General features: G+C 49.4%; 1 long non-coding RNA gene across 1 annotated transcript; it reads left to right on the forward strand.

Annotated features, from left to right (window-relative positions):
- The first annotated feature begins 13,834 nt into the window (after positions 1 to 13,834).
- On the forward strand, positions 13,835 to 31,287 carry LOC144807466 (uncharacterized). The gene is made up of 4 exons (XR_013606328.1): positions 13,835 to 13,969; positions 16,534 to 16,651; positions 21,288 to 21,602; positions 28,261 to 31,287. It is a non-coding gene; the product is annotated as an uncharacterized LOC144807466 (long non-coding RNA).
- Positions 31,288 to 72,089: the final 40,802 nt, after the last annotated feature.

A 72,089-nucleotide genomic window follows, 5' to 3' on the forward strand; every position in this document is an offset into this window, starting at 1 on the left:
CCCGCCTCACCATGCCCCACAGACCACACTATGATCACACACTCACTCTCTCGTGAAGGGCCCTGCCTCACTCATGCCCTACAGACCACACTATGATCACACACTCACCCTCTCGTGAAGTGCCCCTGCCTCACTCATGCCCCACAGACCATACTATGATCACACACTCACCCTCTCGTGGAGGGTCCCTTCCTCACTCATGCCCTACAGACCACACTATGATCACACACTCACCCTCTCACCCTCTCGTGAAGGGCCCCCGCCTCACTCATGCCCTACAGACCACACTATGATCACACAATCACCCTCTCGTGAAGGGCCCCTGCCTCACTCATGCCCTACAGACCACACTATGATCACACACTCACCCTCTCGTGAAGGGTCCCTGCCTCACTCATGCCCCACAGACCACACTATGATCACACACTCACCCTCTTGTGGAGGGCCCCCGCCTCACTCATGCCCTACAGACCACACTATGATCACACACTCGCCCTCTCGTGAAGGGCCCCGCCTCACTCATGCCTCACAGACCACACTATGATCACACACTCACCCTCTCGTGAAGGGCCCCCGCCTCACTCATGCCCTACAGACCACACTATGATCACGCACTCACCCTCTCGCGAAGGGCCCCCGCCTCACTCATGCCCTACAGACCACACTATGATCACACACTCACCCTCTCGTGAAGGACCCCTACCTCACTCATGCCCTGCAGCCCACACTATGATCACACACTCACCCTCTCGTGAAGGGCCCCGCCTCACTCATGCCCCACAGACCACACTATGATCATACACTCACCCTCTCGTGAAGGACCCCTGCCTCACTCATGCCCCACAGACCACACTGTGATCACACACTCACCCTCTCGTGGAGGGCCCCGCCCTCACTCATGCCCTACAGACCACACAATGATCACACACTCACCCTCTCGTGAAGGCCCCTGCCTCACTCATGCCCTACAGACCATACTATGATCTCACCCTCTCGTGAAGGGCCCCTGCCTCACTCATGCCCTACAGACCACACTATGATCACACACTCACCCTCTCGTGAAGGGCCCCGCCTCACTCATGCCCTACAGACCACACTATGATCACACACTCACCCTCTCGTGAAGGGCCCCTGCCTCACTAATGCCCCACAGACCACACTGTGATCACACACTCACCCTCTCGTGAAGGGCCCCTGCCTCACTCATGCCCTGCAGACCACACTATGATCCCACACTCACCCTCTCGTGAAGGGCCCCTGCCTCACTCATGCCCCACAGACCACACTATCATCACACACTCACCCTCTCGTGAAGGGCCCCTGCCTCACTCATGCCCTGCAGACCACACTATGATCACACACTCACCCTCTCGTGAAGGGCCCCTGCCTCACTCATGCCCTACAGACCACACCATGATCACACACTCACCCTCTCGTGAAGGGTCCCTGCCTCACTCATGCCCCACAGACCACACTATGATCAAACACTCACTCTCTCGTGAAGGACCCCTGCCTCACTCATGCCCTACAGACCACACTATGATCACACACTCACCCTCTCGTGGAGGGCCCCCGCCTCACTCATGCCCTACAGACCACACTATGATCACACACTCACCCTCTCGTGAAGGGCCCCTGCCTCACTCATGCCCTAAAGACCACACTATGATCACACACTCACCCTCTCGTGAAGGGCCCCGCCTCACTCATGCCCTACAGACCACACTATGATCATACACTCACCCTCTCGTGAAGGGCCCCTGCCTCACTCATGCCCCACAGACCACACTATGATCATACACTCACCCTCTCGTGGAGGGCCCCGTCTCACTCATGCCCTACAGATCACACTATGATCACACACTCACCCTCTCGTGAAGGGTCCCTGCCTCACTCATGCCCCACAGACCACACTATGATCACACACTCACCCTCTTGTGGAGGGCCCCCGCCTCACTCATGCCCTACAGACCACACTATGATCACACACTCACCCTCTCGTGAAGGGCCCCTGCCTCACTCATGCCCTACAGACCACACTGTGATCACACACCCACCCTCTCGTGAAGGGCCCCGCCTCACTCATGCCCCACAGACCACACTATGATCACACACTCACCCTCTCGTGGAGGGCCCCTGCCTCACTCATGCCCCACAGACCACACTATGATCACACACTCACCCTCTCGTGAAGGGCCCCTGCCTCACTCATGCCCCACAGACCACACTATGATCACACACTCACCCGCTCGTGAAGGGCCCCTGCCTCACTCATGCCCCACAGACCACACTATGATCACACACTCACCCTCTCGTGGAGGGCCCCTGCCTCACTCATGGCCTACAGACCACACTATGATCACACACTCACCCTCTCGTGGAGGGCCCCTGCCTCACTCATGCCCTACAGACCACACTATGATCACAAACTAACCCTCTCGTGAAGGGCCCCTGCCTCACTCATGCCATACAGACCACACTATGATCACACACTCACCTTCTCGTGGAGGGCCCCTGCCTCACTCATGCCCCACAGACCACACTATGATCACACACTCACCCTCTCATGGAGGGCCCCTGCCTCACTCATGCCCTACAGACCACACTATGATCACACACTCACCCTCTCGTGAAGGGCCCCCGCCTCACCATGCCCTACAGACCACACTATGATCACACACTCACCCTCTTGTGAAGGGCCCCTGCCTCACTCATGCCCTACAGACAATACTATGATCACACACTCACCCTCTCGTGGAGGGCCCCTGCCTCACTCATGGCCTACAGACCACACTATGATCACACACTCACCCTCTCGTGGAGGGCCCCTACCTCACTCATGCCCTACAGACCACACTATGATCACACACTCACCCTCTCGTGAAGGGCCCCTGCCTCACTCATGCCCTACAGACCACACCATGATCACACACTCACCCTCTCGTGAAGGGTCCCTGCCTCACTCATGCCCCACAGACCACACTATGATCAAACACTCACTCTCTCGTGAAGGGCCCCTGCCTCACTCATGCCCTACAGACCACACTATGATCACACACTCACCCTCTCGTGGAGGGCCCCCGCCTCACTCATGCCCTACAGACCACACTATGATCACACACTCACCCTCTCGTGAAGGGCCCCTGCCTCACTCATGCCCTACAGACCACACTATGATCACACACTCACCCTCTCGTGAAGGGCCCCGCCTCACTCATGCCCTACAGACCACACTATGATCATACACTCACCCTCTCGTGAAGGGCCCCTGCCTCACTCATGCCCTGCAGACCACACTATGATCACACACTCACCCTCTCGTGAAGGGCCCCTGACTCACTCATGCCCCACAGACCACACTATGATCACACACTCACCCTCTCGTGAAGGGCCCCTGACTCACTCATGCCCCACAGACCACACTATGATCACACACTCACCATCTCGTGAAGGGCCCCTGCCTCACTCATGCCCCACAGACCACACTATGATCACACACTCACCCTCTCGTGGAGGGCCCCCGCCTCACTCATGCCCCACAGACCACACTATGATCACACACTCACCCTCTCGTGAAGGGCCCCGTCTCACTCATGCCCTACAGACCACACTATGATCACACACTCACCCTCTCGTGGAGGGCCCCTGCCTCACTCATGCCCCACAGACCACACTATGATCATACACTCACCCTCTCGTGGAGGGCCCCGTCTCACTCATGCCCTACAGATCACACTATGATCACACACTCACCCTCTCGTGAAGGGTCCCTGCCTCACTCATGCCCCACAGACCACACTATGATCACACACTCACCCTCTTGTGGAGGGCCCCCGCCTCACTCATGCCCTACAGACCACACTATGATCACACACTCACCCTCTCGTGAAGGGCCCCTGCCTCACTCATGCCCTACAGACCACACTGTGATCACACACCCACCCTCTCGTGAAGGGCCCCGCCTCACTCATGCCCCACAGACCACACTATGATCACACACTCACCCTCTCGTGGAGGGCCCCTGCCTCACTCATGCCCCACAGACCACACTATGATCACACACTCACCCTCTCGTGAAGGGCCCCTGCCTCACTCATGCCCCACAGACCACACTATGATCACACACTCACCCGCTCGTGAAGGGCCCCTGCCTCACTCATGCCCCACAGACCACACTATGATCATACACTCACCCTCTCGTGGAGGGCCCCTGCCTCACTCATGCCCCACAGACCACACTATGATCATACACTTACCCTCTCGTGGAGGGCCCCTGCCTCACTCATGCCCCACAGACCACACTATGATCATACACTCACCCTCTCGTGGAGGGCCCCGTCTCACTCATGCCCTACAGATCACACTATGATCACACACTCACCCTCTCGTGAAGGGCCCCTGCCTCACTCATGCCCCACAGACCACACTATGATCACACACTCACCCTCTTGTGGAGGGCCCCCGCCTCACTCATGCCCTACAGACCACACTATGATCACACACTCACCCTCTCGTGAAGGGCCCCTGCCTCACTCATGCCCTACAGACCACACTGTGATCACACACCCACCCTCTCGTGAAGGGCCCCGCCTCACTCATGCCCCACAGACCACACTATGATCACACACTCACCCTCTCGTGGAGGGCCCCTGCCTCACTCATGCCCCACAGACCACACTATGATCACACACTCACCCTCTCGTGAAGGGCCCCTGCCTCACTCATGCCCCACAGACCACACTATGATCACACACTCACCCGCTCGTGAAGGGCCCCTGCCTCACTCATGCCCCACAGACCACACTATGATCACACACTCACCCTCTCGTGGAGGGCCCCTGCCTCACTCATGGCCTACAGACCACACTATGATCACACACTCACCCTCTCGTGGAGGGCCCCTGCCTCACTCATGCCCTACAGACCACACTATGATCACACACTAACCCTCTCGTGAAGGGCCCCTGCCTCACTCATGCCATACAGACCACACTATGATCACACACTCACCTTCTCGTGGAGGGCCCCTGCCTCACTCATGCCCCACAGACCACACTATGATCACACACTCACCCTCTCATGGAGGGCCCCTGCCTCACTCATGCCCTACAGACCACACTATGATCACACACTCACCCTCTCGTGAAGGGCCCCCACCTCACCATGCCCTACAGACCACACTATGATCACACACTCACCCTCTTGTGAAGGGCCCCTGCCTCACTCATGCCCTACAGACCATACTATGATCACACACTCACCCTCTCGTGGAGGGCCCCTGCCTCACTCATGGCCTACAGACCACACTATGATCACACACTCACCCTCTCGTGGAGGGCCCCTACCTCACTCATGCCCTACAGACCACACTATGATCACACACTCACCCTCTCGTGGAGGGCCCCTGCCTCACTCATGGCCTACAGACCACACTATGATCACACACTCACCCTCTCGTGGAGGGCCCCTGCCTCACTTATTCCCTACAGACCACACTATGATCACACACTCACCCTCTCGTGAAGGGCCCCCGCCTCACCATGCCCTACAGACCACACTATGATCACACACTCACTCTCTTGTGAAAGGCCCCTGCCTCACTCATGGCCTACAGACCACACTATGATCACACACTCACCCTCTCGTGGAGGGCCCCTGCCTCACTCATGCCCTACAGACCACACTATGATCAAACACTCACCCTCTCATGGAGGGCCCCCGCCTCACTCATGGCCTACAGACCACACTATGATCACACACTCACCCTCTCGTGGAGGGCCCCTGCCTCACTCATGCCCTACAGACCACACTATGATCACACACTCACCCTCTCGTGAAGGGCCCCTGCCTCACTCATGGCCTACAGACCACACTATGATCACACACTCACCCTTTCGTGGAGGCCCCGCCTCACTCATGCCCTACAGACCACAATATGATCACACACTCACCCTCTCGTGGAGGGCCCCTGCTCACTCATGCCCCACAGACCATACTATGATCACACACTCACCCTCTCGTGAAGGGCCCCCACCTCACTCATGGCCTACAGACCACACTATGATCACACACTCACCCTCTCGTGAAGGGCCCCTGCCTCACTCATGGCCTACAGACCACACTATGATCACACACTCACCCTCTCGTGGAGGGCCCCTGCCTCACTCATGCCCTACAGACCACACTATGATCACACACTCACCCTCTCGTGAAGGGCCCCCGCCTCACCATGCCCTACAGACCACACTATGATCACACACTCACTCTCTTGTGAAGGGCCCCTGCCTCACTCATGGCCTACAGACCACACTATGATCACACACTCATCCTCTCGTGGAGGGCCCCTGCCTCACTCATGCCCTACAGACCATACTATGATCACACACTCACCCTCTCATGGAGGGCCCCCGCCTCACTCATGGCCTACAGACCACACTATGATCACACACTCACCCTCTCGTGGAGGGCCCCTGCCTCACTCATGCCCTACAGACCACACTATGATCACACACTCACCCTCTCGTGAAGGGCCCCTGCCTCACTCATGGCCTACAGACCACACTATGATCACACACTCACCCTCTCGTGGAGGCCCCGCCTCACTCATGCCCTACAGACCACACTATGATCACACACTCACCCTCTCGTGGAGGGCCCCTGCCTCACTCATGCCCTACAGACCACACTATGATCACACACTCACCCTCTCGTGAAGGGCCCGCCTCACTCATGCCCCACAGACCACACTGTGATCACACACTCACCCTCTCGTGGAGGGCCCCTGCCTCACTCATGCCCCACAGACCACACTATGATCACACACTCACCCTCTCGTGAAGGGCCCCTGCCTCACTCATGCCCTGCAGACCTCACTATGATCACACACTCACCCTCTCGTGGAGGGCCCCGCCTCACTCATGCCCTACAGACCACACTATGATCACACACTCACCCTCTCGTGAAGGGCCCCTGCCTCACTCATGCCCTGCAGCCCACACTATGATCACACACTCACCCTCTCGTGAAGGGCCCCTGACTCACTCATGCTCTACAGACCACACTATGATCACACACTCACCCTCTCGTGGAGGGCCCCTGCCTCACTCATGCCCTACAGACCACACTATGATCAAACACTCACCCTCTCATGGAGGGCCCCCGCCTCACTCATGGCCTACAGACCACACTATGATCACACACTCACCCTCTCGTGGAGGGCCCCTGCCTCACTCATGCCCTACAGACCACACTATGATCACACACTCACCCTCTCGTGAAGGGCCCCTGCCTCACTCATGGCCTACAGACCACACTATGATCACACACTCACCCTTTCGTGGAGGCCCAGCCTCACTCATGCCCTACAGACCACAATATGATCACACACTCACCCTCTCGTGGAGGGCCCCTGCTCACTCATGCCCCACAGACCATACTATGATCACACACTCACCCTCTCGTGAAGGGCCCCCACCTCACTCATGGCCTACAGACCACACTATGATCACACACTCACCCTCTCGTGAAGGGCCCCTGCCTCACTCATGGCCTACAGACCACACTATGATCACACACTCACCCTCTCGTGGAGGGCCCCTGCCTCACTCATGCCCTACAGACCACACTATGATCACACACTCACCCTCTCGTGAAGGGCCCCCGCCTCACCATGCCCTACAGACCACACTATGATCACACACTCACTCTCTTGTGAAGGGCCCCTGCCTCACTCATGGCCTACAGACCACACTATGATCACACACTCATCCTCTCGTGGAGGGCCCCTGCCTCACTCATGCCCTACAGACCATACTATGATCACACACTCACCCTCTCATGGAGGGCCCCCGCCTCACTCATGGCCTACAGACCACACTATGATCACACACTCACCCTCTCGTGGAGGGCCCCTGCCTCACTCATGCCCTACAGACCACACTATGATCACACACTCACCCTCTCGTGAAGGGCCCCTGCCTCACTCATGGCCTACAGACCACACTATGATCACACACTCACCCTCTCGTGGAGGCCCCGCCTCACTCATGCCCTACAGACCACACTATGATCACACACTCACCCTCTCGTGGAGGGCCCCTGCCTCACTCATGCCCTACAGACCACACTATGATCACACACTCACCCTCTCGTGAAGGGCCCGCCTCACTCATGCCCCACAGACCACACTGTGATCACACACTCACCCTCTCGTGGAGGGCCCCTGCCTCACTCATGCCCCACAGACCACACTATGATCACACACTCACCCTCTCGTGACTGGGCCCTCGCCTCACTCATGCCCCACAGACCACACTATGATCACACACTCACCCTCCCGTGAAGGGCCCCTGACTCACTCATGCCCCACAGACCACACTATGATCACACACTCACCCTCTCGTGAAGGGCCCCTGCCTCACTCATGCCCTGCAGACCTCACTATGATCACACACTCACCCTCTCGTGGAGGGCCCCCGCCTCACTCATGCCCTACAGACCACACTATGATCACACACTCACCCTCTCGTGAAGGGCCCCTGCCTCACTCATGCCCTGCAGCCCACACTATGATCACACACTCACCCTCTCGTGAAGGGCCCCTGACTCACTCATGCTCTACAGACCACACTATGATCACACACTCACTCTTTCGTGAAGGGCCCCGCCTCACTCATGCCCTACAGACCACACTATGATCACACACTCACTAGGGCCAAGGATAGTCCGTCCAAACGACATCCTGTGAGTAGCTCGTGGCCCACCCCTTCGGGCCGCCGTGGGCGCCTCGAAACACAACAGCTGCTTCTTCAAGGCGTGACTCTCACACGCAGAAGCAAATATTTATCATTCATGTTTTGCTCCGTACTGCACGCAAAACAACTTTTAATAAATGCAACAGAATCGGGCCTGTCCATTATCTGAGAGGCAGTGTGACATACAAATAGTTTTTTTCACAAACTCAAGTTACATAAAATAAAATAAATCCAGTACTTGTATAGAGCACAAATCACCCCCGAAGGGGTATCTCGGCGCTGGGGGCCGTTGGGAAGATTAAGCGAGCTATTGCTCAGAGTCACATGGTGCTGGACAGACCCCTGTCGCCGTAGCCAGGGATCAAACCGTGATCCCCAGCGCCCAACGTCAGTCGCCCTGGCCACGGCGCCACACCTCTTCCCACATACGAAGAATCAGAATAGAAATATAATAATCAGAATAAAAACATACAATAACTGTTCACAGAACTACAAATTAAGCTTAGCCCCTTAACATAATCGACTGCTTTCCCCTAAATGCTAACATAGGACACCCTCAGCCAGAGATGGGATGCTTACGGGTTACTACGCGCTTTACAAAACCCAAATAATAAGAGTCCTTTTCTCGGGGTTTGCACAGAGTTTTAAGAAGCGCTTTTAAGAAATTGCACACCGAGCAATCCAACATATAAAAAAATATATATTTAGTGATTGCAGACACTGGCGGCAAGTTGTCAGTGCGCACTGAAGTGAAGGTTGCGGTATTAAGTGGAATAGCCCGTGTCAGCAGACACTGAAATAAAAACAGGAATAAACAAGGAAATAAAAGTTTATTAAATGCTGAAAGGAGGCTATCCACATACACAGAATTGAAATAAATTATAATCAATTTCATTGAAGTTGGATAAATACAGAGTGGAAAGTATCAGCACTGCAGACACGGAAATGATGTAGCAGAAATTAAAATGACAATCAGCTGCAGGCTCCTGAGGGTAAGTGCCAGAAAACACTAAAACGAAAGTATGAACAGACACCGCAGCAGCAGCAGGAAGCTACGTTAGTGGTGGAGCAGACGCTGACATGAGTGTGTGCAACACAAATACATAAAAGTAGCAGCACAGTGAACAGTGAGAAAATCCGAGAAAACTGATTCGAAATATCAGCAGATGGTTAAAGGAATGTGGCAACAGTTCCAGAATCCAAAATATATGAAAAGTGTGTGTGAGAGAGAGATAATGTGTTTTATGCACGGCAAACTACACTTACGACTTGAAAGCGCTGCAACAAAATATGTTACAGTTAACCAACGACTTGGTACGCAGTACATCTTGCTGTACATTATGCATGTTATGCTTACAAATTACTGTTTTCAAACTACATTTTGTAGTGTTCTGTTCTGCAGTGCCCTGTATGAGCTCTGAGCCCCCCATTGCCATTTGACCCGCACTGAAGTGCACAGGTGCATATCCCCTCCCTGGGCCAGGGCCTGGGTGATTGCCCTGTGTCCTTCATGTGCTGCGTACAGGTGCATAGATCTGCCTGGGTCCGTGTTCTGCCGTGCCCTGTATAGGCGCCGAGCCATCCAGTGCCCTTTATGAGCCGCACTGAAGTGCACAGGTGCATATCCCCTCCCTGGGCCAGGGCCTGGGTGATTGTCCTGTGTCCTTTATGTGCAGCGTACAGGTGCATAGATCTGCCTGGGTCCGTGTTCTGCCGTGCCCTGTATAGGGGCGGAGCCATCCAGTGCCCTTTATGAGCCGCACTGAAGTGCACAGGTGCATATCCCCTCCCTGGGCCAGGGCCTGGGTGATTGCCCTGTGTCCTTTATGTGTTGCGTACAGGTGCATAGATCTGCCTGGGTCTGTGTTCTGCCGTGCCCTGTATAGGGGCGGAGCAATCCAGTGCCCTTTATGAGCCGCACTGAAGTGCACAGGTGCATATGACCTCCTTGGGCCAGGGCATGAGCGAAGATTCGACTGGCCTTGGAGGCACCGGCCTGCCGATTAGTTTGTTCATTTCTCTATTTCCTGAGTATGTTGTCACTGTGTGTGCTAATCTCTGCTTCTGTCAAGATGTCTCTGATTGTATTCCCTGTGTCCGACCCTGGTGTGTCTCTATTCTGAGTGTCTCTACTCTCTGCCAGTTTGTATCCCAAGATGGAACTTCACCTCACAGTCCTGCATGACCTTCAGATTTAACTGAGCGCAGTCGATGCAGGCCCTAGAGTTGTGCTCCGCCGCCAGGCACAGTAAGCAAACTGCATGACCTTCAGATTCAACTAAGCGCAGTCGATGCAGCCCTAGAACTGTGCTCCGCCGCCAGGCACAGTAAGCAAACCGCATGACCTTCAGATTCAACTGAGCGCAGTCGATGCAGCCCTAGAACTGTGCTCCGCCACCAGGCACAGTAAGCAAACTGCATGATCTTCAGATTCAACTGAGCGCAGACGATGCAGGCCCTAGAACTGTGCTCCGCCGCCAGGCACAGTAAGCAAACTGCATGACCTTCAGATTCAACTGAGCGCAGTCGATGCAGCCCTAGAACTGTGCTCCGCCGCCAGGCACAGTAAGCAAACTGCATGACCTTCAGATTCAACTGAGCGCAGTCGATGCAGCCCTAGAACTGTGCTCCGCCACCAGGCACAGTAAGCAAACTGCATGACCTTCAGATTCAACTGAGCGCAGTCGATGCAGGCCCTAGAATTGTGCTCCGCCGCCAGGCACAGTAAGCAAACTGCATGACTTTCAGATTCAACTGAGCGCAGTCGATGCAGCCCTAGAACTGTGCTCCACCGCCAGGCACAGTAAGCAAACTGCATGACCTTCAGATTCAACTGAGCGCAGTCGATGCAGCCCTAGAACTGTGCTCCGCCGCCAGGCACAGTAAGCAAACTGCATGACCTTCAGATTCAACTGAGCGCAGTCGATGCAGCCCTAGAACTGTGCTCCGCCGCCAGGCACAGTAAGCAAACTGCATGACCTTCAGATTCAACTGAGCGCAGTCGATGCAGGCCCTAGAACTGTGCTCCGCCGCCAGGCACAGTAAGCAAACTGCATGAGCTTCAGATTCAACTGAGCGCAGTCGATGCAGCCCTAGAACTGTGCTCCGCCGCCAGGCACAGTAAGCAAACTTCGCGAGGGTCCGTCACAAACATCTGTTCATGATATTCCTTACATGGCTTGTTGTAAATACATTTGGGTAATTTAGGTGGCTCCTGGACATATCACAGCAGCTTCTTTTGGTGTCTCAGGTATAATCACCCTTGGATCTCAAAGGCTAACTCTCGGGTATCACCGGAGGGTCACTTTATTATCTCACGTATAGGTAATTTGAGGATATAATGTGAGGGTCACTTTAAGAGCTAACATGAGGGTTATTTTATTAAATGTTTTAGATTTCACAGGAGGGTCTCATCAGCCGGCCAATTAATCAATGTACTGGTACACTGCTTCTTCTCTGTGGCGATTGATGCAAAGCGGAAGTGTGCCTGGGATTTATTGAGGCTTAACAGCAGTGCAAGGTATAACTCGGACCGACCGTGAAGGGGGAGCAGGGAGTCTGGAAGCACATGCTTCAGAATATGAGCATAAACTGTGTGCTCCTCAGAGCTGACAACATTGCGCTTATCTGCCCCCTCACTCACCCCACACACATAGCCACATACACACAACCACACACACAGCCACATACACAACCACACACCACCACACACACACAACCACACATACTTACACAACCACACACACAACCACACATACAACCACAAATACAACCACACACAACCACACACACACAACCACAAACAGAAACACACCGTCAGTGTACACTTTCACCAGGCACAGACACCATCAGTTATCCGTGCACGCTTTCACCGGGCACAAACACCACCAGCCGTCAGTGCATGCTTTCACCAAGCACACACACACACACCACCATTCGTCAGTGAATGCATTCATCAGACACACACCACCAGCTGTCAGTGCACGCTTTTACCAGGCACACACACCACCAGCCGTCAGTGCACGCTTCCACCAGGCACACACAACACCAGCCGGCAGTGCACGCTTCCACCAGGCACACACAACACCAGCCGGCAGTGCACACTTCCAACAGGCACACACACCACCAGCCATCAGTGCACACATCAACTGTTAACGCATCCACAATTAACTATTGTAGCAATCGCAGTATGGCGCATTTTACTTTTAAACATATTCATCTAAAGCGCAGCATGCCACCATTGCTACAAAAATAAATACACATTTTTTTGGGCCTACAATTTATAGACTTTTGTTGCAGTTGCAATATTTAGCAATGCCAATAGCTCAAACTTAATTAACCCGAGACCTATTGCACTGTAAATGCTTGTTGGTAAAGCCTCATGTTAGCCACAATTTCGTACCTTGACAATTGACGGGCAATTCATTATTACGCAGTTTGCAGAGGAAATAGGAGTCTGTGTTTTAGAAAAGCGCGGTTGAAATGAAGCATCATTCTTTTCTGCACCAATAATAACACTCTCTGTGCAGCTGAGATTGAGATTTGTATAATTGTACAGAGCGCACATTTGCAAAAGTGATTCAGACTAACTGGCCCGTCTATATTTCTTGACACACAGGCCTCTAAAACTTCCTGTTTGTCTGCTGCACAGTGTTGATCCACGAGTGAGGTCTTGTCAAGCTAAGCAAGTGTCTCACAGTCCCAATCAAACTTCCTTCTCATGTGTCTTCATTGCCGTGAAAGGCTTTGCCGCCATTAGTTTAAAAATGTAGTTACATACAAAGAGGTTGTAGGTTAGTGACCTTTCATTTCAGTAGTTTCCCATTATTTTCAGTGTCTGTCCTCCGCGCATGCGCAGCTGATAATATAAGGCCTGAGAGCAGTACCTGTCAGGCACGCATGCGCAGTTGTTCACCCAACTCGCTCGGGTGCTGCGCAGTGGAAACGTAGTGTCAGACCTCCGCGCATGCGCAGTTATTAGTCAACAGGCAATCTTCAGCTGTATCTGTCCCCAGCGCATGCGCAGTTGATGCATAGCCTCTACCCCCCCGCGCTGATAGGTTGTTTGGCACAGGCGCCATTGACAGGTCACTGGGTGTCCAGGTGGGTCTGGGACAAGGTGTCTCGGTTTCTAGTTACTCAGGGGCCCCATGGCGGGTGTTTGAAGAGTGGATACAGTTAAACGGAATTTCAAAGCACCTGGCTTCTTGTTCCAGGTATAGTTGAGTGCATTCGGTCTTCTCATTTTTTCTGCTAAATGTAACACAATGTTTACAATAGGAACTGATTCTGGTGTTATTTCTTACAGCTCGATGTTTCCACAAAGCAAATGGTGCAAGCACATTAGTTGTGACAGTGTTCACAGCTCTGGGGCCTATTTCCTTTAAGTGCTTAACTCTACAAGATGTTTACACTGCAGAGTTATCAACATTATTTAGATTCTAATGGGAGAACTGTGAAAAGTGGTACATTCTACCTGGTCTTTTCTCACTGGTGCATTGCCCCAACCCCGAGAAAGATGTGTGTTCACGCCCTTGGATTTGTAAGCGAAGGACATGTGTATTGACCTGCCATTTGCACATTTGAGTCTAAATGACCAACGTGTGGCCTGCTGAGTTATGTGCCACCCTCTTTGTTTTATCAAAAATATATGTATTGCTTTAGCACGAAAATGCAAAAGGTGCACATGGAAAAGAGTTTGTTTTAAAAAGGTCGATATTGCTCATGGTAAATTGATACTAGCATTTGCAATGCAATAGGTCTCGCATTTATTTGGTGGAGTTTCGTAAATGCGACACCTATTGCATTGCAAATGCCTGTTTGTAAAAACGCCCATGCAGCGCATTAACTTTAATGTTGTCCGGGCCCCTTTTCTTAGACGAGCCGTGTCTAAAGAAAGGGGTGGGTCGCCATTAAAGTGAAAGAGCAGTATGGGGCGCTTTTACAAAACAATCATTTGCAATGCAATAGGTCTCGCATTTACACAAGTTTGAGCTATTGACATAACAAATAACAATGCCTTTTATTTTTGATTCGTTTTTAAAACATAAATAAAAGGCATTGTCATTTACAATACAAATAGCTTAAACTCGTGTAATTGCGAGACCTATTGCATTATTATTGCTTGTACATAGATTGGTAAACGGAAACAGGCTGTCTTTTACTCAATGCAAACATGGAATGGGAGACAGATGTATTGATACAAAAACAGTCAGACACATCAACACAGCTCCCATTTAACGTCACAGCTACACCTGCCAACATTTGAAATAGCGGTATTTCATTTCTTTCTTTTACCAATCAAGTGGCATAACGTATGCAAACTGAAGCCGCATCTACTGTAGTTAAATTAAGTAAGCCATCCCTTTCCTCGGGGCAGGAAAACAATGCAGCAGAAGAGAAATGCACACATGCTGCTGCTGTTAACCTGCTGCTCGCGGGTGTCTCCGCTCCAGATACAAGGTTCCTAGGACCGGTTTCTGGCATTTCAACCGTCTTCAGCCAGGCTTGCTGGAATCCAGTGGCAAAGTGAGCAAGGGACTCACATCCGAGCATACCCTGCCAATTTATGGTTAACAAAGCGGTACAAAAGGGGGTGGTGATGGACCGCTTTGTTCAGCTGAAATGCCAGAAACCGGTCCTAGGAAGCTTGTTTCCGGTCCAGGGAAGGCATGGCTTGGCAGTTCGGGCTGGACTGTTCCCATGAGGCACAGGGTCAGACTGATTTGCATATGGCCATGTCTGAACTGGGGTGGCAGAGTGGGCTAAAGAACGGTGATGGATTAAACCCAGATCTGTTGACTGGGTGTGAGTGTTTGATTGGTTCAGATGCTCCGTCCATCACCACCCCCTTTTGTACCCATTTGAAACCAGGCATTTTCCCCTTTATTACGCCACTCCCTTCATGGTGACATCACTCTTTCTGCATGTGCTTCCAGGGCGAGCAATATTCCTCGCCCCGGCCAGCACATGCGCAAGAGGTCTCTGACCTGCTGTACCCTCGTCATCGTCCATTCCTTGACGAAAAAAACAAAACAGTCAGAGTCAGACTGACTGAATTTAATTTGCAACACACGGGGCAGTGAGCAGTTCATTGATTTGACGCTGCTGCATTGCGTGCGTGTGGTACGTGTCTCTCTTGTCTTCCTCCCCGTCCCGACTCCTGAGGCTAGTGGGGCAACACCCCATTCGCCCCTATGCACCAACCGCCACTGCTTATACCACGTGCAATTCATCCTCTCCAAAGCCAAGCCTCAAGAATTCCTGGGTGTGAAGGGCGGCTGATTCTGATTGGGTGCTTGATAGTTTTCCAGAAACTCATGTTCTTGATTGTTCATGTTTGTCAGTAGTTAATTAAACGTGCCCAGGGGTTTTATCTCTTCAGTTGACAGAAGCTACAATAAAAGTTTCTTTGTCGTTGCAAAAAAATATGAACAGCCAACAAGCCTCTGTCTGTCAAAGAATGGAAGGGCCGAGGAACTGTCATTCATCTCACTGCTAAGCAGAGCCATGTCAAGCTTCACCCTCCTTCAGGCCTCTGATTTTAACCAACATCGCTTAGAACACTGGGACTTTAGAGCCCATCCTTTTAATGAGGAAAACAAAACTACAAGTCCCATAAGCAATAGTGGTGTAAGGTGTCACGCATGACCTAGGACAACATTGGATTCAGCACATCCAGTTCCATTTTTAAGTATTTGACACAATATTGAATTTATAATCTTTGTTTTTTATTGTCATGAGTCACCAGGATACTAAAAACGTGTCTTTTATTTTCAAGGTCAATTAAGTAATGGTCACCAGCTTGGAAGCTCAGTTAATTCTTCAGTATTTGTCATTGATCTCCACGTGTGGCTGGTTTGTGTCTGCCCCTGCATCATTCCCGATAACTCACACAGGTAAGGAGCTTGTAGCAGCAACATGATAACCCCATACTCGTCTGTAAGAAGTGCGCTCCGAGGCAGGTATCCGATCATTTTTGTGAAACAAGCAAGCACCAATATCTGCTATGTACATTTGTTAAAATAAAACACAATCAATTCAATTCAAAATATACTTTATTCGGCATAAACGAATACCATAAAAGTACAGTGTTAAAAAACAATATCTCATACATTATAAAAACCATACTAAAAACCTGTTTAACAACAATACATAAAATATAAATGATTCGGCACGGGGATCATCTTATTGAAATGACAAGGAGGTACCCGGTTAAAAATGTTTCATCCATAGTATAGTGCAAATCAGAGCAAATATTGAACACACAGGACCATTATTCCTCCCGCTACTGGTTCTGAGTTTCATCGCTAATCTTAGAAAATGTACTACACAGAAAAGTTTTTAAAGGTTCTACTGACAATTTCAGAAACAGTAGGACCACCTTAGCTTGTTTGAACTTGGCCTTCCTTAAAATACCTTTTAAAAATAGTTGCCTAGGGTAAGCGTAAAATGGGCATAGTAGGACCAAATGGAGCGTATCCTGTGGAGACCGTTGGTCGCAGCCACAGGAGCCCTTACTCTCCAAATGCTGTGTGTACCCTGCTGGAACCGCCAAAGTATGGTGTAACAAATCTAGCCTGAAACGGGTCATGAGAAATCTGTTTTGAGGATTGTAAATAAGACACAAATAAGGTTCCATGACCAGGCACAACCTTGTTAACTGATGAGTTCTTACTGATGGCTTAGTCAGCTCTCTTGCTTCCCTATTTGACTTGGCTCTGTTTAAAAATTCGGACTTAATACGGCCCTTATCCTTAGATAGCAATTTGGTCGGGTGGGTAAAATATTCAACAAAACCCATGGGTAACAGGTTTTCCTTGATGTGTCTAATCCAAGGAATATTGTAACCTCGTGCCCGCGCAATGCAGTCTGATATTATTTGTTGACTTAACGCTGCCTCTGGGTTTGTCTATACCTCAATCCAGCATGCGAGGGGCTTCCATTGCAGCCTATCGCACAGATGGGTTATACCCAATTCCTCATGAACCATGTAGGAGGAAATGCTTTGTGGGACTTTCAGTACCCGCCTCCAATATTTGTTTCCTTCTATTTGTAACTTAAGCGGGTCTATAAAGCCCCAGGCCTCACTCCCATATAAAACTTTGGCACAGCTTACAGAACTGTAGAGGTTCAGGATTTGTTCTGGAGACCATCGGCCTAGCCTCTTTGCAAAATTCATAGTTGCCCCTGTTGAGTTAATTAGTTTATTGCATTGCTCCTCCACAAGGGTTTTAAAACTAAGGTGACTGTCGAACACGATCCCCAGATATGAAAATGACTTGACCTTTTCCAGTCCCTGTGTGCCTATTGTATACTTAGTTTTGCTGGATGGTCTTTTCCCTACCTCCATAACATTTGATTTGGTGAGGTTCGGAGACAAATCTAAGCTATCCATAAAATGGACAAAGCCATCTATGAGGCTCTGCAGTCCACGCGCAGTGCGGGCCAAGAGTACCGCGTCATCTGCATACAGTAACAACGGTATCCCTCTCCTACCTATCTGCGGGGAGTCCACCCCTAGAGCTACCAGCGCCTGGGTCAAACCATTTATATATAAAGTAAAGAGGAAGGGGGCCAAAATACATCCCCGCCACACTCCCCTTGAGCATGGGACGTGGTCTGTGACTTTTCCCTCCTTATCATATCTGACCTGGGCAGAAGTATTCTGATGCAGTGTCCGTAATATATTTACCAGACCAGGGTCAACTCCCAAGGCCCCCAATAGTCCCCACAATTTCTTCCGATTTACTCGATTAAATGCCGCGGTGAGGTCCATGAAAGCCATGTACACCGTCCCCTCATTGGCTACGGTGTACTTGGCTGCCAGGAGATATAAATTAAGCCATTGATCTGTGGTGGAGCGGCCGTACCTAAACCCATACTGGGTATCCGTAATGATCTTATGTTACTCCGCCCAATCAATCAATCGGTTAAGAATGGCCCTACATAGCACTTTCACGGTAACATCAATTAATGAAATAGGCCGATAGCATTGAGGGCTATTTCTGTCCCCTTTATTAAATATTGGGACTATTGTGGCCGTAGACCAGGATATTGGCATCATTGTTTGCACTGCGGTATTTATTACTCTGGTGAGTATGGGCACCCAGTGTTCTTTCTGGCTTAAGAGGAGATCTGGTGGAATCCCATCAGGTCCTGGCACCTTATTACGGGTTAGCCCCTCAATCCCCGCCTTTATTTCTCCCAAGGAAAAGGTAATCTGGGGTGGGTTCACACTTTCCAGTTCTCAATGCTACCATGGTTATACAGGCCCTTGTAATGCTCAAGCCAGGTTTCTGGGAGGATGTGGCAGGCCAGCTTGGGTTAATTTGAATCCTGAAAGCATGGTTCTTTAACAACTCTCCAAAAAGCAGCCGAGTCCTTTGTCTCGGCCGCTTCTCTCAAGTTTTCCCATGCCTGGTTCTGCAATACGGGTCTGCGGCATCTTAGTGTTTTATTGTATCTAGCCCTGCAGCTTGATACCTTCCCTCTGTCCCTAGGTACATATTTCAGATCCAATTTCAGATCCCTCAAGGCGAGGGTGCAGTCATGATCTAACCACCTTGGTGCACTGTGTTCCATGTTGATCTTCCTGCCCCTAAGTAAGCCATCTATTTGTTTGGCCGCTCCCTCAAATGCCTTGATCAGGTCTGCCCCCTCAACCTCCAAGTCCAAACACTTCCAAACATTGGACTCGGCCTGTGTCAGTAAGATTCTGTAAAATACCTCACTGTCCTTGTTGACCCACCTTAGTCCCCTACCATGGTCAGTGGCTTTAACCAAACCTCTGACCCCCCTACGTTGTGATAGAAGTTCCGCATTTGGATCTCTGATGCACAGGAGATGCGGGTTATGGTCGCTGAAAATGCTAACCTCTATCTCAAACTTTGTAACCTGACACTTTAACATGGGTGTAACGAAAATAAAATCAATTATAGTGCCCTTCACCCTGCCTTTGAAAGTAGGGGTGACCGTGCTATTGCCCTCCCCACCAATCAAATCCATGGTATATGTTAGGGCATGCCTGCCCAGGATCTTATTCAGCGCTCCTCTTTCCCGTGTGTGATTCAGGTGCCACCCCTCTACAGTCGGGCAAGCCGACCAGTTCCCCTCATTTATTCTTAGGAAGGGGCATGGGTGACAATTGAAATCCCCTGCTAATAATAGCTGGGAGCACAGTGCCCCTTGCTCCTCCATGCCTACCAGCCGAGCCCCTAATTCATTTAGGCTTTGGAGAGTTTGTCCTGGAGTAATGGCATTATAGAAATTTACAACAGTTACATTAAAACCCTTTTGAGGAAATATAAATTTTATGGTCAAGTTGTGTTCCCTAGCGTGTACCCCACCGTCTCCATGTACCAGCTTAAAGTGCATGTAACTTCCCTCCTGTGCCAGCTATGAAGATGCAAATACATTTGCGTCCAACGTTAACCTGTCCTCTTTCAGACCCACCCTGAATGGGTTAAATAGTCCGTTCCTAAGTATGCTATGCCAACGTCTTTTTGTAGTGTACTTTACACGTTTTTCAGCTCTGGCAAAGTAGGCCCCGAATTTCTGCCATCGAGCCTTTTTCTGGCTTCTGACTCTGAAAGCCTCAGCCCAGGCTGTCTCTGTACCCGTGAACTCTGACTTACTTCCAGCGCGGCCCACCGCGCTTAGCTCAGCCTGCTGCCTGCCAAGACTGACTACAACCTTCAAATTATCTGTTCCGCTCCTCGAAAATACATTCCTGCCTACTAGTTTAAGTAAACATTCCCCAGCTGCAGAGCCGAAGGGCCGGCCTGTCTCCGTGCAAGTAATTCATAGCCTCTGTTACCATGCTCCCATGGAAGGCCCATGCCCCCACGCTTCTCATGCAGACACTTAGGCGCTTATACACGCACTCACAGTCAGTATAGAATAGCTTCTGCCCCAGAGACCTTTTCCGTTCAGATAATATGGTTCCCAAACATCAGATATCAGATATGATAGAAGTACAAGCTGATCTGACATGCCAGACTTCTATCTCTTTCCGTCAGTGTAAATGTCAAGCTCCCTGCACCCTCCAGTTTCACGTCAATCACACGTCATGCAGCTGCGCGCGCATCCAAGCCTCCGATTTCTGCTGACATTGCAACATTTCTGTTTAGTGCCACCCCCATGTGACACCTACCTGTGACGTTTCTAGCGCACACCTCTAGTTCACGCCTAGTCCACGCCTTCTGATTACGTACTAGTAACACGTGGATGCTGTTATCTTGTCTTCTCTCAGCTGTTACGCCTCCTATATTGGTTCCTATGGTGTAAATTAAGTATATAAGCTATGTATTGTCAATAAAATATTGCTCTATCCCTTCCTGAACCCTTTGTGGTTGCAGGAACCTGATATCCAGTTCCGGAACGATTCCTTTTTAAGGAATAAAACCCCTAAGAACTCTAACACCACGGACTCTGTTTCTTTCTTTCCGATTGAGTTATTATTGATTAAGTACTTACCTGCATAGAAATTAAGACGGTAAATTAAATATTTACGACATTTTGGCGCCCGAACAGGGACCCCTCCCCCACCTCACGCGCCGGTTGGTGCGTTGCAAGCTCTGTCCCCTGCCATCAGTTAGAAGGAAACTACGCGTACCGGGAGGATTTCCTGTATCTCCCTCTGGCCCACGGAGGTGACGAAGACTGCGATCAGCACCCAGACGAGGCGGTGAGGAGTGCGGAGGATACCGACCAGAGCCTAGCCGAAAGAAGCAAGGTCCGAGGTGTCAAGAGGCCCACCAGTTTTCCGAAGTTTTCCGAAGTATCCACGTGTCGAGTCGAGTCCAGTCCAGTCAAGTTTTCCGAGGCCTTCTGTTTCCGTGCTTCCCGGTGAGTACCATTGCTGGGTCGTATCTAGACGGGTTTGGGTACACAAGTCCGGTCTGCACTGTTTTTAGACAGTGTATCTGTACTGTTTAGCAGTACATCCGTTATTTCAAGTTTTTGCACTGTTCTTAGCAGTGTATCTGTGCTGTTTAGCAGTACATCGAGTATAGGGGGTAGTCATATATGTCTCAAATGGCTTTTCATGTGATTAATGTCGTGGTATGAGTGTGACTGTTTTTAATGTGCATTATTGTGTTCTTGTATAACTAGCTGTATCCAGTATTAAGTAGCAAGGATTGAGCATTCAGTACTAAGTAAACAAGATGCCGTTTTTCAACAAGTTAAAGCAGATAGGAACTAGGAAAGGGATACTAGAGGAAGAAATTCCTATCCCCCCTAGGGACACTCCTGGAAATTTTATGTACCATAAGCATGGCATAGATGCCATATTATATCTAGATTTATGGGCCGATTATACTAAACATCTAGACGAAAGACACAGATGGCCTGTTACCGGAACATGGGATGCCGAGTGCATCATGAAGGTAGAGGAAGTATTATGGAAAAAGAAAGCCAGACAATCTCAGAAAGACGCCATAGAGTTTTGGCGTAAGGAATCACATAAGCGTGCTGAAAAAGAACTACGTAGAGAAGACAGACTTAAAGAATCAGATAAAGCCCAAGAAAACGAATTAGTTACTGAAGGGATCCGAGTAAAATCAGAGCAAGTAGACCGTGCACGAAACAATCTCGTAAACGGTATGTATCTCGCGGCCGAGGGTTCGCCTGAGGCCATTTCAGAAATACCGAAAAATCTGCCGCCACCACTGGTTCCAACTAAAGTAACTCACAGGACCACTAAAGACATATTCCTGAATTCCTATCTAGAGGATGTAGCACCCGCTTACACCAATCTGCCTGTTCGCGCCCCGCCTACTGACGGGGACGGGGGTGTCAACCCGCCTCCAGACCAAATTCTGCCACAACTGCAACCAGGTTTCCCCGTTCGATCGGCCATTCCTCCACCTCCACCACCTCCCGCACCTAAAATTGATCTACCGAAACCACGTCTACCTGACCCTACTAAAAGACAAATTCAAGTTCAGATACAGACTCCACAGAGAGATAATGTCCAAGCTTCCGCCTCAGGAGGTGCGACCGGGGGTTTTCGGACCCCGCCATTAACACACAGATTAAACCTTAAGGATATGCAGAGTCCTTTCACGTTCAAATCACCCCGTCTCGACATACTCAAAGAACCACTTACAGTTTGCAGATATGATCCAGTACCCGGCAAAGACGATAGAATGATGATGGCATCATTACGGTTACGATCTGCTACTGATTTCCTGCTGTTATTTGCAGGAATGAAAGAGCGCCTAGATAGAATATATCAGTTTGTTCAGACTGGGAAAGACCCTGAAAGTATTAAGGATGCCATGGAGCATCAGAAAGTTGACATTCAAGCACAGATACTACGTTTTTTCATAAATTGCCTAATAAGAGAACGAGATAGGCCTGAGACAGATCAGGGTGAATTAGATGCACTCAACAGGTGGGGTCAAAATATATCTGAAGGAAAACACGACAAGGGGACTTGCATAGCCAGTATGTACAAGAAGATAAGAAAAGCAGTGATAGACATACACGAAGAAGGGAAAGAAAAGGCTTCCTCCGAGGGGGAAGAAGAACCTGAAGAACCAGAAAAGACTACAGATATTATAGCGTATGTAGGTAAGGGAACTTACCTTAGGAAAGGCCTTCGTCCAGAAAGCAAGAGAGTTTTTCTCTCTGCCTTAACAAACCCGAATTCTCCTGAACGTCAGTTCCAGGAGACTGATAAAAGGCTCCGAGAACGAATGGGGTACCATGTACTCAATTCTATGGATGAACAAGAACTAGCCCGGTCAGCCATATTATGGACTGACAATCCGGATATATACAATGATGACACCGTAGCACAGACATTCCTGAACCTTTCCCCAGACGAGCAGAAATTAGCAGGTGTATACATGATTCAGCACCTCCTCACGAAATACAGAAACCAACATTCTGATCCAGGTCCCTTACACGAAACATTAGAAGCACTACTCATGGATAGATGGAGAGGTCTCAGTACCAAGTTAATACAAATAATTCTAGAACAACGACATAGATATAACACTTTCATAAGCTCCGAATATGTTCCCGCTCCGCCCCCAGAAAGAAAAATATATCATATGGAACGTCTGAATGGCATTGAAAGTCAGAACCCCTTACGAGAAGTGCACCCAGTTATGGGTGAGGATCATACCTTGAAACATGTGTATGTACACACGCCTCTGACTAAGTTAGAACTGTTAGAAATGAAGAAACTAGTCCCGTGCCATGATAAAGATCCTGCAGGTTTTCACAGAGAGCTTAAAGACATGTTACTAATGGGGGATTACACATATGAAGATATCATGAAAATGTTAAAGGTACTGCTGCCCACGGGCATCTACGAGAAACTCAAGGAAAAAGAATGGGAGGTGGGAGAGAAAAAGATTGTATGGGCAGAAATAGAAGACGAAGAGAACAAACGTGTCCCAGGGGTAGGCCTTGGGGAGAAAACTAAAGCATTACCAGGTTTGATAGTACAGGTTCTGCCAAGATTACTGACAACAAGGAAGGAAGACTGGGATGCAATCTCAGCATGTAAACAGAAACCCGACGAAGATACTAGTGACTTCTATTCAAGATTCGAGAAATGTTTTATTATTAATAGTGGTCTTAAACCAAGTAGCGAGTCGTACCCGCATCTTTTTGTATCAAAGTTAGTTGAAAATTCCCTGTTAGCAGTCAAAAACCGTGTATACAAGGTTGAGAGTACATGGCAAGCAAATACGCCATCACAGATGTTACAAATGTTACAATACCATCAGAACAGAATTAGAGAAGAACAGGATCAGGAACAGAAACGTATGAAAGACACGAAAATGAAAATGCTAGTAGCCCAGTCGGTACCTACCGACGGCCACAGAAAGGGTACGACCCAGACAGGTCACGCCGCAGCTCCCGTTAAAGGGACATGCAACTATTGCAAGCAGCCAGGTCACTACGTACATGAATGTCCAGTTCTGAAACATAACATATCAACAGGAAAAACTAAAAAGAGACCGCATCCACCAAGACAAGATCAGGCCCAGCAACAGACCTCACAGAACGTACAGCCCATGCAGAACACGCAGCCTATGCATGCTTCATCTCATACAGCACAGACAGTAGCGGTATCACAGCCACAGCCCATTGCCGCGACTCAACAAGTTTCCCAACAGATGTACCAGTATGCCCAAGCTGCTTACCCCGATTACCAACGATATGCATGAAACAGCCTAGAGAGGGAGTTGGGTTTGCCTCTTATTGAAATTCCTGTAGATCAAGAAGGTCCTTATGTACACAGTCAAGTATTGGGAAAAGACAGAAAGTTTTTAATTGACACAGGGGCAAGCCGCACCACAATAAGTCATGACGAAGTCCCAGGGGCACCCCTCTCAGGCTCACAGAATGTTTCCCTTGGTTTTTCAGGACAGCCCATTGTAAATGAAGTATCAGAACCAGTCCCCCTGCTGTGGGTCCATTATCACGAGTTACAGACTTGTTACTTACGAAATCATGTCCAGAAAATCTGTTAGGAATAAAAACATTGAAGGCTCTAGGAGCTATAATATGTTGTTCCCCGGAGGGAGTTAGACTTTTTCTGCGGGATTTCAAGGGTCATTATGTATTACGAGAGTTTGATGTCAGATTGAAAAACGTACCAGATCACTTGTGGGCAAAAGGCCCGACTGATGTAGGTTGTATGCATATCACACCATACCGTGTTACACTCAAGACAGGAGTTGTTTTACCACGAATCAGACAATACAAGTTACCACCCGATGCTGTAGTGGCTTTACTGGAAATCATTGAAGAGCTCATTGCCCAAGGAGTGGTCGTAGAGACCGACTCCAATATCTGTAATTCACCCATCATTCCAATTCTTAAACGTACTGATCCCAATGCACCGCCAGTATATCGGCTGGTGATTGATCTGCGAGAGCTGAATAAATGCATTGTACCACAGTACCCTGTGGTCCCCGATATCTCTTCCCTATTGACTGCTATTGATTCTGAAGCAACGTTCTTCACTGTAATTGACCTCAAGAACGCTTTCTTTAGTGTACCCATTGATCCAGAGAGCCAATACCTCTTCGGATTCAGTTTAAATGGACGAAGTTTCAAATTTTCCCGCGCACCTCAAGGATTCACAGAAAGCCCCAGCATCTATAGTCAAGCACTGAAAAGACAACTAGATTGTATTCAAATGCCAGTTAACACCGCTTTACTGCAATACGTCGATGATCTGCTGATCACCGCACGAAGTGAGCCCGAATGTGAACAAGCATCACTGACAGTTTTACATTTCCTGGCCGACAAGGGACACAAGGTGTCTCCTTCGAAGCTACAATTCTGTGTTCAGCAAGTTGTGTACTTGGGTCACTTGCTGTCCAAAGTGGGGAGACAGCTCACTCCCGATCGCATTCAGTTAATTTTAAATATGCCACAACCCCAGACACAAAAGGAAGTGCGGGCCTTTATAGGCCTCACCTCGTACTGCAGACAATGGATTCCTCAATATGCATTTCTAGCTAAACCACTCATCCAGTTAACGACACAGGAGGCAGCGATTTTGACTGTCCTCCCTTGGACTCAGGAACACACACAAGCCTTTGAGGAATTAAAGAAAGCATTATGTCGAGCACCAGTTTTAGCGACACCATGTTACAGTAAACCGTTTACACTTTTTGTTACAGAACGTGATGGCACAGCATTGTCTGTCCTCACTCAAGACCAAGCAGGATCACATAAGCCTTGCGCTTATTTTTCAAGTACATTGGATTCAGTAGCCCAGGCACTCCCTGCGTGCTTAAAGTCAGTAGCAGCAACAGCATTAGCAATCAGACAGAGCGATTCAATTGTTTTAGGCCATCAATTAACGGTACAAGTTCCACATGCTGTAGAGGTTCTTTTAAACAGAACCCAGACTCAGCACTTGACTATAGCACGACTGACAGGTTACGAATTAACGCTATTCCAGCCACACATAGAAATCAGACGCTGCAGCATTCTGAACCCCGCAACACTGTTACCTTCAATTATGACAGATCCAGCCCCGCATGATTGTATAGAGATCATTAATGCAGTAACAAAGCCCCGACGAGACTTAACAGATGTTCCGCTGACAAACCCAGACCTGACACTTTATGTGGATGGTTCATGTATGAGAACAAGTACAGGAGAATTAGTGGCCGCGTATGCGGTGACCACTGAAACCGAAGTAAAAGAAACACATCGCATTGACACATTGTCCGCTCAAGCGGCAGAGCTTATTGCTCTGACCCGAGCCTGTATACTAGCCAAGAACAGAAATGTCAACATATACACTGATTCCCGTTATGCGTTCGGAGTTGTACACGACTTCGGAATGTTATGGCAAGAACGAGGTTTTTTGACCTCTCATGGTGCCAAGATCCAACACGGTCCCCTCATTCAAGCACTGTTAGAAGCAATACATCTCCCTTCAGGTATATCCGTCATGAAGTGTAAAGCACATACTAAAGTTACAGATTCTGTTTCCCAGGGTAACGACCTGGCAGACCAGACAGCAAAACATACAGCATTGACTCACACTCAGACAACTGACATGACAAAGACAATAGGACCGACAAATTGTATGACAGTCAGGGATCCCACACTAGATGTAATCGATATTCAGACACATGCTACCCCAGATGAAATAAAGAAATGGATTGAACTAGGAGGGATCCAGACAGATCAAGGTTGGATGACGAAGGGAAAATCTACATGGTTTCTCCCTGATTCTATGGTTCAAGTCATGATCAATACAGCACATAGTCCAGCACATCTAGGAGAGAAAGCGATGTTAGACAGTTTACAAAATCTTTGGAGCAATAAACACTTACGAGCAGCAGCAAAACAGAAAGTGCGTACTTGCATGATCTGTTGTCAGTTCAATCCAGGTAAAAGCGTCCCTGTAGAGCAAGGTGGATTTCATCCTCCCGATCACCCTTTTGAAGTCCTCCAGATGGATTATATCCAGATGGACCGTTGTCGAGGATTCAAATATGTCCTCGTAATTGTTTGTGCACTTTCCCGTTGGACCGAAGCATATCCAGTCCCAGATTACACTGCTCCGACCACTGCCAGGCAGCTGGTTTGTGAATTCTTCCCACGGTACGGCATGCCTCGTGTCGTGTACTCAGATAACGGTCAGCCATTCTCATCCGAATTAATGAAGCAAGTTTCCTTGCTGCTAGGATATCAATGGAAATTCCATTGTGTCCGACATCCCGAAGCCGCAGGCCTTGTAGAGAGGCATAATCAGACATTAAAGACCCGCCTTGGTAAAATATGTCAAGAGAAAGGGGTCGACTGGATAGTCGCCCTGCCAGTGGCACTGTTCTATATGAGAATGGTTGCCCACTCGAGATCAGGACTATCGCCGTACGAAGTGGTCTTTGGTAGACCACCGAATATGTGGGGGACGCCCATTCCTAAGAAAATTACTGATGTTGATTGCAATATGTTGACAGATTACCTTGCCTCCTTGATGTCTGCACTCCAATCATGTCGTTCACAGGTTGCCGCAGCCTTCCCTGACAACACTGATGTAAAGCCGCATGATGTCCGTCCTGGCGACCTGATTTTAATAAGGAACTTTGACAGGAAAAGTCCGCTGGAGCCCCGCTGGAAAGCGCCGAAGACCGTCCTTCTTACTACGAGGACAGCAGTGAAAGTGGAGGGCAGAAAGGGGTGGATCCACACGAGCCATATTAAACTATGCAATGAACTGAAACCAGACCCAGGCTCGTCCACCCCTTCCAAAGACTGTATCGAGCCTAGTGACTTTAAAGTTTCTGAACGAGAGAAAACTCCCCAAGAAGAGTATCGATTAAAGCTCCGATCTAGCAAGTCAGACAGTTTAATTGTTTAAGTCCTCCCCTAGGTGAATCGGTTAAATAGTTTCTGACATGTATCCCCTAGATCGAGATAGAGAGAGAGAGAGACAATTCAAGAAACGTACATATTGCAAATCACTGCGTAGTCACTGTATAGTGACATTGTTAATCATGTTTTTTCTAAGTCTTCTGATTATTGTTGCAAGTATACTACTTCCTATCTATTGCCCTATTTTCAAGCGTGAACAATCTGCTTACAATGTTTCTGCTGAACATTCTTTTAGCGAGTTACCTCCACATGAACTTTCTTACAGACTTGCGCTGCGCAATAACACATTCATTAGTATGCTACATCATTCCCATCAGACTAATAATGCTACAAATTGTTGGATATGTGGCCGACTCCCTCCCTACCAGAATTACAAGGGAGCTCTGCCCCTCTTTCCGTACCCGTTCACTCACAACGGCTCCTGTGGTGCATGGTTTAAAATAATTAATTCCTTAGATCCTGATATTGCTGTTTTCGAAGGGAGATGGGTTTGGGGGAACTTAAACTTAGTTCTGCTCGATGTCTGTTACCCTGATAAGGAGGGACTCCCCACTAGAGTAGGAACTGATCTAGAAAATGAAGTATATGGATTAAGTAACTACACAATTAACCTTATGATTCTTACTGTTGAATCCGAAGCTGCACCAGTTCTGCCCGCTATGTCAGTATTACCAGTCACTGGTGAATTATGTGTCAGAAAGAAAGGTTCAGTACACTTAGGTCATAGTAAATGTACTACTGTGGTCGAATTCAGTGATCATGGTAAATCGTCCTTTAAAGCTATCCGTCATTCCTATTTTGTTTGTGGTCATACCGCATACATACGCTTACCTCCAGATTGGGATGGTACCTGTTATATTGCATTCCTTCTGCCACCTGTTTTTCTAGCTCCTCCTGATTATCACAGAAATACAAATCTAGTAAAGAATACTCAGAAGAGATCTCCCGCTTGTCGACTACACAGAAACGGCATGGGAACAATACACCGATTTTAATAAAGGATTCTTTTTCTTTTTAGGCCCCGTCCAAAATAGTAAACTAATACGCCGATTAACTAGAACACTTGAAGCAGTAGTGAATGAAACTGCCTCCGCCCTAGGTAACCTAACCGAAGAGCAGTCCGCCATGCGGGTTGTTGTCCTTCAGAATCGTCTTGTTATTGACGTCATCTTGGCAGATAGAGGTGGAGCCTGTAAGGTCATCGGGTCAAGTTGCTGTGTTTTCATTCCAGAAAACGCGCCATCTGTATACAAAGCTATTACACGTCTTCATAAAATTGCTAATCTGATACATCAGAATCCAGGCACCTGGACTTGGTCCGGTTGGTTCTGGACAACGTTAACCGCTTGGGGATGGAAGATCCTATCCTTCCTAGGCATTGGCCTAGTCCTAGTATTCAGTTGCTGCCTGTGCTTGCAGTGTGGGCCAGCGATTTGTGGACTGTGCGCCACATCATGCATTGAACATTCCAGTTTTCTTTCAAGACGTGAAAGAAAGAAAGAAGAGCAAATGATGTTACAAGAACAAACTGATCGATTCATGAGGATCGATATATCATGAAGGGTCCGTAGGGAACAAGGAGGGAATGAGGAAATATAAATTTTATGGTCAAGTTGTGTTCCCTAGCGTGTACCCCACCGTCTCCATGTACCAGCTTAAAGTGCATGTAACTTCCCTCCTGTGCCAGCTATGAAGACGCAAATACATTTGTGTCCAACATTAACCTGTCCTCTTTCAGACCCACCCTGAATGGGTTGAATAGTCCGTTCCTAAGTATGCTATGCCAACGTCTTTTTGTAGTGTACTTTACACGTTTTTCAGCTCTGGCAAAGTAGGCCCCGAATTTCTGCCATCGAGCCTTTTTCTGGCTTCTGACTCTGAAAGCCTCAGCCCAGGCTGTCTCTGTACCCGTGAACTCTGACTTACTTCCAGCGTGGCCCACCGCGCTTAGCTCAGCCTGCTGCCTGCCAAGACTGACTACAACCTTCAAATTATCTGTTCCGCTCCTCGAAAATACATTCCTGCCTACTAGTTTAAGTAAACATTCCCCAGCTGCAGAGCCGAAGGGCCGGCCTGTCTCCGTGCAAGTAATTCATAGCCTCTGTTACCATGCTCCCATGGAAGGCCCATGCCCCCACACTTCTCATGCAGACACTTAGGCGCTTATACACGCACTCACAGTCAGTATAGAATAGCTTCTGCCCCAGAGACCTTTTCCGTTCAGATAATATGGTTCCCAAACATCAGATATCAGATATGATAGAAGTACAAGCTGATCTGACATGCCAGACTTCTGTCTCTTTCCGTCAGTGTAAATGTCAAGCTCCCTGCACCCTCCAGTTTCACGTCAATCACACGTCATGCAGCTGCGCGCGCATCCAAGCCTCCGATTTCTGCTGACATTGCAACATTTCTGTTTAGTGCCACCCCCATGTAACACCTACCTGTGACGTTTCTAGCGCACACCTCTAGTTCACGCCTAGTCCACGCCTTCTGATTACGTACTAGTAACACGTGGATGCTGTTATCTTGTCTTCTCTCAGCTGTTACGCCTCCTATATTGGTTCCTATGGTGTAAATTAAGAATATAAGCTATGTATTGTCAATAAAATATTGCTCTATCCCTTCCTGAACCCTTTGTGGTTGCAGGAACCTGATATCCAGTTCCGGAACGATTCCTTTTTAAGGAATAAAACCCTTAAGAACTCTAACACCACGGACTCTGTTTCTTTCTTTCCGATTGAGTTATTATTGATTAAGTACTTACCTGCATAGAAATTAAGACGGTAAATTAAATATTTACGACACTTTTTACGATATGTGAGTCCCCGTGTGCAGTCCGAAGCCCGTCTAAGTTCACTTCACCTTCCTGAGAGTCTGAGATCGACATAAATAGTCAGACCCCCCCTTTGCCCTCCCCGGCGCTGACTTACGTGCTGGGACGAAAAACATTTTGTAGCCTTTTATTGCCTGGGTGTTACTATGTACCTCCCATGTTTTTTGCAGGAGGATTATTTGATGTTTCTTAATATACGTTAGCCAGTTTTGATTTTTGAGGCTAAGCCCGCTACATTCCAGGATATGATCTTAATCTCTCCCACTATTTGACTGCCTGCCGTGACAGTTGTAAGGTTAGTGGGCATTACAGGAACTTCACCCAAATTCCCTGCATCTTTCTCCACATTTCTCCCACCGGGCTCTATAACTCTCACATTGACATTGGAATCATCTGACTGTGTGCTCCCTGGACCTTCATTGTCTCCTATTATGGGTGACCCCTCCCCCCTCGTGCTATTCTCGTTTTACAACCCCCCACCAGTCAATCTATTTCATTTAGGGCTGAAGCACAGTGGAGAGGTGCAAATCGTTTAATGAGTGAAACTAGCTGGTCCCCCACGTCTGATGCAATCCTATTCCTCCTATGGTCACCTTGCATATTCCTATGGGCCTTATCCCTATAGAAAGAAGTCAAGGGGAACAGTCTGATACTGGACCCTCCATCCCCTTAGTATTGACCCCTGGATTGACTATGGAGGAGCTCATTGACTAACTCTGAGATATCTGAAATTCAAAATCACACAATCTCCTGCAAAGCTCTTTCTGCTACTTCCGATTCAAGCTACCCTCCTTGCCATCAGAATATGTCTGTGTTGTGTGATATTGAAAGCCGTGTTTTTGACTTGCCAACGTGCTGTCTTGTTAATTAGAGTGCGCGGGGATTCCTCCCTCTCATCCCCGTTAGTAGGAACCCCTACAAGGGCCACTGTGTAGGGGCTTGAGGGTGGGGGGAGATCCAATGTCGGTAAACCCCTAGTGCTCTGCACAGCGTCCGCTATTGTTAACTCCTCATCACTAACTATTGCCCTTCTTCCCTCCGAGCCTCTCTGGGCTGTGTCAGGACAAACCGTATTAGGTGGCCCCATTCTGTTTATGCTTAGGGTAGTCCAGTTCATTTTACCCGCCAAGGCACCCTTGTTGGGGCCCTCACTGTCTTTGCCCAACTGCCCGCCTTCGCGGTGCCCCCCTCCTTGACCCTCATAACTAGTTGTGGGCTTTGAGTATGATGTGGCTTCTGCTCCCCCCATCTCCGGTCCCCTAATTCTACCTGGCACACTATTCCCCTGATCGCATAGCCGAGATAGTTTTTCCTCAATAACCTTAATTCTCTCGCGCACCGGTCCCAAATGGGTGGAAAAAAGGAGCTCTACGTTTGACCTTAATAGATCTTCCATTCCTTGTACGCTCCCCATCTTCCCACAGTTTGAACATTGCGTGCTATAAATGGGTCCCACGGCAGTGTTCACTCTGCTGATCTTTACGGCACCCTTCTGTTTTGATTTTGGCTTTGAAACAATCGTCCCCCTCCCCCCAGATCGTGTGCCCCAGGCCCTTGCGTCAGCTAGAGGTGATACCAACTGCGTAGTAGATGTGTCTTTTATTGCACCTTTTGATCTTGTGATCACTTCTCCGCCCCCCCTTACTATGGTTCCTATACCTGAGTTGGCCCTGAAGGCTACCAACTCTGATGGCCCTTGTTCTGGCCTGTCAATCACTGGAGTGGACGCGCTGGAATTCTTCTCCACCTCTTCAATACTAATGTGAGACCGGTCAGGGTCAGAATCCGTTATAAGTGGGTCTTCAGGGTACATAAGTGAGCCACCCTCCTGTGTCATATGGGGAACATGAGCCATAGCACTAGTGATGCTGCCTCTATCCTGCTTTGATTGACCTTGGAGGATACTTTTACTTGGTGTTTTAGACCTTGCTATGGAGCCACCCTCCTGTGTCATATGGGGAACATGAGCCATAGCACTAGTGATGCTGCCTCTATCCTGCTTTGATTGACCTTGGAGGATACTTTTACTTGGTGTTTTAGACCTTGCTATGGAGCCACCCTCCTGTGTCATATGGTGAACATGAGCCATAGCACTAGTGATGCTGCCTCTATCCTGCTTTGATGGACCTTGGAGGATACTTTTACTTGGTGTTTTAGACCTTGCTATGGAGCCACCCTCCTGTGTCATATGGGGAACACGAGCCATAGCACTAGTGATGCTGCCTCTATCCTGCTTTGATGGACCTTGGAGGATACTTTTACTTGGTGTTTTAGACCTTGCTATGGAGCCACCTTCCTGTGTCATATGGGGACCATGAACCATAGCACTAGTGATGCTGCCTCTATCCTGCTTTGATTGACCTTGGAGGATACTTTTACTTGGTGTTTTAGACCTTGCTATGGAGCCACCCTCCTGTGTCATATGGGACCATGAGCCATAGCACTAGTGATGCTGCCACTATCCTGCTTTGATTGACCTTGGAGGATACTTTTACTTGGTGTTTTAGACCTTGCTATGGAGCCACCCTCCTGTGTCATATGGGGAACATGAACCATAGCACTAGTGATGCTGCCTCTATCCTGCTTTGATGGACCTTGGAGGATACTTTTACTTGGTGTTTTAGACCTTGCTATGGGGCCACCCTCCTGTGTCATATGGTGACCATGAGCCATAGCACTAGTGATGCTGCCACTATCCTGCTTTGATTGACCTTGGAGGATACTTTTACTTGGTGTTTTAGACCTTGCTATGGGGCCACCCTCCTGTGTCATATGGGGAACATGAGCCATAGCACTAGTGATGCTGCCTCGATCCTGCTTTGATTGACCTTGGAGGATACTTTTACTTGGTGTTTTAGACCTTGCTATGGGGAACATGAGCCATAGCACTAGTGATGCTGCCTCGATCCTGCTTTGATTGACCTTGGAGGATACTTTTACTTGGTGTTTTAGACCTTGCTATGGGGCCCATTGATGATTGCTTATGTCATGAGCCATAGCACTAGTGATGCTGCCTCTATCCTGCTTTGATGGACCTTGGAGGATACTTTTACTTGGTGTTTTAGACCTTGCTATGGGGCCACCCTCCTGTGTCATATGGGACCATGAGCCATAGCACTAGTGATGCTGTCACTATCCTGCTTTGATTGACCTTGGAGGATACTTTTACTTGGTGTTTTAGACCTTGCTATGGAGCCGCCCTCCTGTGTCATATGGGGAACATGAGCCATAGCACTAGTGATGCTGCCTCTATCCTGCTTTGATGGACCCTGGAGGATACTTTTACTTGGTGTTTTAGACCTTGCTATGGAGCCGCCCTCCTGTGTCATATGGGGACATGAGCCATAGCACTAGTGATGCTGCCTCTATCCTGCTTTGATTGACCTTGGAGGATACTTTTACTTGGTGTTTTAGACCTTGCTATGGAGCCGCCCTCCTGTGTCATATGGGGAACATGAGCCATAGCACTAGTGATGCTGCCCCTATCCTGCTTTGATGGACCTTGGAGGATACTTTTACTTGGTGTTTTAGACCTTGCTATGGAGCCACCCTCCTGTGTCATATGGGGACATGAGCCATAGCACTAGTGATGCTGCCTCTATCCTGCTTTGATTGACCTTGGAGGATACTTTTACTTGGTGTTTTAGACCTTGCTATGGAGCCACCCTCCTGTGTCATATGGGGACATGAGCCATAGCACTAGTGATGCTGCCTCTATCCTGCTTTGATGGACCTTGGAGGATACTTTTACTTGGTGTTTTAGACCTTGCTATGGAGCCACCCTCCTGTGTCATATGGTGAACATGAACCATAGCACTAGTGATGCTGCCTCGATCCTGCTTTGATTGACCTTGGAGGATACTTTTACTTGGTGTTTTAGACCTTGCTATGGAGCCACCCTCCTGTGTCATATGGGGACCATGAGCCATAGCACTAGTGATGCTGCCTCTATCCTGCTTTGATTGACCTTGGAGGATACTTTTACTTGGTGTTTTAGACCTTGCTATGGAGCCACCCTCCTGTGTCATATGGGGACCATGAGCCATAGCACTAGTGATGCTGCCTCAATCCTGCTTTGATTGACCTTGGAGGATACTTTTACTTGGTGTTTTAGACCTTGCTATGGAGCCACCCTCCTGTGTCATATGGGGACCATGAGCCATAGCACTAGTGATGCTGCCTCGATCCTGCTTTGATGGACCTTGGAGGATACTTTTACTTGGTGTTTTAGACCTTGCTATGGAGCCACCCTCCTGTGTCATATGGGGACCATGAGCCATAGCACTAGTGATGCTGCCTCGATCCTGCTTTGATTGACTTTGGAGGATACTTTTACTTGGTGTTTTAGACCTTGCTATGGAGCCACCCTCCTGTGTCATATGTGGACATGAACCATAGCACTAGTGATGCTGCCTCTATCCTGCTTTGATTGACCTTGGAGGATACTTTTACTTGGTGTTTTAGACCTTGCTATGGAGCCGCCCTCCTGTGTCATATGGGACCATGAGCCATAGCACTAGTGATGCTGCCTCTATCCTGCTTTGATTGACCTTGGAGGATACTTTTACTTGGTGTTTTAGACCTTGCTATGGAGCCACCCTCCTGTGTCATATGGGGAACATGAACCATAGCACTAGTGATGCTGCCACTATCCTGCTTTGATGGACCTTGGAGGATACTTTTACTTGGTGTTTTAGACCTTGCTATGGAGCCACCCTCCTGTGTCATATGGGGAACATGAACCATAGCACTAGTGATGCTGCCTCTATCCTGCTTTGATTGACCTTGGAGGATACTTTTACTTGGTGTTTTAGACCTTGCTATGGAGCCACCCTCCTGTGTCATATGGGGACCATGAGCCATAGCACCAGTGATGCTGCCTCTATCCTGCTTTGATGGACCTTGGGGGATACTTTTACTTGGTGTTTTAGACCTCGCTATGGAGCCACCCTCCTGTGTCATATGGGGAACATGAACCATAGCACTAGTGATGCTGCCTCTATCCTGCTTTGATTGACCTTGGAGGATACTTTTACTTGGTGTTTTAGACCTTGCTATGGAGCCACCCTCCTGTGTCATATGGGGACCATGAGCCATAGCACTAGTGATGCTGCCTCTATCCTGCTTTGATTGACCTTGGAGGATACTTTTACTTGGTGTTTTAGACCTTGCTATGGAGCCACCCTCCTGTGTCATATGGGGAACATGAGCCATAGCACTAGTGATGCTGCCTCTATCCTGCTTTGATGGACCTTGGGGGATACTTTTACTTGGTGTTTTAGACCTTGCTATGGAGCCACCCTCCTGTGTCATATGGGGACATGAGCCATAGCACTAGTGATGCTGCCTCTATCCTGCTTTGATTGACCTTGGAGGATACTTTTACTTGGTGTTTTAGACCTTGCTATGGAGCCACCCTCCTGTGTCATATGGGAAACATGAGCCATAGCACTAGTGATGCTGCCTCTATCCTGCTTTGATTGACCTTGGAGGATACTTTTACTTGGTGTTTTAGACCTTGCTATGGAGCCACCCTCCTGTGTCATATGGGGAACATGAGCCATAGCACTAGTGATGCTGCCTCTATCCTGCTTTGATTGACCTTGGAGGATACTTTTACTTGGCGTTTTAGACCTTGCTATGGAGCCACCCTCCTGTGTCATATGGGGACCATGAGCCATAGCACTAGTGATGCTGCCTCTATCCTGCTTTGATTGACCTTGGGGGATACTTTTACTTGGTGTTTTAGACCTCGCTATGGAGCCACCCTCCTGTGTCATATGGGGAACATGAGCCATAGCACTAGTGATGCTGCCTCTATCCTGCTTTGATTGACCTTGGAGGATACTTTTACTTGGTGTTTTAGACCTTGCTATGGAGCCACCCTCCTGTGTCATATGGGGACATGAGCCATAGCACTAGTGATGCTGTCTCGATCCTGCTTTGATTGACCTTGGAGGATACTTTTACTTGGTGTTTTAGACCTTGCTATGGAGCCACCCTCCTGTGTCATATGGGGACCATGAGCCATAGCACTAGTGATGCTGCCACTATCCTGCTTTGATTGACCTTGGAGGATACGTTTACTTGGTGTTTTAGGCCTTGCTATGGAGCCACCCTCCTGTGTCATATGGGGACCATGAACCATAGCACTAGTGATGCTGCCTCGATCCTGCTTTGATTGACCTTGGAGGATACTTTTACTTGGTGTTTTAGACCTTGCTATGGAGCCACCCTCCTGTGTCATATGGGGACATGAGCCATAGCACTAGTGATGCTGCCACTATCCTGCTTTGATGGACCTTGGAGGATACTTTTACTTGGTGTTTTAGACCTTGCTATGAGGCCACCCTCCTGTGTCATATGGGGACCATGAACCATAGCACTAGTGATGCTGCCTCTATCCTGCTTTGATGGACCTTGGAGGATACTTTTACTTGGTGTTTTAGACCTTGCTATGGGGCCACCCTCCTGTGTCATATGGGGACCATGAGCCATAGCACTAGTGATGCTGCCTCTATCCTGCTTTGATGGACCCTGGAGGATACTTTTACTTGGTGTTTTAGACCTTGCTATGGAGCCACCCTCCTGTGTCATATGGGAACAAGAACCATAGCACTAGTGATGCTGCCTCGATCCTGCTTTGATTGACCTTGGAGGATACTTTTACTTGGTGTTTTAGACCTTGCTATGGAGCCACCCTCCTGTGTCATATGGGAACAAGAACCATAGCACTAGTGATGCTGCCTCGATCCTGCTTTGATTGACCTTGGAGGATACTTTTACTTGGTGTTTTAGACCTTGCCATGGAGCCACCCTCCTGTGTCATATGGGGACATGAGCCATAGCACTAGTGATGCTGCCACTATCCTGCTTTGATTGACCTTGGAGGATACTTTTACTTGGTGTTTTAGACCTTGCTATGGAGCCACCCTCCTGTGTCATATGGGGACCATGAGCCATAGCACTAGTGATGCTGCCTCTATCCTGCTTTGATTGACCTTGGGGGATACTTTTACTTGGTGTTTTAGACCTCGCTATGGAGCCACCCTCCTGTGTCATATGGGGAACATGAGCCATAGCACTAGTGATGCTGCCTCTATCCTGCTTTGATTGACCTTGGAGGATACTTTTACTTGGTGTTTTAGACCTTGCTATGGGGCCGCCCTCCTGTGTCATATGGGGAACATGAGCCATAGCACTAGTGATGCTGCCTCTATCCTGCTTTGATTGACCTTGGAGGATACTTTTACTTGGTGTTTTAGACCTTGCCATGGAGCCACCCTCCTGTGTCATATGGGGACATGAGCCATAGCACTAGTGATGCTGCCACTATCCTGCTTTGATTGACCTTGGAGGATACTTTTACTTGGTGTTTTAGACCTTGCTATGGAGCCACCCTCCTGTGTCATATGGGGACATGAACCATAGCACTAGTGATGCTGCCTCTATCCTGCTTTGATGGACCTTGGGGGATACTTTTACTTGTTGTTTTAGACCTCGCTATGGAGCCACCCTCCTGTGTCATATGGGGACCATGAGCCATAGCACTAGTGATGCTGCCTCTATCCTGCTTTGATTGACCTTGGAGGATACTTTTACTTGGTGTTTTAGACCTTGCTATGGAGCCACCCTCCTGTGTCATATGGGGACCATGAGCCATAGCACTAGTGATGCTGCCTCTATCCTGCTTTGATTGACCTTGGGGGATACTTTTACTTGGTGTTTTAGACCTCGCTATGGAGCCACCCTCCTGTGTCATATGGGGAACATGAGCCATAGCACTAGTGATGCTGCCTCTATCCTGCTTTGATTGACCTTGGAGGATACTTTTACTTGGTGTTTTAGACCTTGCTATGGGGCCGCCCTCCTGTGTCATATGGGGACCATGAGCCATAGCACTAGTGATGCTGCCTCTATCCTGCTTTGATTGAGCTTGGAGGATACTTTTACTTGGTGTTTTAGACCTTGCTATGGAGCCACCCTCCTGTGTCATATGGGGACATGAGCCATAGCACTAGTGATGCTGCCTCTATCCTGCTTTGATGGACCTTGGGGGATACTTTTACTTGGTGTTTTAGACCTCGCTATGGAGCCACCCTCCTGTGTCATATGGGGAACATGAACCATAGCACTATTGATGCTGCCTCTATCCTGCTTTGATTGACCTTGGAGGATACTTTTACTTGGTGTTTTTTAGACCTTGCTATGGAGCCACCCTCCTGTGTCATATGGGGACCATGAGCCATAGCACTAGTGATGCTGCCTCTATCCTGCTTTGATTGACCTTGGGGGATACTTTTACTTGGTGTTTTAGACCTCGCTATGGAGCCACCCTCCTGTGTCATATGGGGAACATGAGCCATAGCACTAGTGATGCTGCCTCTATCCTGCTTTGATTGACCTTGGAGGATACTTTTACTTGGTGTTTTAGACCTCGCTATGGAGCCACCCTCCTGTGTCATATGGGGACATGAGCCATAGCACTAGTGATGCTGCCTCTATCCTGCTTTGATGGACCTTGGAGGATACTTTTACTTGGTGTTTTAGACCTTGCTATGGAGCCACCCTCCTGTGTCATATGGGGAACATGAGCCATAGCACTAGTGATGCTGCCTCGATCCTGCTTTGATGGACCTTGGAGGATACTTTTACTTGGTGTTTTAGACCTTGCTATGGAGCCACCCTCCTGTGTCATATGGGGACATGAGCCATAGCACTAGTGATGCTGCCTCGATCCTGCTTTGATGGACCTTGGAGGATACTTTTACTTGGTGTTTTAGACCTTGCTATGGAGCCACCCTCCTGTGTCATATGGGGAACATGAGCCATAGCACTAGTGATGCTGCCTCTATCCTGCTTTGATGGACCTTGGAGGATACTTTTACTTGGTGTTTTAGACCTCGCTATGGAGCCACCCTCCTGTGTCATATGGGGAACATGAGCCATAGCACTAGTGATGCTGCCTCTATCCTGCTTTGATGGACCTTGGGGGATACTTTTACTTGGTGTTTTAGACCTTGCTATGGAGCCACCCTCCTGTGTCATATGGGGTCCATGAGCCATAGCACTAGTGATGCTGCCACTATCCTGCTTTGATTGACCTTGGAGGATACTTTTACTTGGTGTTTTAGACCTTGCTATGGAGCCACCCTCCTGTGTCATATGGGGACATGAGCCATAGCACTAGTGATGCTGCCTCTATCCTGCTTTGATGGACCTTGGGGGATACTTTTACTTGGTGTTTTAGACCTTGCTATGGAGCCACCCTCCTGTGTCATATGGGGACATGAGCCATAGCACTAGTGATGCTGCCACTATCCTGCTTTGATGGACCTTGGAGGATACTTTTACTTGGTGTTTTAGACCTTGCTATGGAGCCACCCTCCTGTGTCATATGGGGAACATGAGCCATAGCACTGGTGATGCTGCCACTATCTTGCTTTGATGGACCTTGGAGGATACTTTTACTTGGTGTTTTAGACCTTGCTATGGGGCCGCCCTCCTGTGTCATATGGGGACCATGAGCCATAGCACTAGTGATGCTGCCTCTATCCTGCTTTGATTGAGCTTGGAGGATACTTTTACTTGGTGTTTTAGACCTTGCTATGGAGCCACCCTCCTTTGTCATATGGGGACATGAGCCATAGCACTAGTGATGCTGCCTCTATCCTGCTTTGATGGACCTTGGGGGATACTTTTACTTGGTGTTTTAGACCTCGCTATGGAGCCACCCTCCTGTGTCATATGGGGAACATGAACCATAGCACTAGTGATGCTGCCTCTATCCTGCTTTGATTGACCTTGGAGGATACTTTTACTTGGTGTTTTTTAGACCTTGCTATGGAGCCACCCTCCTGTGTCATATGGGGACCATGAGCCATAGCACTAGTGATGCTGCCTCTATCCTGCTTTGATTGACCTTGGGGGATACTTTTACTTGGTGTTTTAGACCTCGCTATGGAGCCACCCTCCTGTGTCATATGGGGAACATGAGCCATAGCACTAGTGATGCTGCCTCTATCCTGCTTTGATTGACCTTGGAGGATACTTTTACTTGGTGTTTTAGACCTCGCTATGGAGCCACCCTCCTGTGTCATATGGGGACATGAGCCATAGCACTAGTGATGCTGCCTCTATCCTGCTTTGATGGACCTTGGAGGATACTTTTACTTGGTGTTTTAGACCTTGCTATGGAGCCACCCTCCTGTGTCATATGGGGAACATGAGCCATAGCACTAGTGATGCTGCCTCGATCCTGCTTTGATGGACCTTGGAGGATACTTTTACTTGGTGTTTTAGACCTTGCTATGGAGCCACCCTCCTGTGTCATATGGGGACATGAGCCATAGCACTAGTGATGCTGCCACTATCCTGCTTTGATGGACCTTGGAGGATACTTTTACTTGGTGTTTTAGACCTTGCTATGGAGCCACCCTCCTGTGTCATATGGGGAACATGAGCCATAGCACTGGTGATGCTGCCCCTATCCTCCTTTGATGGACCTTGGAGGATACTTTTACTTGGTGTTTTAGACCTTGCTATGGAGCCACCCTCCTGTGTCATATGGGGACATGAGCCATAGCACTAGTGATGCTGCCTCTATCCTGCTTTGATGGACCTTGGAGGATACTTTTACTTGGTGTTTTAGACCTTGCTATGGAGCCACCCTCCTGTGTCATATGGGGAACATGAACCATAGCACTAGTGATGCTGCCTCTATCCTGCTTTGATGGACCTTGGAGGATACTTTTACTTGGTGTTTTAGACCTCGCTATGGAGCCACCCTCCTGTGTCATATGGGGACATGAGCCATAGCACTAGTGATGCTGCCTCTATCCTGCTTTGATGGACCTTGGAGGATACTTTTACTTGGTGTTTTAGACCTTGCTATGGAGCCACCCTCCTGTGTCATATGGGGAACATGAGCCATAGCACTAGTGATGCTGCCTCGATCCTGCTTTGATGGACCTTGGAGGATACTTTTACTTGGTGTTTTAGACCTTGCTATGGAGCCACCCTCCTGTGTCATATGGGGACATGAGCCATAGCACTAGTGATGCTGCCACTATCCTGCTTTGATGGACCTTGGAGGATACTTTTACTTGGTGTTTTAGACCTTGCTATGGAGCCACCCTCCTGTGTCATATGGGGACCATGAACCATAGCACTAGTGATGCTGCCTCTATCCTGCTTTGATGGACCTTGGAGGATACTTTTACTTGGTGTTTTAGACCTCGCTATGGGGCCACCCTCCTGTGTCATATGGGGAACATGAGCCATAGCACTAGTGATGCTGCCTCTATCCTGCTTTGATGGACCTTGGAGGATACTTTTACTTGGTGTTTTAGACCTCGCTATGGGGCCACCCTCCTGTGTCATATGGGGAACATGAGCCATAGCACTAGTGATGCTGCCTCTATCCTGCTTTGATGGACCTTGGAGGATACTTTTACTTGGTGTTTTAGACCTTGCTATGGAGCCACCCTCCTGTGTCATATGGGGACCATGAGCCATAGCACTAGTGATGCTGCCTCTATCCTGCTTTGATTGACCTTGGGGGATACTTTTACTTGGTGTTTTAGACCTCGCTATGGAGCCACCCTCCTGTGTCATATGGGGACATGAGCCATAGCACTAGTGATGCTGCCTCGATCCTGCTTTGATGGACCTTGGAGGATACTTTTACTTGGTGTTTTAGACCTTGCTATGGAGCCACCCTCCTGTGTCATATGGGGAACATGAGCCATAGCACTAGTGATGCTGCCTCTATCCTGCTTTGATGGACCTTAGAGGATATTTTTACTTGGTGTTTTATACCTTGCTATGGAGCCACCCTCCTGTGTCATATGTGGACATGAGCCATAGCACTAGTGATGCTGCCTCTATCCTGCTTTGATGGACCTTGGGGGATACTTTTACTTGGTGTTTTAGACCTCGCTATGGAGCCACCCTCCTGTGTCATATGGGGAACATGAGCCATAGCACTAGTGATGCTGCCTCTATCCTGCTTTGATGGACCTTGGGGGATACTTTTACTTGGTGTTTTAGACCTCGCTATGGAGCCACCCTCCTGTGTCATATGGGGAACATGAGCCATAGCACTAGTGATGCTGCCTCTATCCTGCTTTGATTGACCTTGGAGGATACTTTTACTTGGTGTTTTAGACCTCGCTATGGAGCCACCCTCCTGTGTCATATGGGGACATGAGCCATAGCACTAGTGATGCTGCCTCTATCCTGCTTTGATGGACCTTGGAGGATACTTTTACTTGGTGTTTTAGACCTTGCTATGGAGCCACCCTCCTGTGTCATATGGGGAACATGAGCCATAGCACTAGTGATGCTGCCTCGATCCTGCTTTGATGGACCTTGGAGGATACTTTTACTTGGTGTTTTATACCTTGCTATGGAGCCACCCTCCTGTGTCATATGGGGACATGAGCCATAGCACTAGTGATGCTGCCACTATCCTGCTTTGATGGACCTTGGAGGATACTTTTACTTGGTGTTTTAGACCTTGCTATGGAGCCACCCTCCTGTGTCATATGGGGACATGAGCCATAGCACTAGTGATGCTGCCTCGATCCTGCTTTGATGGACCTTGGAGGATACTTTTACTTGGTGTTTTAGACCTTGCTATGGAGCCACCCTCCTGTGTCATATGGGGAACATGAGCCATAGCACTAGTGATGCTGCCTCTATCCTGCTTTGATGGACCTTGGAGGATACTTTTACTTGGTGTTTTAGACCTTGCTATGGAGCCACCCTCCTGTGTCATATGGGGAACATGAGCCATAGCACTGGTGATGCTGCCACTATCTTGCTTTGATGGACCTTGGAGGATACTTTTACTTGGTGTTTTAGACCTTGCTATGGGGCCGCCCTCCTGTGTCATATGGGGACCATGAGCCATAGCACTAGTGATGCTGCCTCTATCCTGCTTTGATTGAGCTTGGAGGATACTTTTACTTGGTGTTTTAGACCTTGCTATGGAGCCACCCTCCTTTGTCATATGGGGACATGAGCCATAGCACTAGTGATGCTGCCTCTATCCTGCTTTGATGGACCTTGGGGGATACTTTTACTTGGTGTTTTAGACCTCGCTATGGAGCCACCCTCCTGTGTCATATGGGGAACATGAACCATAGCACTAGTGATGCTGCCTCTATCCTGCTTTGATTGACCTTGGAGGATACTTTTACTTGGTGTTTTTTAGACCTTGCTATGGAGCCACCCTCCTGTGTCATATGGGGACCATGAGCCATAGCACTAGTGATGCTGCCTCTATCCTGCTTTGATTGACCTTGGGGGATACTTTTACTTGGTGTTTTAGACCTCGCTATGGAGCCACCCTCCTGTGTCATATGGGGAACATGAGCCATAGCACTAGTGATGCTGCCTCTATCCTGCTTTGATTGACCTTGGAGGATACTTTTACTTGGTGTTTTAGACCTCGCTATGGAGCCACCCTCCTGTGTCATATGGGGACATGAGCCATAGCACTAGTGATGCTGCCTCTATCCTGCTTTGATGGACCTTGGAGGATACTTTTACTTGGTGTTTTAGACCTTGCTATGGAGCCACCCTCCTGTGTCATATGGGGAACATGAGCCATAGCACTAGTGATGCTGCCTCGATCCTGCTTTGATGGACCTTGGAGGATACTTTTACTTGGTGTTTTAGACCTTGCTATGGAGCCACCCTCCTGTGTCATATGGGGACATGAGCCATAGCACTAGTGATGCTGCCACTATCCTGCTTTGATGGACCTTGGAGGATACTTTTACTTGGTGTTTTAGACCTTGCTATGGAGCCACCCTCCTGTGTCATATGGGGAACATGAGCCATAGCACTGGTGATGCTGCCCCTATCCTCCTTTGATGGACCTTGGAGGATACTTTTACTTGGTGTTTTAGACCTTGCTATGGAGCCACCCTCCTGTGTCATATGGGGACATGAGCCATAGCACTAGTGATGCTGCCTCTATCCTGCTTTGATGGACCTTGGAGGATACTTTTACTTGGTGTTTTAGACCTTGCTATGGAGCCACCCTCCTGTGTCATATGGGGAACATGAACCATAGCACTAGTGATGCTGCCTCTATCCTGCTTTGATGGACCTTGGAGGATACTTTTACTTGGTGTTTTAGACCTCGCTATGGAGCCACCCTCCTGTGTCATATGGGGACATGAGCCATAGCACTAGTGATGCTGCCTCTATCCTGCTTTGATGGACCTTGGAGGATACTTTTACTTGGTGTTTTAGACCTTGCTATGGAGCCACCCTCCTGTGTCATATGGGGAACATGAGCCATAGCACTAGTGATGCTGCCTCGATCCTGCTTTGATGGACCTTGGAGGATACTTTTACTTGGTGTTTTAGACCTTGCTATGGAGCCACCCTCCTGTGTCATATGGGGACATGAGCCATAGCACTAGTGATGCTGCCACTATCCTGCTTTGATGGACCTTGGAGGATACTTTTACTTGGTGTTTTAGACCTTGCTATGGAGCCACCCTCCTGTGTCATATGGGGACCATGAACCATAGCACTAGTGATGCTGCCTCTATCCTGCTTTGATGGACCTTGGAGGATACTTTTACTTGGTGTTTTAGACCTCGCTATGGGGCCACCCTCCTGTGTCATATGGGGAACATGAGCCATAGCACTAGTGATGCTGCCTCTATCCTGCTTTGATGGACCTTGGAGGATACTTTTACTTGGTGTTTTAGACCTCGCTATGGGGCCACCCTCCTGTGTCATATGGGGAACATGAGCCATAGCACTAGTGATGCTGCCTCTATCCTGCTTTGATGGACCTTGGAGGATACTTTTACTTGGTGTTTTAGACCTTGCTATGGAGCCACCCTCCTGTGTCATATGGGGACCATGAGCCATAGCACTAGTGATGCTGCCTCTATCCTGCTTTGATTGACCTTGGGGGATACTTTTACTTGGTGTTTTAGACCTCGCTATGGAGCCACCCTCCTGTGTCATATGGGGACATGAGCCATAGCACTAGTGACGCTGCCTCGATCCTGCTTTGATGGACCTTGGAGGATACTTTTACTTGGTGTTTTAGACCTTGCTATGGAGCCACCCTCCTGTGTCATATGGGGAACATGAGCCATAGCACTAGTGATGCTGCCTCTATCCTGCTTTGATGGACCTTAGAGGATATTTTTACTTGGTGTTTTATACCTTGCTATGGAGCCACCCTCCTGTGTCATATGTGGACATGAGCCATAGCACTAGTGATGCTGCCTCTATCCTGCTTTGATGGACCTTGGGGGATACTTTTACTTGGTGTTTTAGACCTCGCTATGGAGCCACCCTCCTGTGTCATATGGGGAACATGAGCCATAGCACTAGTGATGCTGCCTCTATCCTGCTTTGATGGACCTTGGGGGATACTTTTACTTGGTGTTTTAGACCTCGCTATGGAGCCACCCTCCTGTGTCATATGGGGAACATGAACCATAGCACTAGTGATGCTGCCTCTATCCTGCTTTGATGGACCTTGGAGGATACTTTTACTTGGTGTTTTTTAGACCTTGCTATGGAGCCACCCTCCTGTGTCATATGGGGACCATGAGCCATAGCACTAGTGATGCTGCCTCTATCCTGCTTTGATGGACCTTGGAGGATACTTTTACTTGGTGTTTTAGACCTCGCTATGGAGCCACCCTCCTGTGTCATATGGGGAACATGAGCCATAGCACTAGTGATGCTGCCTCTATCCTGCTTTGATTGACCTTGGAGGATACTTTTACTTGGTGTTTTAGACCTCGCTATGGAGCCACCCTCCTGTGTCATATGGGGACATGAGCCATAGCACTAGTGATGCTGCCTCTATCCTGCTTTGATGGACCTTGGAGGATACTTTTACTTGGTGTTTTAGACCTTGCTATGGAGCCACCCTCCTGTGTCATATGGGGAACATGAGCCATAGCACTAGTGATGCTGCCTCTATCCTGCTTTGATTGACCTTGGAGGATACTTTTACTTGGTGTTTTAGACCTCGCTATGGAGCCACCCTCCTGTGTCATATGGGGACATGAACCATAGCACTAGTGATGCTGCCTCTATCCTGCTTTGATGGACCTTGGAGGATACTTTTACTTGGTGTTTTTTAGACCTTGCTATGGAGCCACCCTCCTGTGTCATATGGGGACCATGAGCCATAGCACTAGTGATGCTGCCTCTATCCTGCTTTGATGGACCTTGGAGGATACTTTTACTTGGTGTTTTAGACCTCGCTATGGAGCCACCCTCCTGTGTCATATGGGGAACATGAGCCATAGCACTAGTGATGCTGCCTCTATCCTGCTTTGATTGACCTTGGAGGATACTTTTACTTGGTGTTTTAGACCTCGCTATGGAGCCACCCTCCTGTGTCATATGGGGACATGAGCCATAGCACTAGTGATGCTGCCTCTATCCTGCTTTGATGGACCTTGGAGGATACTTTTACTTGGTGTTTTAGACCTTGCTATGGAGCCACCCTCCTGTGTCATATGGGGACCATGAGCCATAGCACTAGTGATGCTGCCTCTATCCTGCTTTGATTGACCTTGGGGGATACTTTTACTTGGTGTTTTAGACCTCGCTATGGAGCCACCCTCCTGTGTCATATGGGGACCATGAGCCATAGCACTAGTGATGCTGCCACTATCTTGCTTTGATTGACCTTGGAGGATACTTTTACTTGGTGTTTTAGACCTTGCTATGGAGCCACCCTCCTGTGTCATATGGGGACCATGAGCCATAGCACTAGTGATGCTGCCTCTATCCTGCTTTGATGGACCTTGGAGGATACTTTTACTTGGTGTTTTAGACCTCGCTATGGAGCCACCCTCCTGTGTCATATGGGGAACATGAACCATAGCACTAGTGATGCTGCCTCTATCCTGCTTTGATTGACCTTGGAGGATACTTTTACTTGGTGTTTTAGACCTTGCTATGGAGCCACCCTCCTGTGTCATATGGGGACATGAGCCATAGCACTAGTGATGCTGCCACTATCCTGCTTTGATGGACCTTGGAGGATACTTTTACTTGGTGTTTTAGACCTTGCTATGGAGCCACCCTCCTGTGTCATATGGGGACATGAACCATAGCACTAGTGATGCTGCCACTATCCTGCTTTGATTGACTTTGGAGGATACTTTTACTTGGTGTTTTAGACCTTGCTATGGAGCCGCCCTCCTGTGTCATATGGTGAACATGAACCATAGCACTAGTGATGCTGCCTCTATCCTGCTTTGATTGACCTTGGAGGATACTTTTACTTGGTGTTTTTTAGACCTTGCTATGGAGCCACCCTCCTGTGTCATATGGGGACCATGAGCCATAGCACTAGTGATGCTGCCTCTATCCTGCTTTGATTGACCTTGGGGGATACTTTTACTTGGTGTTTTAGACCTCGCTATGGAGCCACCCTCCTGTGTCATATGGGACCATGAACCATAGCACTAGTGATGCTGCCTCTATCCTGCTTTGATTGACCTTGGGGGATACTTTTACTTGGTGTTTTAGACCTTGCTATGGAGCCACCCTCCTGTGTCATATGGGGACCATGAGCCATAGCACTAGTGATGCTGCCTCTATCCTGCTTTGATGGACCTTGGAGGATACTTTTACTTGGTGTTTTAGACCTCGCTATGGGGACCATGAGCCATAGCACTAGTGATGCTGCCACTATCTTGCTTTGATTGACCTTGGGGGATACTTTTACTTGGTGTTTTAGACCTTGCTATGGAGCCACCCTCCTGTGTCATATGGGGACCATGAGCCATAGCACTAGTGATGCTGCCTCTATCCTGCTTTGATGGACCTTGGAGGATACTTTTACTTGGTGTTTTAGACCTCGCTATGGAGCCACCCTCCTGTGTCATATGGGGACATGAGCCATAGCACTAGTGATGCTGCCTCTATCCTGCTTTGATGGACCTTGGAGGATACTTTTACTTGGTGTTTTAGACCTTGCTATGGAGCCACCCTCCTGTGTCATATGGGGACATGAGCCATAGCACTAGTGATGCTGCCTCTATCCTGCTTTGATGGACCTTGGAGGATACTTTTACTTGGTGTTTTAGACCTTGCTATGGAGCCACCCTCCTGTGTCATATGGGACCATGAGCCATAGCACTAGTGATGCTGCCACTATCCTGCTTTGATTGACCTTGGAGGATACTTTTACTTGGTGTTTTAGACCTTGCTATGGAGCCGCCCTCCTGTGTCATATGGGGACATGAGCCATAGCACTAGTGATGCTGCCTCTATCCTGCTTTGATGGACCTTGGAGGATACCTTTACTTGGTGTTTTAGACCTCGCTATGGAGCCGCCCTCCTGTGTCATATGGGGACCATGAGCCATAGCACTAGTGATGCTGCCACTATCCTGCTTTGATGGACCTTGGAGGATACTTTTACTTGGTGTTTTAGACCTTGCTATGGAGCCACCCTCCTTTGTCATATGGGGACATGAGCCATAGCACTAGTGATGCTGCCTCTATCCTGCTTTGATGGACCTTGGGGGATACTTTTACTTGGTGTTTTAGACCTTGCTATGGAGCCACCCTCCTGTGTCATATGGGGACATGAACCGTAGCACTAGTGATGCTGCCTCTACCTCGCTTTGATTGACCTTGGAGGATACTTTTACTTGGTGTTTTAGACCTTGCTATGGGGCCGCCCTCCTGTGTCATATGGGGACCATGAGCCATAGCACTAGTGATGCTGCCTCTATCCTGCTTTGATTGACCTTGGAGGATACTTTTACTTGGTGTTTTAGACCTTGCTATGGGGCCACCCTCCTGTGTCATATGGGGACCATGAGCCATAGCACTAGTGATGCTGCCTCTATCCTGCTTTGATTGACCTTGGAGGATACTTTTACTTGGTGTTTTAGACCTTGCTATGGGGCCACCCTCCTGTGTCATATGGGGAACATGAACCATAGCACTAGTGATGCTGCCTCTATCCTGCTTTGATTGACCTTGGAGGATACTTTTACTTGGTGTTTTAGACCTTGCTATGGAGCCACCCTCCTGTGTCATATGGGGACCATGAGCCATAGCACTAGTGATGCTGCCTCTATCCTGCTTTGATTGACCTTGGAGGATACTTTTACTTGGTGTTTTAGACCTTGCTATGGAGCCACCCTCCTTTGTCATATGGGGACATGAGCCATAGCACTAGTGATGCTGCCTCTATCCTGCTTTGATGGACCTTGGAGGATACTTTTACTTGGTGTTTTAGACCTTGCTATGGAGCCACCCTCCTGTGTCATATGGGGACCATGAGCCATAGCACCAGTGATGCTGCCACTATCCTGCTTTGATGGACCTTGGAGGATACTTTTACTTGGTGTTTTAGACCTTGCTATGGAGCCGCCCTCCTGTGTCATATGGGGAACATGAGCCATAGCACTAGTGATGCTGCCTCTATCTTGCTTTGATTGACCTTGGAGGATACTTTTACTTGGTGTTTTAGACCTTGCTATGGAGCCGCCCTCCTGTGTCATATGGGGAACATGAGCCATAGCACTAGTGATGCTGCCTCTATCTTGCTTTGATTGACCTTGGAGGATACTTTTACTTGGTGTTTTAGACCTTGCTATGGAGCCACCCTCCTGTGTCATATGGGGAACATGAGCCATAGCACTAGTGATGCTGCCTCTATCTTGCTTTGATTGACCTTGGAGGATACTTTTACTTGGTGTTTTAGACCTTGCTATGGAGCCGCCCTCCTGTGTCATATGGGACCATGAACCATAGCACTAGAGATGCTGCCTCTATCCTGCTTTGATTGACCTTGGAGGATACTTTTACTTGGTGTTTTAGACCTTGCTATGGAGCCACCCTCCTGTGTCATATGGGGACATGAGCCATAGCACTAGTGATGCTGCCTCTATCCTGCTTTGATGGACCTTGGAGGATACTTTTACTTGGTGTTTTAGACCTTGCTATGGAGCCACCCTCCTGTGTCATATGGGGACCATGAGCCATAGCACTAGTGATGCTGCCTCTATCCTGCTTTGATTGACCTTGGAGGATACTTTTACTTGGTGTTTTAGACCTCGCTATGGAGCCACCCTCCTGTGTCATATGGGGAACATGAGCCATAGCACTAGTGATGCTGCCTCTATCCTGCTTTGATGGACCTTGGAGGATACTTTTACTTGGTGTTTTAGACCTTGCTATGGAGCCGCCCTCCTGTGTCATATGGGACCATGAGCCATAGCACTAGTGATGCTGCCTCTATCCTGCTTTGATGGACCTTGGAGGATACTTTTACTTGGTGTTTTAGACCTTGCTATGGAGCCGCCCTCCTGTGTCATATGGGACCATGAACCATAGCACTAGAGATGCTGCCTCTATCCTGCTTTGATTGACCTTGGAGGATACTTTTACTTGGTGTTTTAGACCTTGCTATGGAGCCACCCTCCTGTGTCATATGGGGACATGAGCCATAGCACTAGTGATGCTGCCTCTATCCTGCTTTGATGGACCTTGGAGGATACTTTTACTTGGTGTTTTAGACCTTGCTATGGAGCCACCCTCCTGTGTCATATGGGGACCATGAGCCATAGCACTAGTGATGCTGCCTCTATCCTGCTTTGATTGACCTTGGAGGATACTTTTACTTGGTGTTTTAGACCTCGCTATGGAGCCACCCTCCTGTGTCATATGGGGAACATGAGCCATAGCACTAGTGATGCTGCCTCTATCCTGCTTTGATGGACCTTGGAGGATACTTTTACTTGGTGTTTTAGACCTTGCTATGGAGCCACCCTCCTGTGTCATATGGGGTCCATGAGCCATAGCACTAGTGATGCTGCCACTATCCTGCTTTGATTGACCTTGGAGGATACTTTTACTTGGTGTTTTAGACCTTGCTATGGAGCCACCCTCCTGTGTCATATGGGGACCATGAGCCATAGCACTAGTGATGCTGCCTCGATCCTGCTTTGATGGACCTTGGAGGATACTTTTGCTTGGTGTTTTAGACCTTGCTATGGAGCCACCCTCCTGTGTCATATGGGGACCATGAGCCATAGCACTAGTGATGCTGCCTCTATCCTGCTTTGATGGACCTTGGAGGATACTTTTACTTGGTGTTTTAGACCTTGCTATGGAGCCACCCTCCTGTGTCATATGGGGACCATGAGCCATAGCACTAGTGATGCTGCCTCGATCCTGCTTTGATGGACCTTGGAGGATACTTTTACTTGGTGTTTTAGACCTTGCTATGGAGCCACCCTCCTGTGTCATATGGGGACCATGAGCCATAGCACTAGTGATGCTGCCTCTATCCTGCTTTGATTGACCTTGGAGGATACTTTTACTTGGTGTTTTAGACCTCGCTATGGAGCCACCCTCCTGTGTCATATGGGGAACATGAGCCATAGCACTAGTGATGCTGCCTCTATCCTGCTTTGATGGACCTTGGGGGATACTTTTACTTGGTGTTTTAGACCTCGCTATGGAGCCACCCTCCTGTGTCATATGGGGAACATGAGCCATAGCACTAGTGATGCTGCCTCTATCCTGCTTTGATTGACCTTGGAGGATACTTTTACTTGGTGTTTTAGACCTTGCTATGGAGCCACCCTCCTGTGTCATATGGGAACATGAGCCATAGCACTAGTGATGCTGCCTCTATCCTGCTTTGATGGACCTTGGAGGATACTTTTACTTGGTGTTTTAGACCTTGCTATGGAGCCACCCTCCTGTGTCATATGGGGACCATGAGCCATAGCACTAGTGATGCGGCCACTATCCTGCTTTGATGGACCTTGGAGGATACTTTTACTTGGTGTTTTAGACCTTGCCATGGAGCCGCCCTCCTGTGTCATATGGGAACAAGAACCATAGCACTAGTGATGCTGCCTCTATCCTGCTTTGATTGACCTTGGAGGATACTTTTACTTGGTGTTTTAGACCTTGCTATGGAGCCACCCTCCTGTGTCATATGGTGAACATGAACCATAGCACTAGTGATGCTGCCTCTATCCTGCTTTGATGGACCTTGGAGGATACTTTTACTTGGTGTTTTAGACCTTGCTATGGAGCCACCCTCCTGTGTCATATGGGGAACATGAGCCATAGCACTAGTGATGCTGCCTCTATCCTGCTTTGATGGACCTTGGAGGATACTTTTACTTGGTGTTTTAGACCTTGCTATGGAGCCACCCTCCTGTGTCATATGGGGACATGAGCCATAGCACTAATGATGCTGCCTCTATCCTGCTTTGATGGACCTTGGAGGATACTTTTACTTGGTGTTTTAGACCTTGCTATGGAGCCACCCTCCTGTGTCATATGGGGACCATGAACCATAGCACTAGTGATGCTGCCTCTATCCTGCTTTGATGGACCTTGGAGGATACTTTTACTTGGTGTTTTAGACCTTGCTATGGAGCCACCCTCCCGTGTCCTATGGTGAACATGAGCCATAGCACTAGTGATGCTGCCTCTATCCTGCTTTGATTGACCTTGGAGGATACTTTTACTTGGTGTTTTAGACCTTGCTATGGAGCCTCCCTCCTGTGTCATATGGGGACATGAACCATAGCACTAGGGATGCTGCCTCTATCCTGCTTTGATGGACCTTGGAGGATACTTTTACTTGGTGTTTTAGACCTTGCTATGGGGCCACTCTCCTGTGTCATATGGGGAACATGAGCCACAGCACTAGTGATGCTGCCCCTATCCTGCTTTGATGGACCTTGGAGGATACTTTTACTTGGTGTTTTAGACCTTGCTATGGAGTCACCCTCCTGTGTCATATGGGGACCATGAACCATAGCACTAGTGATGCTGCCTCTATCCTGCTTTGATGGACCTTGGAGGATACTTTTACTTGGTGTTTTAGACCTTGCTATGGAGCCACCCTCCTGTGTCATATGGGAACATGAACCATAGCACTAGTGATGCTGCCTCTATCCTGCTTTGATGGACCTTGGAGGATACTTTTACTTGGTGTTTTAGACCTTGCTATGGAGCCACCCTCCTGTGTCATATGGGGACCATGAGCCATAGCACTAGTGATGCTGCCACTATCCTGCTTTGATGGACCTTGGAGGATACATTTACTTGGTGTTTTAGACCTTGCTATGGAGCCACCCTCCTGTGTCATATGGGACCATGAGCCATAGCACTAGTGATGCTGCCTCTATCCTGCTTTGATGGACCTTGGAGGATACTTTTACTTGGTGTTTTAGACCTTGCTATGGAGCCACCCTCCTGTGTCATATGGGAACATGAGCCATAGCACTAGTGATGCTGCCTCTATCCTGCTTTGATTGACCTTGGAGGATACTTTTACTTGGTGTTTTAGACCTTGCTATGGGGCCCATTGATGATCGCTTATGTTCGAGCAGTGTATCTAGCGACAATCTTTTTTCTGTGAGCTGAATTTCGTGGACTAACAGTGATTTTGCTCTTTAAAGAAATGCATCAACGGTCCCCTTAACCCCGCCCCCTACCCCAGGAATCACCTTCCGCTTACTCATACTGAGTGGTGTTCGATACTCCCACCGGTTACAGCGCAGATGTGCTATAGAACTATGGTCAGGTCCTACGTTACATACAGTACGAAAGGCACTAAAAATGAAATAGAGTCCACAAAGCACAAGGCGCTGCCTCCCTAGCTGCTAAAACTGATGTAATCAGCTATTACTTCCACTCATTCACTGGAGGACGTGTCCACTATGTGTATCCTCCTGTATTGATTTTTTTTGATCTCCCAGGGGTTAGAGTTTTCACGACAACATCTTTTTTTTAATGCATTCTCAGATCACGCAATGCTCACATTGGAAATCCATCTGGGGGAAGGATTGAGACTCCCAAAACGGTGGGCTTTCAATAAGCAGTACTTAAATGATGAAGACTGGGTAAAGTCCATGGAGTTAGAGATTAGACAATTTTTGAATCAGAACACTATGTCTGCTGCACCACATATAGTTTGGGATTCACTTAAAGCATTTGTGCGGGGACTATTAATAGGCAAAGATGCAGCCATTTCCAAGAAAGCTAGGCTGGAAAAGTTACAGCATGAAGATAAGATCCATGCCCTAAACAAGATATTTTTGAAAGATCCTACTGTTTCTAATAAAAAAACTTCTTGATCAGGCCAAACGTGAGCTCTGCTCTGCCTATAACATCCAAAGTGAGATCTTTTTTCAACGCTTTCAACAGAAGGTTTATGAGGAAATTAATTTCACTGGTAGGCTATTGGCGTGGCAGGCCAAAGAGCAGGCTTCAGCAAATCAAATTAAAGCATTAAAATGCCCCCTGACAGCAGCTCCCACAGAAGACCCAGGGATAATAGGGAACATTATGATGGCCCACTACAACTCTATCTATGGTAAATCACAAAGGGTTGATGGCCAACTGCTTGCTAAATTCCTTCAAGAAAATCCATCCTCAACCCTGTCTGAAATAGATAATCAATCTATGGCGAGCCCTTTCTCTTTGTCAGAACTGGAGGAAGTCGTAAAAAGTTTGGCGAATGGCAAGGCCTGTGGTCCAGATGGAATACCCGCAGAATTTTTTAAGGTCTTTTTTGGAGCACTTTCAGATTTTTTTCAATTCCTGATTAATTCTTCATTAGAAGGTGGGCCAGTTCCGTAATATTTTAGGCAGGGGAACATTGTAAGTTTCCCAAAGAAAGGTTAGGATAAGATGGATCCTAGCTCTTATCGTCCCATCACGCTGCTGAACTCAGACTACAAAATCGGTACAAAACTTTTATCTTGTAGGTTCAATACATTTGCAGCACTTGATCCACCCTGACCGGAATGGGTTTCTAGCTGGTAGACAATTGTCTACTAACACTCACTTTCTCGCAGAAGCCCTGGATTACTTTGAGGGTCAGAAGATTCCGTCTCTTATCTTATTATTAGATGCAGAAAAGGCCTTTGACCTTGTGGTCTGGGAGACATTATTTTTAATTTTACACTCTTTTAATATTCCCAAGGTCATTGATACTTTTATTTCAGACCCTATATGAGAACGCGATGGCCAATATAATCATCCATTCGGAAGTTGTAGGATCTATTAAAATTAAGCGAGGCACGAGGCAAGGTTGCCCTTTATCACCGGTGCTATTTGCGTTCTTTATTGAACACTTAGCAACAGCTATTCGTAACTGTGTCTATATTTGTCCTCCAATTACAGCAATGCCCAAAATAAAGCTGTATGCTGCTGACATCATGCTCTTAATTAAGCCCACAGTTGAGGTGCAATCCAAGGTCTTCAAGTTGTTTGAGGAATTTGAAGCTTTAGGGGGATACCGCATTAATAAGGGCAAGACGGAAGTTATTCAGTGTGGGAGTGGCGCTATAAATCTACACCTTGATATCCTAGGCTCTGTTAACTCGAATCCAAAGAGATTTTTGGGAATATTTTTCTCAAATCTAATTGATGATCTATATAAATTAAACTTTGATCCCCTAATAAAGAAAGTTAAAGAGCTGTTCTCCCGATGGAATTTACTTCCTTTGTCTATTATGGGACGAGTGGCTCTGATTAAGATGTCTGTTTTACCGCTATTTAATTTTTTGTTTGCCTCAATTCCGTGCACTTTATCAAATTTCTTCTTTTCTCAGGTTGAGTCAATGTTTACAGCCTTTATATGGGCAAAGGAAGTCCCACACCTTGCACTTAGCACTTTATATGAAGACTTGGATCAGGGTGGTTTAGCACTTCCCAATCTTAAAAGCTACTATGATGCGTATTTTGCACAATATTTATCGAGGTTTAAGCCCGCACCACAAACACATTGTTTTACCAACTTTTTTATCAATCTTATGTGTCAGGACACCCAAATTCATTCTCCCCTATTAATGTTCAGAACTCCAAAGCTGGTCTGCTACAAGAGCTTGCAGTGGCTTTTTAAAAGAAGGCAGGCATTCTTTAAAAAATATTCCATACCTGCAATCCACTCTGCTTCCTTGTTAGAAGAAATTCTCCCCTTCATAGGTGTTAGACAACCTAGATATCTGGCTGTAAAATGGGCGGAAGCAGGGTTTGTTAAAATCTCTGACTTTATACGGGATGGTAACTGGGTGTCTAAGGTAGAAATGCGCCAATCATTGACCAATGATTTTATCTTAATGAATTCCTATGGCACTTTATTTAAATATCTTGCCGAAACTAGCGCTATTTCCTTTTTGGCTCAGAATCGGTTGGTGGAGGATCTTTTAGTTAAGGTATCAGACAAGAAGCCTGGTGCCTGGAAGAAATATTTGGCCTCGTTAAGGGAGTTGGATGTTGAATCTAAAGCTTTAAGGAAATGGTCAGAACAGGAAAACTGTGAAATCTCCCCCTATGTTTTGACCACCATTAACAGGTTGAATTTCAGCTCCTTAAGAGGGGCAAATTTGCCCCAGGATGCTATTTTTTAGTAAATGGCTGCTGTATCGAACCCCAGCAGCCCCGGCCAAAATGTACCCCAATCAGTCTTCCCAATGTTTCCGATGTTTGAACTTTCCTGCTGCCAAATGGTCACATATTATGCTCCGCTGTCCAAAGATTAATGTGTACTGGGTAGAGGTATTTGTGTATCTCGAAAAAGAATGCAATTTACAGTTGGAAGTAAATGACAGGTTAATTCTTTTTGGGTTTGACCTGGATCTCCATTTTGCAGATTCAGTGACTAGATTTCTGTACATATATATGGCGATTGCATGATCACTGGTCCTTCAAAATTGGCGCTCAGACTTAATTCTTTCAGCCTTGGAATGGGGGCATAAGATGAGAAGGGTAAAGAAAAGTGAATATACCTTCGCTGCAAGAAATGGGAGACTTAATAGATTTAATAAAACATGGGGTTTGAGATTTGATTAAAACAGAGGGTGAGGATATAGTGGCCAGTTTGTTTGATGGCGGGTGGGAATGAGATTTAAGACCTAGTCAATTGTCTATTTATCTATTTATTGTGTGAATGTTTACAGGGGGCTTTTTCTACGGGGTTTTTGTACTTTTATACCTGATCAACTCTCTTTTATGAAATGTATAACAAGTTTGTGACCTGGGATAGCGACTTATGGTGATTCTTTTGGTTCAAATAGATTTGTTTTTGCTGTTCGGCTTTTTGCTATGATATAATGCTGGTTTATGCAAATGTTTATGTTGACAAACCTTGGCTTTCACTTACCGCCACTCTGGGTCTAGCGTCCGTCCCTATGGGAGGTGTCCTGTTTTCAGACTCAAGGGGGGTGGCCCTGCCCGGCCACCTCCGGCCTTTGAAGGGCAAGGACGGGCCTGCCCTTGGCCCAGGCTTGGCCTGGGCGAGCCCGAGCCCGCGCTCGCCCGCGCCGCGGGAGCCCCCAACGCTAATTTATCCTCGTTGGCCCGATGGAAATGTCGCGAGAGTGCACTGCCTCCTGGGAACTGGAGTCCCGGCAAAGTCCGTCAAAGAAGGCAGCCACAAACAACAAGCAGGTCCCTGGCAAGCACAGAGCAGCAAAGGGCAGGTGGAAATGGCAGGTAGGTCAGAAGGGCAATCAAATCACAGTATACTGTTCCAGAGGTTCAGTCTCAGAGACATTATCTGTAACTGAACGCAGACACCCTAGGAAGCATGTGCTTTTAAGACCAGTTGCGTTCACTCACCTGAAGGTGACATGCTTCATCATTGGGCTATACTCCTCACCAGGCCGGCGCTACAATGCCTGGCGGGCACCACAAGAGGACACTTTGTCGTAGATCTTTTATTAAGTACTCCGGATGAGCATAGTAGGCAGAGGATGTTGTGTCATAAGATGTGAGATTGATGAAAGTATGAATATAAGATCAACTATCGGCCATGTTGGACAGGCCTCGTGGAAGGCCCGGTCCCTCCCCGTATGGCGGGGCCCGGACCCCTGCTCCTCCGATGTCCTCAACAAGAACCATCCCGGCAACCCACCAGAACCACCCACGGCCCGTCCCCGACGGGACTCCAGCTCCTGAATCCCCCGGTATCGGCTGGCCCGGGCCCCTTCCAGGACCACTGCCCCCGGCCCAGCCGCCATTTTGGACCCTACACGACAAGGCCGCGTGGCCTCGGATCGACCCCAACCCTGGGCCTGGCCAGGCCCCCGACATCGAGGCACCACCATCCACCCAGGGGGTGAAGAGACCACTTGGCAGGTCAATTGGAGAAGGAGTGTCGATGGCTTCCCTCCGCCAGGTGTCGATCGCCCCCAGCCTCCCCGGGCGCTGGCTCCACCCCCCTGCTGGGTGTCTGGACTCCCTCATCCCGGACCTCCCGACCTCCAAGTGCGAGGGTCCGGACATCAAAGGGCGCCAGACCTATAACTGGGGCAGCTCCAGAGCAGGAAGGCAGTTGTATCCTGGAGTCGAGAGACACCGAGACAAACTCATCCTTGGAGGCCTGCTGGCGCTGCCGCGGCTCCTTCTCGTGAACCATCTTCGAAGCCTGCTGGCGCTGCCGCGGCTCCTTCTCGTGAACCATCTTCGAAGCCTGCTGGCGCTGCCGCGGCTCCTTCTCGTGAACCATCTTCGAAGCCTGCTGGCGCTGCCGCGGCTCTTCATCGTGAACCATCTTCGAAGCCTGCTGGCGCTGCCGTGGCCCTCCTCATCGTGAACCATCCTCGAAGCCTGCTGGCGCTGCCGCAGCCCTCCTCATCGTGAACCATCCTCGAAGCCTGCTGGCGCTGCCGCGGCCCTCCTCATCGTGAACCATCTTCGAAGCCTGCTGGCGCTGCCGCGGCCCATCCTTGCGAACCCTCCAGCTCGAGGATTGTGAGCGCCATCTCTTGCTGCTTCTGTACCGGACCGGAACTCAGACTGTCCCGCTACCCCTTTTCCCCAAAGAGACTAGAATTAACGGGATCCTCGTATCCTGGTCCAGCTGTATCGCTTATCACCTTGTCTCAAGATATATATAAAAGTGTGCAGAACTCATCTCTGTGTGGTGTCCATCTGTGTGGGGGAAGTTACCTGTCTGTACGATTACCGGAGAGGGCCCTCACCGGAGGCCTCTCCCCCTGTACTCGGCCGACCCTCCGGGTCTCCTTTTAACATTGGTGGCCAGCGGCGCGATCCGAGCCGACGCATAATCGTATAGAGAGTAACTCACCCCATGACACACAACCACCATGACGACAAAGGAGAGTGGAACAACTGAAAAATTCCTGATGGAGAAGCTAGAAGAATATAGCCACAAGGAACTGAAACAATTCTGTATAGAACTAGGCATTGCTACCACAGGACTGAGCACGAAAGATGACCTCAAACACGCCTTAGAATCTTGGGTGGAGACCGAAACACCCTTACCCCAAAATCAAGGCCTCGAGACCACCAAAACAAGTACCGTTCCCACAGAGGAAAGAAGACCGGGCCTCTCTTCCGAGGAGGCCCGAGAACGGGAAAAGAGCCGGCTCCACGAATTGGAACTGGCTCGACTTCGCTTAGATGGAGAACTCAGATTGGCAGAACAAAAAATAACACTGGAACACTTACGGCTCCGAGAGGAGCGAGAAGAGAAAAAGAGTCAGAGGGAGCTGGAAGAGAAAAGACTAGCCTACGAACATGAACGCAACTTGAAGGAACTAGAAATTCGGAGACAGAACAAAGACCTCGGAGTCTCCGGGCACCAGAGCCCCCCTGGCCCTACGGACCCCAAGGTCCACATCCCCAAGGATGTCGTCAGGGAATACTACCGGAACTATGCTATCCAGCAATGGTTTAAAGCTTACGAAGTAGCAATGACCTCCCACCAGATTCCCCGGAGCTACTGGGGAGCCGGGATATGGGGGATGTTTGTCAACGAAGGGCGAGACGCCCTGCTGCAACTCCCTGACCATCAGATGACGTCCTACGACCACATGAAAGCCGCCCTCCTCACTCGATACGGACTCATGCCCGAGATGTACCGCCAGAGGTTCCGCGACTGCAAACGAATCCCGGGTACAACTTGGGTGGAGTACGTGAACTTCTTTAGCCGAGCCTTCGAGGGGTGGATCAAGGGCAGCCAGGTGACCACCTACGAGCAGCTATTCGATCTTATTGTATGGGAGCACCTCTCTAATAACTGCTTCGTCGAGCTCAGGCAGCACCTCCTTGACAGTAAACTGACTGAACCGTGGAAACTCGCCATCGAAGCAGACCGATGGGAGAGCACACGAGTTCCTCGAATCTGGCCCAGCGAACAGAACCGGGCCTCCCAGGGGCCCCATCGCCCCCAAGGGGGAGGAGGAGGCCAGGGTTGGGGCAGAGACACCGTCCCGGTGACCACCACCAGCAACACCCCGCCCCCGGCCGGAAGAGGAAGCCCTCCGACGCGGCCAGGGTTCCGCGCCAACGTTACCTGCCACCGATGCCAACGACCCGGCCACTTCGCCTATGATCCCAACTGCCCGAGAAACCAGAGTCCCATGCCCCGCCAGGTCGCTGCCGCCGCCCTGGGGGAAGAACAGGCCCAAGAAGACACCGAAGAGTACGAGCCAGACCAGCCTGAGTGGGAACCCGCCGCCATGTCCCTGGTCTGTCTAGGGGAAAGAGACCTGGTTCCGCGGGCGCCCCTTCCCGCCAACACGCAGAAGTACAGTCAGTGGGTCACCATTAATGGACACCAGGCTGAAGCCCTCCGCGACACCGGGGCCAGTGTGACCGCAGTCCGCTGCCATCTGGTGACCCCGGACCAGATCTTACCAAATGTCCTTTGCCCAGTACGGTCGGCCGATAACTCCGAGAGCCTGTGTCGGATGGCCTGCGTCCCCTTCGAGTGGAGAGGGGTATCCGGCATGCTGAAAGTGACTGTCCGCGATGATGCACCAGTAGACTGTCTCCTGGGGAACGACCTTGAAAGTTCCCCCTGGTCAGCCGTTGAGCGAAGGGAGCACCTGGGGATGCTGGGCCTCCCTGAATGGGTCTGCGTAACAACCCGGTCCATGGCCGCCCGCGCCATCTCTAGCCCCGAAGAACCAGAATGGCCGGAACCCCCTCCGCCGATCACCACTGAAGGCGCAGCCCCGGAGCCCAGCGAAGAAGGACTTGATCGGCTCCGGGACCTTCCAGAACTGGCCCAGTGGCGTCAAGAGGGTGGCCCCACTCAGGAACAATTCCGACAGGAGCAGAGAACGTGTCCTTCCCTCGAGGGACTCCGACAGCAAGCCCTCACCCAGAGCGCAGGAGACACCTCGGGGGCCCACTGGATTTATTGGGACAATGAACTGCTCTACAGTGAGCAAAAGATTGCCGAGTTGGGGGCCAGCCGGGTGCTGGTGTTCCCCCTCCGCTTCCGAGACTTCCTCTTGAACCTGGCACACGATGTGCCTCTTGCCGGGCACCTGGGGCAGGACAAAACATACAGCCGCCTGGTGACCCACTTCTACTGGCCAAAGATGCGGAACGATGTAGCGAACCACTGCCGGGCCTGCCCAACCTGCCAGGCCAGCGGGAAGAGCAGCTGAAAACTCAAAGCACCCCTACAGCCTTTCCCCATCGTCACCATCCCGTTTAAACGGGTGGGAATAGACATTGTGGGGCCCCTGGAGCCCCGGACAGCACAAGGACACCGGTTCATCCTGGTCCTGGTGGACCACGCCACCCGCTATCCCGAGGCCATTTCTCTTCGGACCGTGACGGCGCCCGTGGTGGGCCGAGCCCTGATGGGGATCTTCTCGCGGGTGGGCTTCCCCCGGGAAGTCGTCAACGACAGGGGCACGAACTTTATCTCCAAGTACATGAAGTCCCTATGGCAACAGTGCGGGGTCACCTACAAATTCACGACCCCCTATCACCCGCAGGGAAATGGGCTGGTAGAGCGGTTTAACCGCACCCTCAAGGGGATGATCATGGGCCTGGAGGAACCCCTACGTCGCCAATGGGACGTGCTGCTCCCGTGCCTCCTGTTCGCTTACAGGGAAGTCCCCCAGAAATCCCTGGGCTTCAGTCCGTTCGAACTACTGTATGGACACCCCGTCCGGGGTCCCCTCAGCCTGGTCAAAGAAGGGTGGGAGGTGGCCCCTCAGAAGACTCCTCCGGATGTATACAAGTACCTCCTGACCCTCCGTAACCAGACCCGGCGATTTAGGGAACTTGCCAAGGCCAACCTTGAAGCCAGTCAAGAAGACATGAAGCGATGGTATGATCAGCATGCCTCCTCCATCGAGTTCGAGCCGGGACAACAGGTCTGGGTGATGTCCCCAGTTGAACCTTGCGCCCTCTAGGACAAATGGATAGGGCCCTTCAAAGTGGTAGAGCGCAAGGGTCCCGTCACCTATCTAATCGACATGGAGTCACCCCGGAACTCCCTACGGGTCCTCCACGCCAATAGACTCAAACCCCACTTTGTGCGCTCGGAACTTAGCCTCCTGATGGCTACCGATAGTGGGACTGAAGAAGACTCCGAGCCCCTCCCTGACCTGCTGAAGACGCTCGAAAAGGACGGCTCCGTGGAAGGGGTCAGACTCTCCGATGCCTTGTCCCCTGAGCAGCGCCAAGACTGTCGAAACCTTCTGCTCCAATTTGCCAACCTGTTTTCCCTCATCCCAGGGGTCACCCCCTGGTGCCTTCACGACGTGGATACCGGGGATAGCCCTCCTATCCGACACAGGGCGTACCGAGTACCGGATCGAGTACACGCCTGCATCCAGACAGAAGTCTCCAAAATGCTGGCTCTAGGAGTGATCGAGCCTTCTGACAGCCCCTGGGCCAGCCCGGTCGTGCTGGTCCCGAAGGCCGCCGCCCGGGCGTCGCCCCCGAGCTCAGGTTCTGCGTGGACTATCGGGGCCTGAACGCCGTCACCAGGACCGACGCTCATCGCATTCCCCGGGCAGATGAGCTGATTGACCGCATGGGGGCCGCCCGCTACCTGAGCATCTTCGACTTAACAGCGGGCTACTGGCAGAACGGCCTCACCCCCGGGGCCCAAGAGCGATCTGCCTTCTCGACCCCGGATGGCCACTACCACTTCAAGGTGATGCCATTCGGCATGAAAAACGCCCCCGCCACCTTCCAGAGACTCGTGAACCAGGTACTGGCGGGCCTCGAGGAATTCAGCGCCGCCTATCTGGACGATATTGCTGTGTACAGTCGTCACTGGGCAGAGCACCTCCACCACCTCCAAGAGGTCCTGACCGCCCTCCGGCAGGCCGGGCTTACCATCAAAGCCAGCAAGTGCCAGATCGGCCAAGGGTCCGTGACCTACCTGGGACACCAAGTGGGAAGCGGCCTAGTGGCCCCCCTCCAGCTCAAGATCGCTGCCATCCAGGCCTGGGAACCCCCGGTCACCCAAACAGAGGTCAGAGCCTTCTTGGGGCTCACCGGGTACTACCGGCGTTTTGTAAAAGACTATGGCAGCATTGTGGGGCCCCTCACAGAACTCACATCCAAGAAGAACCCCAAAGCGGTCAACTGGACTCCTGAATGCCAGGCGGCTTTTGAGAAATTGAAGTCCGCCATGTGCACCGCCCCCGTGCTCCAGGCCCCCGACTACAGCCGGGAGTTCATAGTACAGACGGACGCCTCAGATCATGGCGTGGGGGCCGTCCTCTCCCAACTCAACCCCGAGGGAGTTGACCAGCCAGTGGCCTTCATCAGCCGACGCCTGCTGGCCCGAGAGCAGCGCTGGAGCACCATTGAGCGGGAGGCCTTCGCCGTGGTGTGGGCCCTCAAGAAGCTCCGGCCCTATCTCTTCGGTACCCACTTCCGGGTGCAAACAGATCACCGACCCCTGCAATGGCTGATGCAGATGCGGGGAGAGAACCCAAAACTGTTGCGCTGGTCCATCTACCTGCAGGGGATGGACTTCACTGTGGAGCATCGTCCAGGCCAAGACCACGCCAACGCAGACTGCCTGTCACGCTTCTTCCGCCTCGACGAGGAGAGTACCCAAGGAGATGGGTGACTCTCCCTGCCTTCAGCTGGGGGGGACGCATGTTGGACAGGCCTCGTGGAAGGCCCGGTCCCTCCCCCGCATGGCGGGGCCTGGACCCCTGCTCCTCCGATGTCCTCAACTAGAACCATCCCGGCAACCCACCAGAACCACCCACGGCCCGTCCCCGACGGGACTCCAGCTCCTGAATCCCCCGGTATCGGCTGGCCCGGGCCCCTTCCAGGACCACTGCCCCCGGCCCAGCCGCCATTTTGGACCCTACACGACAAGGCCGCGTGGCCTCGGATCGACCCCAACCCCGGGCCTGGCCAGGCCCCGACATCGAGGCACCACCATCCACCCAGGGGGTGAAGAGACCACTTGGCAGGTCAATGGGAGAAGGAGTGTCGATGGCTTCCTTCCGCCAGGTGTCGATCGCCCCCAGCCTCCCCGGGCGCTGGCTCCACCCCCCTGCTGGGTGTCTGGACTCCCTCATCCCGGACCTCGCAACCTCCAAGTGCGAGGGTCCGGACATCAAAGGGCGCCAGACCTATAACTGGGGCAGCGCCAGAGCAGGAAGGCAGTTGTATCCTGGAGTCGAGAGACACGGAGACAAACTCATCCTTGGAGGCCTGCTGGCGCTGCCGCGGCTCCTTCTCGTGAACCATCTTCGAAGCCTGCTGGCGCTGCCGTGGCTCCTTCTCGTGAACCATCTTCGAAGCCTGCTGGCGCTGCCGCGGCTCTTCTCGTGAACCATCTTTGAAGCCTGCTGGCGCTGCCGCGGGTCCTTCTCGTGAACCATCTTCGAAGCCTGCTGGCGCTGCCGCGGCTCTTCATCGTGTACCATCTTCGAAGCCTGCTGGCGCTGCCGCGGCCCTCCTCATCGTGAACCATCTTCGAAGCCTGCTGGCGCTGCCGCAGCCCATCCTTGCGAACCCTCCAGCTCGAGGATTGTGAGCGCCATCTCTTGCTGCTTCTGTACCGGACCGGTACTCAGACTGTCCCGCTACCCCTTTTCCCCAAAGAGACTAGAATTAACGGGATCCTCGTATCCTGGTCCAGCTGTATCGCTTATCACCTTGCCTCAAGATATATATAAAAGTGTGCAGAACTCATTTCTGTGTGGTGCCCATCTGTGGGGGGGAAGTTACCTGTCTGTACGATTACCGGAGAGGGCCCTCACCGGAGGCCTCTCCCCCTGTACTCGGCCGACCCTCCGGGTCTCCTTCTAACAGGCCAGTTGCCGCAATATAGTTAATGTGATCTTCCTGGTCCATGTTGAGATTAAAAACAGTGGCAGAGAAATTGAGGAAGTAATGGCGCCTACCACTGTGTGAAAGTGTCGATCACCTATGGGCCTGCTGGTAAGCTGGGGTCTACACTTCAGGTCAACTTTGTTCATGCCCTGTGTAGTCATGGAGCAATCTGTTGGCATTTCATCAGGATCAAATATGGGAAAATGGGTAAATGTGACCTAATCTTCTCCACAGCGTGAGGAGCTCTGTAACTTAAAGCCCTGCACCGTGCATAGGTGATAAGGTGCCTATTACCATCTTACTACCACAGATGAGCGCTGTCTAACAGAGTGCACTAGATACGGTAACCGTCATAAAATTCAGGACAAACTGACTTATCCAATAGCGAGGACGCCGCATCAGAGGGCAACTGGTTTGAAAAGCACATGCTTCCTAGAGCGCCTGCGTTCAGTTAGGACTGAACCTCTAGAACAGTATACTGTGAGTTGATTTATATGAAGAATGTGTATACTGGACTGTCATTTCCCTCGGCATCTCTTGTGATATGTAAAATAAAACACAGCACACCGGGAGGCCAACAAATCTATCATACATTTAATGCAAAAAAAATATATATTTTTTCTTTTTTTAAAAAGTTTTAAAAAACCTTTATTGAGGAACAAAATCATGGCAGACACAATACACCGAGCAATTCCGCAGCTCACATCAGCAAGATACAATTCAAGTCAGTCACTTAGTAACAGGCAGATTACATTGAATACATTTAATGCAAAAATAGCAAAAGGCCAAGCAAACTAACAAGTGACAATTGTCTTTGCAATGGACGAGAGCATCCACCCTAAAGCAAGTTGGAGTATATAATGCTAATGCTACACAATGTATTTTTATACACTTTTCTCCTAATACAAGTCAATAAAACATGAACACATGATAGAAACAGTTACTGAAACAACACTAATGAGTAGGAGGCAGGATCTTCTCTCGAGAGGAATGTGAGGAGTCTGTGAGGTGCAGATAAAAGATACACAGACAAGCTGCAGAAATCACTGTTTCTGGAAATAACACTTCTGTTTGTCAATATTCAATTTACTACAACATGCAGGAAAGTGTGCAGATGGACATCACTAAATAAAATGGTTCTGAGCCCTAATAGAATCCGGTAGAAGAGGAGTTGAAGGGTAGTAGCGAGGTAGAGGGGTAGTAGAGGAGTAATAGAGGGGTAGAGGGGTAGAAGAAAGGGAAGAGGTGTAGAGGGTTAGAAGAGGGGTAGAGGGGTAGTAGAGGGTTAGAGCGGCTGTAGAGGGGTAGAAGAGGTGTAGAGGTGTAGAAGAGGGGTAGAAGTATAGAAGAGGGGTAGAAGAGGGGTAGAAGTATAGAAGAGGGGTAGAAGAGAGGTAGAGGGGCAGAAGAGAGGTAGTGTAGAGGTAGAGGGGTAGAAGAGAGGTAGAGGCGTAGAAGAGAGGTAGAGGGGTAGAGGGGTAGAAGAGAGGTAGAGTAGATGTAGAGGGGTAGAAGAGAGGTAGTGTGGTAGAAAAGAGGTAGTGGGATAGAAGAGAAGTAGAGGGGTAAAAGATAAGTAGAGGGGTAAAAGAGGGGTAGAGGAGTGGTAGAGGGGTAGAAGAGGGATAGTAGAGAGGTAGAAGCGTAGTAGAGGGGTAGAAGGTTAGAAGAGGAGTAGAAGAGGGGTAGTAGAAGGGAAGAGGGGTGGTAGAGGGGTAGAAAAGAGGTAGAGTGGTAGAAGAGTAGAAGAGATGTTGAGGGATAGAAGAGAGCTAGAGGGGTAGAAGAAAGGTAGAGGGGTAGAAGAGAGGTAGAGGGATAGAAGAGAGGTAGAGTGGTAAAAGAGAGGTAGAATAGAGGTAGTGTGGGAGAAGAGGTAGAGGGGTAGAAGAGAGGTAGAGGGGCACTAGAGGGGTAGGAGGTTACAGGGGTAGTAGGTTTGAGGGGTGTAGTAGAGGGGTAGAGGTGTAGAGGTGTAGGGGGTAAAAGAGGGGTAGAGGGGTAGAAGAGAGGTAGAGGGGTAGAGTAAATGTAGTGGGGTAGAAGAGAGGTAGTGGGGTAGAAGAGAGGTAGAGGGGTAATAGAGGGGTAGTAGAGGGGTACAAGTAGTGTAGAGGGGTAGAAGAGGGATATTAGAGGGGTAGAGGTGTAGTAGAGGTGTAGAGGGGTAGAAGAGGGTTAGAGGGGTAGAAGAGAGGTAGAGTAGAGGTAGAAGGGTAGAGGAGAGGTAGAGGAGTAGAGGAGATGTAGAGGGCTAGAAGAGAGGTAGAGCGATAGAAGAGTAGAAGAGAGGTAGAGGAGAGGTTGAGGGATAGAAGAGAGGTAGAGGGGTAGAAGAGAGGTAGAGTAGAGGTAGAGGGGTAGAAGAGAGGTAGAGGGGTAGAGGAGAGGTAGCGGGATAGAAGAGAGGTAGAGGAATGAAGAGAGGTAGAGCGGTAGAAGAGAAGTAGAGGGGTAGAAGAGAGGTAGAGGCGTAGAAGAGAGGTAGTGGGGTAGAAGAGAGGTAGAGGGGTAGAAGAGATGTAGTGTGGTAGAAGATAGGTAGTGGGGTAAAAGAGAAGTAGAGGGGTAAAAGAGAAGTAGAGGGGTTAAAGAGGGGTAGTAGAGGGGTAGAAGAGGGGTACAGGGGTAGAGGAGTGGTACAGGGGTAGAAAAGAGGTAGAGCGGTCGAAGAGGGGTAGGCGAGCAGTGGTAGAGGGGTAATAGAGGGGTTGGGGTATGGTATAGGGGTATAAGAGGGGTAGAGGGATAGAAGAGGGGTAGTAGAGGTAGAGGGGTAGAAGAGAGGTAGAGGGGTATCAGAGGGGTAGTAGAGGGTTGTAGAGCAGTAGTAGAGGGGTTGCAGGGTAGTAGAGGGGTAGACGAGGGGTAGTAGTGGGGTAGAGGGGTAGTAGAGTGGTAGAGGAGGGGTAGAGGGGTAGAAAAGGAGAAGAGTGATAGTAGAGCGGTAGAGTGGTAGGAGAGCGGTGGTAGAGGGGTAGTAGAGGGGTTGAGGTATAGTAGAGGGGTATACGAGGAAGAGAGGGTTAGGAAAGGGGTAGAAGAAGGGTAGAGGGGTAGAAGAGAGGTAGAGGGTTAGAAGAGAGATGGAGTAGAGGTAGAGGGGTAGAAGAGAGGTAGAGGGGTAGAAGAGAGGTAGAGGGGTAGAAGAGAGGTAGAGTAGAGGTTGAGGGGTAGAAGAGAGGTAGTGTAGAGGTAGAAGAGGGGTAGTAGAGGGGTAGAGGAGGGGTAGAAGAGTAGAAAAGGGGTAGCGGGTTATTAGAGGTTTAGAGGGGTAGAAGAGGGGTAGAGGGTTCGAAGGGTGTAGAAGAGGGGTAGAAGGATAGTAGAGGGGTAGAAAAGGGTAGAAGAGAGGTAGAGGGGTAGAAGAGAGGTAGAGTAGAGGTAGAGGGATAGAAGAGAGGTAGAGGGGTAGAAGAGAGGCAGAGTAAATGTAGAGGGGTAGAAGAGAGGTAGAGGGGAGGTAGAGGGGTAGTAGGTTAGAGGGGTAGTAGGGTAGAGGGGTAGTAGAGGGGTACAAGTGGTGTAGAGGGGTAGAAGAGGGATATTAGAGGGGTAGGGGATTATTAGAGGGTTAGAGGGGTAGAGCTGTAGAAGAGGGGTAGAGGGGTCGAAGGGTGTAACTGTAGAAGAGGGGAAGAAGGATAGTAGAGGGGTAGAAAAGGGTAGAAGAGGAGTAGAGGGGTAGAAGAGAGGTAGAGTAGAGGTAGAGGGGTAGAAGAGAGGTAGAGTGAATGTAAAGGGGTTGAAGAGAGGTAGAGGGGTAGAAGAGAGGTAGAGTAGAGGTAGAGGGGTAGAAGAGAGGTAGAGGGGTAATAGAGGGGTTGTAGGGGGGTACAAGTGGTGTAGAGGGGTAGAAGAGGGATATTAGAGGGGTAGAGGGGTAGTAGAGGTGTAGAGGGGTAGAAGAGGGTTAGAGGGGTAGAAGAGAGGTAGAAAGGTAGAGGAGAGGTAGAGGAGTAGAGGAGAGGTAGAGGGATAAAAGAGAGGTAGAGGGATAGAAGAGAGGTAGAGGGGTAGAAGAGAGGTAGAGTAGAGGTAGAGGGGTAGAAGAGAGGTAGAGGGGTAGAGGAGAGGTAGAGGGATAAAAGAGAGGTAGAGGGATAGAAGAGAGGTAGAGGGGTAGAAGAGAGGTAGAGTAGAGGTAGAGGGGTAGAAGAGAGGTAGAGGGGTAGAGGAGAGGTAGCGGGATAGAAGAGAGGTAGAGGAATGAAGAGAGGTAGAGAGGTAGAAGAGAAGTAGAGAGGTAGAAGAAAGGTAGAGGGGTAGAAGAGAGGTAGAGAGGTAGAGTAGAGGTAGAGGGGTAGAAGAGAGGTAGGATGTATAGGCAAATGAAAAGGAAGCTATCAACTTCAGGAATGTGAAAGAAAGCTCTCGTATTTTCAAAGCTGATGACCCATGAGGAGAGAGGAAAGCCAGATAGCTCCTTTGCTCGAGAGTGCGCGCCCGAGCGCGTAACTGCAAGCTCTAGGCCACAGTGGTAGAATTTTCTGAAGCCCACTTACTTAAAGTCTCGCCAGTGCAGGGCATGACCTTGCTCAGGTGAGACCTGAAAAGGTCGCTTTCTGACCGAAGCACTAACTTTTTGCCAAATTTGGGGTAATTCCGTTCAGTAGTTTCGGCTGTAGCCTTGCACAAATTTTCCTATGGGAAATAGATTTTTTTACTCTTATTTTTTGATTTTCTCAAAAACTACTGAACGGATTTACACCATTTTAACAAAAGGTCTCGTTCTGAACCAAGCTCTACCTTTTTTTCCAAATTTCGGGTAATTCCGTTCGGTTGTATGACGTTTCAACGCATGCTTTTTCCAACGCATGCCTTTACAACACAGGTATTACAACGCAAGTCGTTACAACGACTTGCGTTGGGGGGCGCTGGATAGTGTAATAGTTTAATTTTCTATTCCAACTCCAGTCCCCGTGGATAGTACGGAAGGTGTTGGGTAGAAAATTAAACTATTCCCTATCCAACAGCGCCCTCCAGCGAAAGTCGTTGTAACGACTTTCGTTGTAATTCCTGCGTTGTAATGGTAGTGGGTGGTAAAAGTTTCATTGTAAACGATATTCCCCATTCCGTTCAGCAGTCCGGGCTGTAGCTTGTCGCAAAATTTCCTATGGAAATTAACATGGAGAAAACGCTTTAGCTTACGCTTTTCAGCCTCTCCTGCTAACTCCATTTATAGTCGGAAGCTCAGACAAATGTCCCTCACTGATCTTAATAGCCCCACATGTTCTCGTCAACCTTGGTACTCTCATCCTTCGAACTCTGAGTGGTTCCACATCAAAAGCTACATCTCACACCTTGTCTCCTCACTCAGAGCCATGGAGAAATCAGACATCCAATTTCTAGAGAACTCAACCTAGCGATTTGGCTCCTGAAGTCATAGAGTTTGGTTATTTACAACTACAACCAGACTGTATGAATATTCCCAAGGAAGCTAGAAAGCCTACTACTAGAGCATGTTATGCAGCAAATGGAAACTTTTTGTTGCCTATTGTAACAACAACAATATCAATCATCTTGATG

Source organism: Lissotriton helveticus, chromosome 1_2 (assembly GCF_964261635.1).
Source record: "Lissotriton helveticus chromosome 1_2, aLisHel1.1, whole genome shotgun sequence".
NCBI classification, from domain to species: Eukaryota; Metazoa; Chordata; class Amphibia; order Caudata; family Salamandridae; genus Lissotriton; species Lissotriton helveticus.